Genomic DNA, 66,227 nt, shown 5'->3' with positions numbered 1-66,227 from the left:
AGGCACTACTAACAATCCTAACAAAATGATTCTAATGGTCTTATGGCTCTCTGCCTATCACCAACCTTGCTCGAAGCCTTCATCCTCGTCATTGCTTCGGCTCCTGAAAGCGCAAATATAATAATATAGATGAAGCCATCTCACTCTAATATGTATATTGAGAAAATTGATGATTTAGGGTAAATATCCAATCCAACGATTACAAAATAAACGAAAATAAATGGGGCCCACTACGAAATATAGAAATCGAAGGGTGAGAGGTTGTAGATGGTGGCGGCAAAGCAAGATGAAGTTGTCGGTGATGGAGGGAGGTATTGTAGGAGAGAGAAAGGGGAGTAGGAGATGCATGAAGGGTTCTCGAAAATTAGGATGGGAAAGTAAGAAGAAAATTATTTTCTTGAAATACAACCCCTATCTATTTATATAATATTTATTATATAATTTATTTATAATATAGGAAATTAAATCCGTTGCTTAAACACTTTATTTATAGAAAAAAGTTTTACACGATTATTTAATCATAATTTATTATATATGGTAAAGTTATTGATTTTTAAAATAATTATCTTAAAATAATTCAAACAAAAATTTATGATTAGATAACCGTATAAAATTATTTTATATTGTTAATGCATAGATATTAAACTCTTATTTATTTTTTATTATTCTCTTATAAGTATCATAGAAATAAAGAATTATTGTATTTGTCTAAGGTAATGTTTATAAATTTATTAATTACTTATCTATATATAGTATAGGAAAACAATTCTCTGTTGTCACTTCCTAAAAAAAAAACGTTTGTGTTTAACTCTTCTTCTCCTCCTCCTCTCTCTCTCATTTCTTTTTCTTCTGTTTTTTTTTTACTTAACACAGTTTCTTTACTATAATTATCTTTTTATTTATATTATATTATATTATCGATCGTCTTGTATCTTTTATTTTAAAAATTTATATTGTATAATTTATACAAGTATCATAAACAAAAAGAATCAATTTGTTTGCATACGTTAATATTTATGTTTTCTTAAAATATTTATATAATTACTCATAATTTATCTATATATAATATAGGAAAACAAATCTCTTACTTGGCCACTTGTCACTCCTCGAAGAAAATAATTCCTTGCTAAACTCCTATCTATCTCTATAATAATTTTTATTTTTCTTGAAGTTAATATTTATATAATTATTACTTATCTATATCAATATAGGAAAACAAATCCTTCCTTGAGCTTTGTCATTTTTTTTTTAAGGAAACAAACTTATGTTATTTCATGTAGAATATAAGGTTCAATACAAGTTGGACTGAAATCAAAGACATGTTAACAAGCAAAAGATCTAGACGTCCTTGTTAAGCAATAAACAACGTGATTGACTTGTTTACCGACAAACTGCACACTACAATTTCTGAGATATGATAATTTCCTAGCACAACACCTGAGAATTATCCCTACTTCTGAGTTTGTAAAATTTTTCGAGCTCAAGACATCCACATTTGCTCTACAGTCAATTTCGAAAATGATGTTTTGGAGATGAATTTCAGAAGTCGAAGATATGGCTGCAAGAAGTGATGAGACCTCTGCCTCATGTGTGGTGGGAATACCTTGATACCAGCTAGTTTTAGCTCTGATGAAGTGACTAGTTGAGTCTTTGAAGCAGCAATCAACTCCAAAGGAACGTGAATCTTGGAAAATGGCAACATCTACATTGCACTTGATGTATTCTGGTGCAGGTGTGCCCCACTGCAATTTGCGTGTTGATGCTGGTTGAGGTTGTTGTGTTGACACCTGCCATGGATGGTCTTCCACAGCTCCGTGTCACAACTCTTCCACGGAGGTTTTGGAAAGCGAATTGCACAGAGATACTTAGTGGCTTCACAACTCCGTCCCATACTTATTCGTTTTATCTTCGCTAAAGAACCCAAAGGATAGCTACGAATTTTTCCACTTGAGTTGGTGACCGGGTCTTGAGAATGTGGAATATTAAGTTCTTCATGTCATCTACCTTGTCGCGAACAAGATTGATGATGTGCCATAAGGAAGCTTTCTCCCAAACTGTTTCAACGTTGCAGCAACCAACAAAAGCATGGTGATATGTTTCTGGGCAGTTTCCGCATGATGCACAAGTGATGGGGCATTGCACTCCCTTGGTCGAGAGCCTTTGCCTGGCTGGGAGGGACTCTCGGGATATTCTCCATAAGAAGATCTTCATTTTTTGGAACAGATTTAAATCCCTTATGGAATTCAAACTTCCACTCACACGAAAAGTTGTGTTGTCAATCAAAGTTTCCATTGCATGAAAATAACATGATTTAATTGTGAAATTTCCATCCTTGTTGTGCTTCCATATTATTGCATCAGGTTCATTAGGCAAACAAATAGGCATATCCAGAAATTTGTAACATCACATGGAGAAAAAAATTGGTGAATCAAGGTATCATTCCACGTGTTACTTGAAGAGTTCATCAAAGTACTTACTTTTAATTCTTCTAGACCCTTAGGAGGAGGAGGAGTTTGAACATAAGAAACATCATTTGAACAGAGCCAAAGACCATTCCATTGCCATCTCCTAATCGCCATCCAATGTTGTTATTGACCAATACCTGTGAAGTGTGGATGCTATGCCATGTAAAACTTAGATTATATCCCAAAGCGGAGTCCAAGAAATTCCCATTTGGATATTATTTTGCCTTGAAAACTTTCGTCACTATAACATCATTGTCATAAAGAAATTTCCAACTTTGCTTTCCCAGCATAACCAAATTAAAAGCATAAAGATGACAGAAACCCATACCTCCATGCTCTTTCCTCATAGACAAATGTTCCCAACTAAGACAATTGATTCCTTTCCCGTGTTTCTGTTCGAACCCCACCAAAAAGAGTTCAATATTTTGTTGCATTTCATCCTGGAGGGTGGTGGGTAAGAGAAAAATAGTCATGCAGTAAGATGGGATAGCTTGAGCTACTGATTTGATGAAAACCTCTCTTCTTGCTTTTGATAAATGTCTCCCAGACCAATGATGAACTTTCTTCCAGATTTTGTGTCTCAAGTAACCAAAAATTGTCTTATTCTTCCTACCAATCATTGATGGCATGCCAAAATACCTTCCTGTCCCAAGACATTGAGAGACACCAAGTTGTAGAGAAATTTGCTCCTTTATGGGCTGTTGGGTGTTCCTGCCGAAGAAGATTTCTAATTTCTAGAAGTTAATTGCAAGATTAGATGAAGCCTCAAATGTTTCTAATATGTCATGAAGGGTATTTGCTTCCTTTTCTCTCAGCATTTTTCAAGAGGGCAATGCTGCCCTCCATACACAGAATAAAAACATAGGATGACAGTGGTCACTCTGTTTGAGTCCTCTCCCTGATAATTAGTCGTACTCCCTCACCATTAACTAGCACGTTAAAATCCATTGTTTCTACACAAAGTTTCATCCAGTTTACCCAAGTAACATCAAAACCCATCTGAAGAAGGATGGCATTCAGATACTTCCAATCCACCTTGTCAAATGATTTGCTTACGTCAATTTTTAAAGTAATCTTAGCCTCCTTTCCCCTCACTTTGCACTCCATATGTTGAACCAAAGTATTGTCCAAGATGGACCGTCCTGCTACAAAAGTCGATTGTTCCTGTGAGGTGCAAGTGGGGAGAATAGTCTTAAGCCTATTAGCAAGAACTTTTGAAATGATTTTATACAAGACATTACACAAGGAGATAGGTCTCCTGTCTTTCATGGAAGCTGGGTGATCAACTTTTTGGAATCAAAGCAATATCTGTACTATTTAGCTTTGGAGGGGAGGATCCTTGAGACAGCCAGGCAACACCACTGTTAAATATCATCACCCAAAAGATCCCAGAATTTTTTGATAGAAACCTGGGTTAAAACCATCAGGACCAGGGAATCGATTTATCCGAGTGCATCTGAAAAACTGCTGCTCTAAATTCTCCTTTCTCAAAAGGAGCCAATAGGGTAGAGTTCTCTCTTGCTGAAATTTTTCTTGGAACCAAACAAACAATAGCCTTAATAGAGATTTTGGAAATAATTCCTTGCTAGGTGGCATAAGCTTTCCTGGCCGTGAATAACAACACCAACATCATTTGTTAACTTTGAAATAAAATTCCTTTTTTTTCCCTTGCATTTGCAGTAGCATGAAAAACTTAAGAATTTGTATCACCATCATGGATCCAAAATACTCTTGCATGTTGTCTCCAGTAAGCCTCTTCTTGCGCAAAAAGGCAGTTCAACTCATCTCTTAGGCACATGAACTCACGGATAGAATGTTGATTAGATAAATACCTCAATTCCTCTAGCTTCTGTTTGCAGCGTTGAATATCCTTTTCGAAGCAGGCACAAACCTGGTTTCCCCACGGCATGAGAGCATTGGCACAATAATCCAACTTTGAGATTATCTCGTCATACACGTTTTGGCTCCAACCATGTTTGACCATCGAAACAAGATCAGATTTCTCGAGCTAGTTATTTTGAAAATGAAATCTTCGTTTGAAATGGAGCAAATATTTTTTGAAGGAAAGTCAAGGAGATAGGTGAATGGTCTAAGACAGTAGCGATGATGTTCATGAGGCAGCAATGGGGAAAGAGTTCAAGCCATTCTTTTGTCGCCAAAGCTCTATCAAGTCTTTTCTCTACATCATTTCTGGAACCCTTACTTTTCAACAAGGTGTAGGGGTAGCCTTGTAGAGGAACGTCTATTAAGTCTGCATCAATATAATAGCAACATCATGAAAGCCTTGCATTGGCCATAAAGGGTGGTCAACACGTCCTTTCTTATCCTCTGTAGAAAGAAGATCATTAAAATGTCCTATGATGCACCATGAGAATTGTTTATCTGTCGCCAGAGAATGTAAAAGGTCCCAAGAATATTTTCTTCTACTTCTTTCTGGAAGGTCATAGAATCTTGTGAGTCTCCAAGTTGGGTTCTCAGGATGATGCACCTCAACATTAATAAAATTTTGTGAGAAGTTAATTAGACCAAATGGTTTCCGCCAAAAGAGGGCCAAACCACCACTTCTACCAATACTGTCAACAATAAAACAATAATAAAAACTCAACATTATTTTTATTTCTTCAATTCTTTTTGTATGAACCAAGTCTCAGACAAAAAAAGAACATCCAGTTTATAGGTCTGGATGAGGTCACAAAGGGAAACAACTGCTCTCGGATTGCTCAGACCCGACATTTTATTTTCAGCTTAAACTGTTGGACATTTTAGTGTAATTGATCTCTTTATTATGTTAAAATAAGAGTGCACGCTTGTTTTAATGTAATAACGAGATGTTCGGTTTAGGCAAAGGTTGGAAGTTACATGGAAGTTACTAAAACTTCCATCAACGGTTGGAAGTTACATGGAAGTTACTAAAACTTCCATTAACGGCAATTTTTAAAAATAAATAACTTCCATCAACCGCCAAAAACCACCTGTTCTTTGATTATAAATAATCATCCTGGTTCAGAAAGCATAACATGTGAAAAACTCACAAGACCAAAACAAAACTCTTGAATTATAATCTTCTGATTTTATCCGATTGAACAATTTTGGTTGAACCCCGAAATTTGATTCAATCTGAAAGTGTTTATACACGACTTCAGATTTATCCAGGATTATCTCGATTTTCAAAATTAACCAACAAAAGATTGAATCAAATCTTTCGAGATGACGAACGATAGTTCGAAGATGACAAGCAAGTTTGCGAAGTTGGACAAGTTTGAAGGACAGGATTTCAGAAGATGACAGAAGAAGATGCACTTTCTCTTGACAACATTGAATGTGGTGTATGTGCTGAGTACACCGATGCCGGTGTATATGGAAGGCGAAACTCTGGATCAAACAAGGAAGCGTTCGAAATGGGAGAACGACGATTACATTTGTCGTGGACACATTCTGAACGGTATGTCTGACTCTCTCTTTGATATTTATCAAAATGTTGAGTCTGCTAAGGAATTATGGGACTCTCTTGAATCCAAGTATATGGCAGAAGATGCCTCAAGTAACAAATTCTTAGTTAGTAATTTCTTTAATTACAAAATGATTGATTCGAGGCCTGTTATGGAGCAATATAATGAACTGCTGCGGATTTTGGGTCAGTTTACTCAACATGATTTGAAAATGGATGAATCCATTGCAGTTTCATCTATAATTGATAAACTGCCTTCTTCTTGGAAAGACTTCAAGCATACCTTGAAACATATGAAGGAAGAGTTGACTCTGGTTCAACTTGGCAGTCATTTCATGATTGAGGAGTCGCTGAGGGCTCAGGAAATTGACAAAGTCAATAATAAAACCGTAGCAGGTTCCTCTTCCGTTAATATGGTAGAGGAAAGTGGAACAGTTAAGCAAATTACAATGCTAAAGGTAACAAACGAAAATTTCAAGGAAATAAGAACAAAGGTCCAAACAAACAGACAAAATTGTCATGTTGGAAGTGTGGGAAACCTGGTCATTTAAAGAGGGATTGCCGGGTGTTCAAAGGAAAGAACAAGGCTGGTCCAAGTGGGTCTAATGATCCTGAAAAGCAACAAGGTCAGATTGTAGTGAATAATTTTAATTCGAATACGAATTCAAATTATGTATCACTAATATCTGATGCATTCTATGTGCAGGATGATGACGTTGCTTGGTGGTTTGATTCGGGAGCAACAAGCCATGTGTGCAAAGATCGTCGTTGGTTCAAGGAATTTAGACCAATCGATGATGGCTCTATTGTGAAAATGGGCAATGTTGCAACTGAACCAATCCTAGGATTAGGTTGTGTGAATTTAGTTTTTACTTCCGGAAAAAGTTTGTATTTGGATAATGTCTTATTTGTACCTGGTATTCGTAAGAACTTATTGTCTGGTATGGTTTTAAATAATTGTGGTTTCAAGCAAGTACTTGAAAGTGACAAGTACATCTTGTCAAGACATGGTTCGTTTGTTGGATTTGGTTATCGTTGTAATGGAATGTTTAAATTAAACATTGATGTTCCTTTTGTTCATGAATCTGTTTGTATGGCCTCGTGTAGTTCTATAACTAATATGACAAAATAAAAAATTTTGCATGCTAGATTAGGACATGTTCATTACAAAAGATTAAAAGATATGTCAAAAACAAGTATGATTCCTCCTTTTGATATGAACATTGAAAAATGCAAAACTTGCATGTTGACCAAGATCACTAGGAAACCTTTTAAGGATGTTAAAAGGGAGACTAAAGTCTTAGACCTTATTCATAGTGATTTGTGTGATTTGCATGCTACTCCATCGTTAGGTCATAAAAAATATCTTGTTACTTTTATTGATGATGCATCAAGGTATTGTTATGTATATTTATTAAATACAAAAGATGAAGCTCTTGATAAATTTAAAATTTATAAGAAAGAGGTAGAACTTCATCAAAATGGGCTAATCAAAACTCTTCGTACGGATAGGGGAGGTGAGTATTATGATCCGGTTTATTTTCAATCTACTGGAATAATACATCAAACTACAGCTCCCTATACACCACAACAGAATGGTGTAGCCGAAAGGAAGAATAGAACCTTGAAAGAAATGGTGAATTCCATGTTATCCTATTCGGGTTTAAGTGAAGGATTTTGGGGTGAGGCTATGTTGACAGCATGTTACTTGTTGAACCGAATTCCTAACAAAAGGAATAAGGTTACCCCATATGAACTTTGGCACAAAAAGACACCAAATTTGAGTTATCTCAAAATTTGGGGATGTAGGGCTGTAGTCAGGCTTACAGAACCTAAAAGGAAAACCATAGGTGAAAGAGGTATAGATTGCATATTTATTGGATATGCTGAACATTCTAAAGCATATAGATTCTATGTGCTAGAATCTAATGATTCTGTTGCTGTGAACTCGGTTATAGAGTCACGAGATGCTATCTTTGATGAACAAAGGTTTACATCTATACCTAGGCCAAAGGACATGAATTCCATGTCGAAAGTCTCAGTTAATATTGAGGATATACCTTCAACTAGTACTGAAACTAGAAAGAGTACGAGAGTAAGAAAGGCTAAGTCATTTGGTGATGACTTTCAACTCTATTTGGTTGAAGGGTCAAGGAATGATATTCAATTTCAATATCAATATTGCCTTAATGTTGAGGAAGACCCAAAGACTTTTAGTGAAGCAATGGCTTCAAGGGATGCTGTATTTTGGAAAGAAGCAATCCAAAGTGAGATGGATTCCATCATGCAAAATAATACCTAGAAATTGGTTGACTTACCTCCTGGATGTAAGCCATTAGGATGTAAGATGATCTTTAGGAGAAAGATGAAAGTGGATGGTACTGTTGACAAGTACAAAGCCAGATTGGTTATCCAAGGCTTTAGGCAAAATGAGGGTATTGATTTTTTCGATACATATGCTCCTGTTGCTAGGATATCCACTATTAGACTGTTGTTAGCACTTGCTGCTATCCACAATCTGATGATTCACCAAATGGATGTGAAAACTGCATTCTTAAATGGTGAATTGGATGAAGAGATATACATGAAACAACCTGAAGGGTTTGTTATGCCAGGAAATGAAAATAAGGTGTGTAAAATGATGAAATCTCTTTATGGCTTGAAACAAGCGCCTAAGCAATGGCATCAAAAATTTGATGAGGTTGTGTTGTCTAGTGGTTTTGTTATAAACCAAGCAGATAAATGTCTATACAGCAAGTTTGATACTCATGGCAAAGGAGTTATCATTTGTCTGTATGTAGACGACATGTTGATCTTTGGTACCGACCAAGATCAAGTTGATGAAACTAAGGCATTTTTGTCTTCTAAGTTTGATATGAAAGATATGGGGGAGGCGGATGTGATCTTAGGAATAAAGATCAAACGTGGAAACAATGGCATTTCCATCTCTCAATCACATTATATTGAGAAGATTTTGGAGAAATTTAATTTTAAAGATTGTTCTCCGGTAAGTACTCCCATTGATCCTAACCTGAAGCTATTACCTAATAAAGGTGTAGCAGTGTCTCAACTTGAATACTCAAGGGCAATAGGATCACTCATGTATGCAATGATTAGTACTAGGCCTGATATAGCTTATGCTGTTGCTAAACTCAGTAGGTTTACAAGTAATCCTAGTTCTCATCATTGGCAAGCTATGAATAGAGTATTCAAGTACTTAAAGGGAACCATTGACTATGGTTTGACATATACTGGATTTCCTTCGGTTATTGAAGGTTACTCTGATGCAAGTTGGATAACCAATATGGAGGATTATTCATCCACAAGTGGTTGGGTATTCCTCCTTGGAGGAGGTGCTATCTCTTGGGCATCCAAGAAACAGACCTGCATTACAAATTCAACAATGGAATCTGAATTTGTAGCTTTAGCAGCAGCTGGTAAAGAAGCTGAGTGGCTAAGAAATCTAATCTATGAGATTTCTAATCTATGAGATTCCATTGTGGCCCAAACCTATACCTCCCATGTCTATCAGGTGTGATAGTCAGGCAACTTTGGCTAAGGCATATAGTCAAGTGTATAATGGGAAGTCTAGACACTTGGGTGTTAGACACAACATGGTTCGGGAGTTAATCATGCATGGTGTGATATCAGTGGAGTTTGTGAGAACTCAGCATAATTTGGCCGATCATTTAACCAAAGGGTTAAGTAGAGATCTCGTAAAAAGGTCGGCTGTGGGATTAGGATTAAAGTCCATTTGAAATCTCTTATGTTAAGATACCCAATTCCCATCTAATATGACATTAGGTGCTGAATTCAATGTGGAAAGCTTAACATGTAGAGATTGGAACACATCATCGAAAGTATCCCAAAAGGAATGTGTTCGGTTCTGTAAGTTAAGGAGGTTGAAGTATAACTTCTCAATGGTTCTTTTGAAAAATTGCATTTACAGGTGCAAGAAAGAAAAGGACTACCTATATAAGCATGAAGTTTAGCCGCTTCAAGAAGCTGGGACTTGGCTTTGATATGCTTATGAAGGATAGGGACACAGGCTAGTAAAACTAGTGTCGAGCAAGAGTAATGTTATAAACTATTGTGCAGATTATCTTCATGTATTCATTATGAATAGAAAGGGTTCAATCCTTAGTGACACCCTGATATTCGAATATTTGAAACGTGTAATTTGCTAAGATGAAATTCAATCGTCACGATATTTCATCTATGCAGTAGTTTGTGGTATGTTATGACTTTGGTGATTTGATCGGTAATTACACTAAAATGGGGGAGGTTTGTTGGACATTTTAGTGTAATTGATCTCTTTATTATGTTAAAATAAGAGTGCACGCTTGTTTTAATGTAATAACGAGATGTTCGGTTTAGGCAAAGGTTGGAAGTTACATGGAAGTTACTAAAACTTCCATCAACGGTTGGAAGTTACATGGAAGTTACTAAAACTTCCATTAACGGCAATTTTTAAAAATAAATAACTTCCATCAACCGCCAAAAACCACCTGTTCTTTGATTATAAATAATCATCCTGGTTCAGAAAGCATAACATGTGAAAAACTCACAAGACCAAAACAAAACTCTTGAATTATAATCTTCTGATTTTATCCGATTGAACAATTTTGGTTGAACCCCGAAATTTGATTCAATCTGAAAGTGTTTATACACGACTTCAGATTTATCCAGGATTATCTCGATTTTCAAAATTAACCAACATAAACAACTCATTTGTCTTGGCGAGCCTGGTTGCTAGGACCCACCATTAAAAATGAATGTTTGCTTTCAACTTTGCCTGTGTCTTGGGTAACAACAATGGAAACTGATGCAGTGTCTCAGTCCATTATGTTGCTAGGAATCCGCCGCAATTAATTTCTTCCGCTTCTTGTCTCCCACTATAATATTTGTTTCCATATTGTCATCATTTGCAGCATCGTTATTGGGATTCTCATGATTGCAAATTAATGCGCTATTGATGGCTGTGGTAGGAGAATATTCGGTGACTTTAATGCTGCAATCAACAGCTCGTTATGCTTCTTTTCCGCGGCAATAAGTGCCTCATTATTGGCAGGTTTCAAATTCGAATTAAATGGCATTGAATTTGCAACCCCCAAATCTTGTTGTGCCACGTAGGAAGACTGGCCTTCTTCCCTGAGATAGCGTGAACCGGCTGCCATTGACGACGGAGGAGTGTCCCATGATCGTTGGCCATCATCCACCTGAACCTTGAAGAGTTTGCTGCAGAAATCTTCTGTGTGTCCTAAGAAACCACATAAATAGCAAAACAGACTTAGCCTTTCATATTTGAAGTTGATGATCTTTTCATCTCCACCCTCTTTTCTGATCTTCTTAGTGCACTCGAGAGGTTTGGTTATGTCCAATAGAACCCTAATCTTCATGAAGGACATCCATGATATCGAGTTATGCTTGTCATCATAGTCGAGGAATTCCCCTAGGAAATTCCCTATGTTCTGGCCAACAACAATGGTAGCGAATCCGAGAGGAAGATTGTGACTAAAGTCCAAGGGCCTCCTTTCATGACTCTCTGCATGTCTTTGTGATACGTTCTAATCAAAGGAAGGAAAACAAAACTGGTTTTCGAGGAACCAGAACCTCCTACAAGAAGAAAAACCAAAAGAAGGTAATTCTCATTCATGCCTTGCTTGAATTATTACATAGCTATTAATACTAGTTCTTCCTAACAGAATTGGATATTTTGGAGCCCAAATACACAAGGTTCGTTATGCTTGTCCCCACTAGTAGACAAGCACCAAGCAAGGGAATATTACATAGCTGAAATGCCCATCTCACCCTCAGACGTAGTCTTTTAGGTAAGATGGTTTTGTTACTACCCTCTTGGGTCTATTTGCTAATTGCACCTTCTTGTTCTTGAGTCTGCATAATTGGTCCTGCATTAGTCTGCATAATTGGTCTTGCATTCTGGGCTTGAACTGCAATGGTCTGTTCCCCCGTATCACTCCACTGCCCTTGGGGAAGCACCTTGTCCTCAAGGTGAAATTCATTGCTGAGTTCGGTCCAATCTTCCCAAGTGGCATCATCGGGTGAAAGGCCCTGCCACTGGACTAAGACTTCAGTCGTTGCATTGGGGGCCTTGCGCGCAGCTAAGATAGCTAAAGGAGCAACTGAGGATTGAGGCGTGAAAATGGTAGCGGGGAGAGACGCGGATACCGCCTCTGGATCTCCATGAAAAAGTTTCAGCAATGAACAATGAAAAACAGGGTGTACCTTGGCCTCTGCCGGAAGTTGGAGCCGATAAGCGACCTTGCCTACGCGCTCAACAACTTGGAAGGGTCCAAAGAACCGCTTTGATAGCTTGCCTGTGGTCTGGTCCGCGCCTTTAGCTGAGGACTGACGATAGGGTCTGAGCCGGAGAAGCATCCAATCCCCAATTTGATAATTCACCTCTCGTCGTTTGGTATCAACCTTGGTCTTCATGATCTCTTGTGCCTTCAACAATTTCTTGTGAATCATTTGGAAGACCTCATTCCGGTCCGTTAACATGGTGTCCACAGCATCAATGGAGGATTGTCCTGTAATGTACGTCGGAAAATTGAATGGCTTCTTACCAAAGGTAACTTCGTAGGGGGTTGAACCTGTCGAAGAGCTCCAAGACGTATTGTGTGAGTACTCTGCCCAGGGAAGGAACTTCCTCCACGTGGTGGGTCGCCGGTGAGCAAAAGCCCTCAAGTATTGCTCGATGACCCTGTTGAGAACCTCAGTTTGGCCGTCACTTTGAGGGTGATATGCTGAACTCATCCTTAATTGAGTACCACTCAAACGAAAAAGTTCCTGCCAAAACTTGCTTATGAATAAAGGGTCTCTGTCAGAGACCAAGCTATGGGGTGGGCCATGAATCTTTGCCACGATGTTCAGGAATAAGGAAGCAACAGTATGTGCAGTATGGGCCGTGGGTAATGTGCCTAAATGGACTCCTTTTGAGAATCTATCCACTACAACCAGAATGACAGTGTGTCCATTGGAGGGTGGCAAACCCGTAATGAAGTCAAGGGAGAGATCCTCCCATGGTTGGCGCGGCACCGGTAAAGGATTTAATAGGCCAGGCATCTTCTTTGTTTCATACTTGGTACATTGGCATTCGAAGCAATTTGCCACAAATGTCGATACATCAGCTCGCATCCCTGACCAGAAGAAGTTTTCAGACAAGCGGATTAGTGTCTTTGTGATTTCGGCATGACCCCCAGTGGGAGTGGAATGGAATTCCTGAAGGAGAGTGGGTATGAGAGGGAGAGTGCGAGGGAGCCAAATACGATTTCGAAAGAGAATGAAGCTGTCAGTGAGAGAAAATCCCTCAAACTCAGCAGGAGCTTCATTAATGTTCCGGCGTAACTGAAGATAGTCCTCATTGTGGTCCAATTGTTGCGCGAGTTCCTCTAAAAATGTGAAGCAGGGAACATAGAGGATCATAGAGAAGGTGGACTGAGACTCAGGAACTCTGGATAGTGCGTCTGCAGCTTGATTATGGGCGCCAGATCGATACAAAATCTGATAATCATACCCCATAAGTCTGACCAGATACATATGTTGTTCCGGGGTCTGCACAGCTTGAGTGAGAAGCTCCTTAAGACTTATGTGATATGTTAGAATAATGAAATGATGTCCCAGCAGGTACTGACGCCATTTCTTGATGGCAGCTGTAATGGCGAATAGTTCCCTTACATAAGTGGATGAACGGAGCAATTTGGCGCTAAATGGTTTACTGAAAAACTCTATTGGATGTCCTTTTTGAGAAAGGATGGCCCCCATGCCTACACCTGAGGCATCCGTCTCCACTGTAAAGGGTATGCTGAAATCTGGTAGTGCCAACACCGGTGCTGATGATAAAGCAAGCTTCAGCTTTTCAAAAGCAAGTTGTGCTTTCGGTGTCCATTGAAAGGGCTCGAGGGTCGTTGCCTTGACCAAGGGCGCTGCAAGGGTAGCATACCCTTGTATAAATCTTCTGTAGAACCCAGCCAAGTCTAGGAAACTTCGAACTGCCTTGGTTGTGTGAGGAATAGGCCATTGCTGAATGGCAGTGATCTTAGAAGGTAACGGCTCGACTCCTTTATGTGAGACCAAATGGCCAAGGTATTCCACCTGAGGCTGAGCAAAATAAAATTTAGAAAGTTTGAGAACAAACTGGTTCACAAGCAATACCTGGAAGGTAAGTGTTAAGTGTCGGAGATGATCATCCATGGAGCAGCTGTAGATTAAAATATCGTCGAAGAAGAAGATGATGAACTGGCGAAGGTATGGCTGGAATATCTGGTTCATCGTAGCTTGAAATGATGAAGGGGCATTACAGAATCCAAACGGCATCACCTTGAACTCGTAATGCTCGTGATGAGTTCTGAATGCAGTTTTCGGAATGTCATCGGAGTGCATTCTGATTTGGTGGTACCCCTGCAGAAGATCAAGTTTCGAAAAGTAGCAAGCTCCCCCCAATTCGTCCAAAAGCTCATCAATGGTGGGGATGGGGAACCTGTCACGCACAGTCAAGGCATTCAATGCGCGATAGTCGACGCAGAAATGCCATGATTCGTCCTGTTTCTTAACCAGCAGCACCGGAGAAGAAAAGGGGCTGGTGCTAGGTTGGATGAGCCCCTTTTGGAGCATCAAATCAACTTGCTCTTCGATTTCCCTCTTCTGGTAATGGGGGTAACGATAGGGCCTGACATTAACGGGAGCTGCTTGAGGTAGTAAATAGATATGATGATCAGTGTCACGCGGTGGAGGGAGGGAATGAGGTGGTTGAAACAGGGTTGCGAACTTATCAAGAAGCGTATGTATGGCGGGAGGGATGGTGTGAGTGGTCGAATTGTGGTATGCTAATAAGGTAATATGGTAGTACATTGGAGTATCGAGCTTACGAGTGAGACGGCGAAAAGACAAAAGGGAGGTAAGGGAAGCATCCATGTCCCCCTGCAATGTTATCAAGCCACCTGAATGGAAGAATTTCATGAGCAATGTATTATAATCAGTCAAAACGGGTCCCAATGATTTCAACCATTGAACCCCCAATACCACGTTAGCACCGGAGATGGGGAGAACATAAAGGTCCACGTGAAATTCATGAGTCTGAATGAGGATTGGAATGGCCTCACAGATGGTGTCACAGTCCAGTTGTTGGCCATTGCCGACCATGACACGCAGGGGGGTTGTCGATCGAGAAGGAAGGCCCAAATGGTCCACGAGCTGCTTTAGGATAAAATTATGCGTGCTCCTGCCATCCACGAGAAGCACGACTTCGTTGCCGGAAATGGTGGCAATGAAACAGAGTGTTTCAGGCGCGAGATGTCCTGCCATAGAGTTCAAACTCAATTGGGCCGGGTATGGGTCTGGGTCATGGGTCGGGTACGGGTCGTGATGATGGGCCGGGTCGAGTAGCGGGTCAGGGTCAGGGTCCAGATGACTTATAAGAGGGGTTTCAGGGAGAGGGGGTGTGTCGATGTCTTCAGCCAGCAAGAGGAATACCCTAGAGGCACACCGGTGTCCTCTATGGTATTTCTCATCGCAACTGAAACAAAGGCCCCTTTCTCGGCGAGATGCAATTTCCTCAGAGGTGAGGCATTGAAATGGTGGAGGTGGGTTAGGTCGAGGGTTGGGTGAAGGAAGTGGGGAAAGGGATGAGTGTGATTGGCGCAGAGAAGATGAGGGTAAGGAAGGGGGTAGGGAGAGAGGGTTCGTGTGTCGGAGAGGTAGGGTGGGGAAGAAGGATGTGGAGGGTGGGCGAGGTCGGGGCGGTGGTGGAGAGGGATGGGAATCTAGGAGTTTTTCCTCTTGGAGTTTGGCAAGGCCGGCAGCTTGGGTGAGAGTGAAGGATTGATGGGCTTGGACTTCACGGCGAATCTCCGGTGTGAGGCCGGAGATGAAACAGCCAAGGAGAAACGCAGGGGGAATGCCGACAATTCGATTTGCGACGTCTTTGAACTCCGACAGGTAAGTCGCGACTGTGCCTTTCTGCATTAGTTTACACAAGGTTCCAATTGGATCCTCATACTGAGATGGCGCAAATCGTGTTTGCAGCGCTTGGATGAACGCCGGCCACGAGGTGAACTGTGCATTGGCAGACATCCATTGAAACCAAGAGAGGGCGCGACCCTCCATGTAAAATGCAGCGATCTGTAATCGCTCGTGCTCGGGTGTACTATGGTAATCAAAGAACTGATTTACCTTGAAGATCCACCCCATTGGATCAGCACCGTCGAAGCGGGGAACCTCCAACTTCATTCTGTGTTGTTGTGCAGGTATGGAGTACGGACGAGGGATGGAGGCGGTGATAGATGGTTGGGGGTGAAGAACAGGGGCGATATGCTGTATGAGGTCATCAATTTTATGGGAAAAAGTCAATTGCTGTGTGGTAAGGGCAACGAGAATGTCCTTGAGCTTAGTCGAAGAAAGCGGTGGTTGATCGGACATGGGAGGCAATGAAAGCACCACTTGATATGTTCTAATCAAAGGAAGGAAAACAAAACTGGTTTTCGAGGAACCAGAACCTCCTACAAGAAGAAAAACCAAAAGAAGGTAATTCTCATTCATGCCTTGCTTGAATTATTACATAGCTATTAATACTAGTTCTTCCTAACAGAATTGGATATTTTGGAGCCCAAATACACAAGGTTCGTTATGCTTGTCCCCACTAGCAGACAAGCACCAAGCAAGGGAATATTACATAGCTGAAATGCCCATCTCACCCTCAGACGTAGTCTTTTAGGTAAGATGGTTTTGTTACTACCCTCTTGGGTCTATTTGCTAATTGCACCTGTTGTCCTATTGCTTCTGCATTATCTTCTTGTTCTTGAGTCTGCATAATTGGTCCTGCATTAGTTGCATAATTGGTCCTGCATTCTGGGCTTGAACTGCAATGGTCTGTTCCCCCGTATCACTTTGTGATGGAAAAATTGTAACGTGAACACCCCTTTACCAGCCTTCGTGATCACGATACCCTTCACCGGACTCCACACATTTGTCATTCTTTCTTTCATGATGTTTACTCTGATAGTTTTTTTCTTTAAGAATCTACCAACCAGGCACAAGGAATAGTTCAGTCCCGATTTTATGATAGTGTTACTTGTAAACACCATCTCTTCTTCCTCCTCATCTTCAAGAGACAAATCTTGGATGTCTGGATGCTCCATGGTGAGAAAAATAGTGGAGATGAACGCAGTAGAAAATGGTTTTAATAACAAGGATAAGACTTCTCACCAATTAAGAGAGAAACCCTAATAGGGAGAGAAACAACTCACAGGGAGAGAAAAACCACAGGCCAGTAGTACTTGTCATTTCTTGGAAAAAATGATTCATGCTCAACTCCTATCTATTTATATTTAGTTTTGTGAAATACAGGGGTTTAAGCCCCAAAAAACAACCAAAAATCATGAGGAAACACAATTAAAGTCAAAAGTTGAACAACTATCATCTAAAGATAAACCAAAGCCAACAAGCTTGTCCACGACCTAGTTGCCCTCTTGCAGCTAGACAAAAACTCCTCCCTTGAGCTCAAACTCATTAATATTCTTGATCAACCTGAAACAAGGACGAGTATCAGGACATTCCTTAATAAGCTCAATAACACTCTTGGAATCTGACTCAACTATGAACTCCTTGAATCCACGACTCCAAACAGCAACCAATATCCGCATCGAAGGAGAATAAAACCGATCGAGCAACAAATATTATCGAATAAAACCATACATACATATATATAGGAAAGCAAATTCCTTCCTTGAACACGTTTCATGTTTTTGAAAAAAAAAATAATGCCCGCTCAACTCTTATCCTCCTCCCCCACCCCTCCCTCTTCATTTCTTTTTCTTCTATTTTTTTTTTTTTACTTAAGACAGATTCTTTATTATAACCATTCCTTTATATAAATATCATAAAAATAAAGAATCATTGTGAACGTCTATGGTAATATTTATTTCTATCTACTTGAAATATTTATACAATTATTTATTACTTAACTATATATAATATAGGAAAACAAGCCCGTTCTTCGGATATTTGTCACTTCCAATAAAAACCAATTCCCGCTCAACTCCTAACCTCCTTTCTCTTTTAATTTTTATATTTTACTTAACACAGTTTCTTTATTACTAGATCTGCACCTGTAGGATGCATAGGTTTATAAATAAGATAAGTAAGTATTAAAGTAAAAAATTCAACATCAACTGTCTGAAACATATAATTATAAATAACCAATAAGCAAAGATTCAAAACATAATCTCAACAGACCAATATGTAAAAAATAAATTAGCAGCATCACATTGTTAGCTTGCATTATTTGAAATTATTGAAGGGTTTAATTAGTGGGATTATTTATGGAAGGAATGATGTAGTATATTGATATGGATACATAGTAATTGCAATTATGTAGACATCTGATCATTTCCAACTATACAGAGCAGTTCATATTAACATCTTCCTTTCAACATTGACCCAATTTGGTGTGTGCTGACTGCTGATACTTGGGAGTTGGGAGTATAAAATGAGATTAAGCTTTGAGTTATTTCACTGTAATATTGTGCCGCAGGGGTGGTGGTCTAGAGTGAGAGGAACTGATGGCGATTAAGAGAAAGTGCAAGACTGAAAATAAAAGGATGATGTGTGTGTTGTGCAAGTGTGATGGGAGTGCACGTGATTTACTAGCTAGGGTGTGCGGGGTTATACACTTTGTGGAGAAGTAAGATTGAAGTTTATCGATTAAAATAAATTCTAGATCTTTAGATAAAAGGATGAGTACATTTAGATGAGTAAGAGTAGTACTTATAGAAACTGAAATTTTAAAACTTAGGCTTACAACTAAAATACTTGTTTTAAAAAGGATTATTTTAGTAAAACATCATAACAATTTAGTTTTTAATAGGAGGTATAAAGTTGACTCAATGATGAGAATAAATGAAAAAAAAAGTCACACATTCAATTTTTTTTCGGTAACATTTTTAACGGAATTAACAAATTAACATTTGTTGATAAAAATTTTTTTTTTAATAAAACTAGCTAATTTATTAACCTTGTATACTTCAATTCATAAATTAAGTTACTATATTAACTATAGCTCAAAATGACATACTTCAATTGATAAAAAAGAGTTGTCATAGCAACTATAATAATTTAAAATATCATCTTATCCTAGTAAAATATTTATAGGTGAATGTTTTAGCTCAAAGTTCAATTATTTAGCTTAAGCCATTAAAAGATGTAATTATAAGCCAAAATATTATTCTTCTAAGCTATAAGAAACATGATTTTCATACCAAATAAGTATCCTTATAACAACTCAATAAAATATTAGTATAATATTTTCCAAGACTTGGAAAACTATTACCACATGTATTGATCTTAGTCTACCAAGATATATGCGGGTCTCAATAAAATAACCTTTATAATAAAATATAATACTTTAGCCTTTTATTAAGATGTTTAGAGATAAACAAGATATCTTAAAAGCTTATATGATAACCTTTAAAGATATAGAGATAAACAAGATATCTTAAAAGCTTATATGATAACCTTTAAAGATATAACTAATCACGTTTATAGAGATTAATATCCGTGACTAAAACCTACAAAGGTATGCACTTGGACAAGCTTGTCGGAGTACAAGCTCTAACGACGAACAAGTACTTGTCCTTTACCAAAGATATAAGTGGTAGATCTCAAATTGAAATCTTAGATAACTTTTTGATGGATCCTACAATGTCACATAGGATTGAAAGATCTTTTAAGATCTATTTCATTTTTTCCTTTAGTGGTAGATCTCATTTTGAGATTTTAGACAACTTTCTAGAGTGAATAGACATTTTAATCCCTGACTTTTGACCTCATTTGCAAATTAGTCCTTATCTTTTTGAAATATTACAAATAGTCCCTATTTTTGCATAAATTTTGTAAAATAGTCCATACCGTTAAATTTGAAAGTAACGTCGTTAGTGAGGTGCATTGTTGATAATTTGTCAAGTTGTCAGTTGGCTGCGATTATGAAAATTGTGGGCAATTGCAACAGATGGCTGTGATGAGGATTTTGGTCTCCAAAACCACAATCAAGGTTTTAAATAACGGTCCACGACCATGATTTTTTCCACAATGTAAAGGGTTTTTGGGGTGTTTGCAACCGTAACATGACCTTAATTGTGGCTGTATTTGATGTGGCGAAACTACAACCCTAAATGCAATTTAAAACCTTGACCGCAATGTTGCAGCTACAATTGTGGTTTTGAAACTCTGGTACTATTGAGGTTTAAATGGTAGTAGTGGTTTTGTGTTACAGTTACTGTCATTGGCTACTATGGCCAATGCAGTCCTCATATGCAGCAGTTTAAAACCTTGGATGCATAATTGAATCAGTGTTTTATTTTGATTCATTTAAATTTAATTTTTTTCATGTGAGACGGAGACTTGCTTTCTCTGAAGCTAATTAAAGGGGTCAATTCAATCTTATAGTGTATTATTTCTCAATAGCAGAATGAAGCAGAGTTCACTGGCTGTAAAGTGTATAAGTTTCATAAAATATCATCATATTTTCCTAGAACATTCTGAATTATTTATATCAAGCTCTAACAATGTCAAATGGGTTGAAACTTAAAACAAAAGTTTTGATTTCAAATATATAATCATAGTTGAAAAACATATAATGTACCTTTGTTTAAGTATATGGGTCTAAATTTGTGAGAAGTAGACATCTTTGCATTCCATGATTAAACCAAGAACATTATATCATAGGCAGTGGGGTTGGGACTAAAAGGAGAACCCTAATTTGCATATCTAACGGTAGGAACTTATTTGCATATTTAACGGTAGGAACTTATTTGCATAACAGATGTAAAGATAGAGATTGTTTTTTACATTAAAAAAAAATAGGGATTAATTTGCAAAATGGATCAAAAGTCAGAGACCAAAATGTCTATTCACTCCAACTTTTTATAAGTCTCACATAGACCCCACTTTTAAATATTCCCCCCCCCCCCCCTACCCCAATGTACACTTCCTTCTCCCAAGGTACATTTCCTCTTTCTTTCTTTTTTCTTTTTTTTTTCTTCTCCCAATGTACACTTCCTTTTTCTTTTTCTTCTCCTACCTCTGTCGTGACCTTTCTTCTTCTCCACCCCTCCACCTTCTTCTTCCTTTTCCTTCCTCCCTCCCCCAACCCTTCCCCTCCGTGGCCTCGTGGACCCCCTCCCCTCCGCGGTGACAACCTCTCCCTCCCTTTCTTCTCATACGCTATTTCTTTCTTCTTCCTCCGCCGTGACCTCCTTCCCTGCCGCCCCACAGCTTTCTTCTTCTTCCTTCCCCTCCGTCACGGCTGTGACCTCCTTCCCCCTTCCCCTCCACTGCGGATGCGGCCTCCCTTCGCCTCCCCTTCTACCACAGTCTCCTCCCCCTACGCCGATATATGTATTTTTTTTATGGTCTATTGTTGTTATTGGTTTCTTCTTCATCATCATTCCATCTCTTCTACTGATCTTTCCCACGTTTTGTTGTTATTGTTAGGGAAAGAGAATAAAAAAATTATTTTTTTAACAGTGTGCATATCTTAAGGGTTCTTGTACAAGAATCCATTCTCCATGTTGGAGATCTACCCAACCCAACTCCTTTATTGGGAGGTCTAATGAAGACCAAATCTTGAGTTCAAAATCCTTATTCAAGATCTAACACTAAATATGCTTTAAGATGTTTGAACAAAGTTTCTTTCTTGAGATTAAAATTTTAGGATATTACATAACTCACTGGCAACCAACATATACACATAAATTTTGACACCACCACAATATACACATGCAAGGTTTGCGTATTTACTATTTTATAATTGTTTCTTGTATATCTAATGCAATCTAAGATTACAAATATAATGACATGAACAATATAATATTATTTATCATACAAGTGAATATATACACTGTCATCACATAATGTTTAATTACTAGATAATTGATATTACATTATATATAAAATACTTGAGTGAATATGAAAAATGAGTAAAATACTTGGTAACCAATTACACTTTGGATAATTGATTACTCAAGCTTAGACTTCAAGCCAAATGGGAACCAGCTTCAAGCGTAACCAATTGCACAAGAATGGTAAGCTATTACAATGGAGTGCTCTGCTTTCCTGTTTGTTGTCAAACTCCTGTTTTTATTGATTACATGTCACTTCAATTGATTAAACACATTCAGACTCAAACCCAGAAACGTGAAGAATAAAATAACCGATTACATTGAGCTTGTTAAATAATGAATTTTTTATATTCTTATCTCTTACCATCTCTTTTCGAAAACCCAATTTCATATGTGAGTGAAGAGAGACCTCAGAAGTGTCCTAAAAGAGCTTTGATCATCCTATAACATGGTTTGATTCGTTCATCATGGATCAACGTTATGTCATTCATATGGAGCACTCTTTAGCCTTCATTGTTGGCTTTTCCGTACAACTAGGTGTATCCTAATCCATTTTCTTTCCAATTTTTTTGTTGGATCTTGTTCTTAGATAGGGTTTCTAAGGAGATTCTATATATAGGCAGTGCCAAAGGAACTTAGTGAGCATGAGAAACCCTAACCATTTTAGAAACTATTGAACACACAATTGGAACTGCTTACCTTTTCTCGGCGTGAGACGGTAGAGGAATCTGTGTTCATGTGGACGCACTAGAGGTTCAACTCGTGTTTGCAGGACTAAGTGATTCAATGCAATATCACACTCCAAGAGGTAAATTCCAACACAATTTTATGCTCTTCAACAAAGATCTTGTTTTGGCTAACGTTTGCTTCAACACGATTCTAAAATTTAAATCTGTGATCAAGTGATTTGTGAGCTAAAAGAGAAAATTTGTCTCTCAAATGTAATGGGTTCCTAAGTTACCCCAAAAAGTAGTTGGTTGAAAGTGAATTGTAACAAGATTTAAAAAGATATGGGACTAAAAGATAAATGAATTTGAAAATAGCAAGATAGAAACAAAGTAAATTAGAAGAAAAATAGCTGAAAATAGATAATTGTATTGATTGATTGGTTTGATTGTTTTTTCTAAACATTTTTTCAGGCACACTTATACAAAAGATATGAAATTATTGTCTTAAGATCATGCTTGTCCACGTTAGGCCACTATGTAACTGCGATATTATTGATTTCAGCTCATTTACAAAGGCTTTGGCTAATCTTATCTTCATCCATGATCTTTTGGCTCTGATTTTTGCTCCTATCTTCGAGGCATACCTAATTAAGCTTATCTTTCACTAAGACTCTCTCCTTAACCGCCTAGCTGATCATTACAAGTTTTTTGGACCCATGACAAGGGAAGATCTTATTGACTTTGGTTTGACTCTAACTTTGGCAAATCGCAACCATTTACCGATAATAAATACAAAATAACTTTGAATTTATCAGTATTTATCTTCATCCTTCTAATTCAGCAACAATCTTATCTTTTAGCTTTATCATATCCGCTAATCAAAATAATTTTTGAGTGATAACAAATCTACTGATGGGTAAGTTTTAGTCACAATTGTTTTGGTCCGTGTTACCAACAATTGGTAGCTCATTAATTTGCCACATCATTAAAAAATTTGATGTCATGTGTATTTATTTTTTATATTTTTGTAAATCATGTTTTTAAATCGTTCATCAGCAAGACAATGAGATACTAACGTTGTTGTTACGTTAGCCGATAGCATTGTTACTTGACAATGAGCTACTAATATGTCAATATCCAGGACTCAAATTTAAGATTTCTAGTTAAGTTGAAACAATATCAATTGATCCACGCGTTTAATGGTAGTTATCTTGTATTTAAAGTGTGAAAATTGCCAAAAAAAAAAGGAAGGGGTGCACTACCCAATCACAGGTTTTCAGCACCATGAAATCACCTAGCATAAGGATCTCTTTCGTGGGTTTTGTTTGGCTTCTTCTGGTTATGATGGATGTATGAGTGTGAACTTCAACAATGTTACTGATATATTTTTATGTTGATACAGGAAATAATCAAAAGATTGAAAAGAGATCTCAGTCGTTAAAATATTTAAAACCTGGTGTTTTAATGCAATATTTCCACATACTCAATGAAGCAGAAGGAAAAAGATCTTAGCCCTTCAAAAATTTTAAGTCACATATTTAATGGACATTGAATGAAATGTAGATGTCTATTTTCTTGAGAAATGGAGACGAGCCCGACTCGCAAATAGTAAGGATTATTGCCATGTCTATTCCGCCTTGTTGAAATCCCGTAGTGCCATCCTATTTTCACCCTTTTCGGTTTTAAACAATTTCATTTTAAAAGAAAATACTATAAACAATTATTTTTCACATATTCCTTCTATCTCTCTAATGATAAAATCCTTTTAAAAAATTGTTTCACTTTTTTATAAGATTTTTTAAAATTAATTTTTAGATACATTAATTATTTTTTTCTTATATATTTTTATTTAATTATTTTCTCTCTAAATATTAATGAAAAATAAATAAATAAATAGATAGAGAAGAAAGAGTTAATTTTGAAATTATAATATAAATAATTAATAAATTTAATGTGATAATTAATTTTCTTAAAAAAATATGAATTAGTTGAAAGGATGTTATAGTTAGAAACGAAAGAAATTTTTATTATTATATTTTTTATTTTTTTTTATAAAATTAGTGAGATTTCCAATGCACAGGACCATCCCAGTTCCTTTTTAAATAACAATTTATAGTTATAGTTATATTATAAGTTATTTCTTATAATAAGGAACATAAGTGATATCATATTTCACACAATAATTTAATTTATTAAAATATAATTTATAAAAATAAATAATTATATGTAAAATTATTTACTCCGTGCATTTTATATAAATTAAAATGGTAATTGAAATTCATTTTAAGTAGAGAAAAGGAATCCAAGAAAGGGGCCCCCAAACCATGAAAATTGAAAATCATCGAACTAGATTTGGGCAGCCACCTCGCAACAAATAAACTTTCCGTATCCGTGACGAACGCGCGTATATATATATAATGTCAAACTTAGCAATCTTTTAGCCATATCTAATGGGTGTAATTTAACCCATTCATTTTTATTTTTTTTTATCTTATCTTAATTGATTCTTACAATATCATACATTATAATCAAACAACTCATGTATATTTAATTCAAATGGTATAATTTTAAACAATTTTAAATTATTTTCTTAAAATAATTCTTAAATAGCAATATTTTTATTTACTTTTAAACAATAATTGTTTACATAAATAATTATTAGGGGTATTTGGGATTTGATGGTTTGATTCGATTTTTCATCGAAAAGTTATGTTAATCAAACTTAAAAAAATATATGTGATTTAATTTTCATTTAAAATAAAATTTAAATTAATTCAAATCAATGTTTTATGGTTGATTTGGTTCGATTTTTAAAAAAATTTCTGAAATTTTATTTTTAAATTTATATATTTTTTTTCATATTTTAAATAAAATTATATTTAAATTTTTATAATAATAATGTGAAACTTATTAATATATTAAACCTTTTATGATAAAAATATGTAAAATTTCATCTATTTAAAATAAAATATATCTTTAAAAAGTTATTTGAAAAAAATATATATTATATAAATTTCATATACATAATATCATAAAAATATTATAAAAATTAAATAATACACACATAAAATTAAAATAATAAATATTAATATAAGTGTTACGATTTGGTTTGATTTTAAAAATAAAAAAGAAATAATTTATTTTAAATTTTAGTTTTTTGAGTAATTTTTTATTTTTATTTTGAATGGATTTAAATTTAAAAATTTGTAATGATAATTTTTTATATAAACAATCAAAATTTAATTTTAAACAATTCAATTAGCATACGCTGTTATTATAGGGTACAATATTTTCATAATAAATTTCAAGTTTCAACATTCCACGTGGCAATGCGGCAGTGCATGCCAACCATGACGTGGGCAAATCTACCAAGTCAATTGTTAAATCATTGAAGCTTCTGGAACGAGTTAATGCCGACTCAAAGTTTATTCAATTTCATGATAATAATAAAAATGATCCATAAATGACCATTAATGAGAAGTTAATTGAGACTCCTCTTTGTTTTACAATCTTAAAACAAAAATTAAGGAAAAATATTGCTACTCCAAATTGAAAGAATAGATAATTAGATATTACAACAATGTCAAATTTTATTAAAAAAACAAGTCAACGATCAACAATATTGTATTAAAAAAAATTTAATGTTCATATATTATCATCCTATCATAACAAATTTATTATAAATTACATAATAAATTGTTATTAAATAAATATGTAAAAAATTTTACATCATCACTTTATACCTTTTTCTTAATTTTTTTTATCAAAATAACAATCCACACATTAATTGGATAAAGCCACTTCCCATTATCAAAAAATATAACCCTTTCTATTTAATTTATTTCTCAAAATAGAAACGTTCCTTCACCAACAAAAAAAGTAGCCCAAAACCGCAACTCACCGCTTCGCACGTTTCTTCGATCATTATCCACATTCCTCTTCTCCTCATAGGTTTCTAATCTTTAATTCTCCTTTCCCTTTCTTTTTGTTCCCTTGGCCCTTTAGTTATTATTGTCTGCAATGCATGCCTATGATTTTATTTTTTTTTTCTTCAGAAAATTGTTACATTTTAACGTCCATACATTCAAATTTCTATTATTTTTATTTTTATGTCTTTTTTCTACGTGCTTCAATCTGTCGTTTTTTTATTTTGTTTTTCCAGTTTATTGTTAATGGAAATATGCGTTATTGCTCTATTACGGAAAATTAATTAGCTTCAAACTTAGGAAATAGTTGCATTTCTATTTCACTCAGCGATATTGTAGCATTGCTGGGTACACACATGAATTTGCAAAAAGAACTGTTGGGTTCAAATTTAACTAGCTTTACACTGTGGTGTTGTGTATATTGGGGTCACATAATCTTGGACCAGTTATGGAAATTAATTTGTGGAGTATAGTTAACTAATTGCTAGTTTACATTTTGATCTGCACTGCCATATATGATGAGTTTATGTTAGTAGACTAGTTCATCAAGAAGTGATTCTTGATCAAGGAATTATATTCTTGGATTTTTTTTTTAACACCAAATTGTAATCATTTTATAGTATTCCTTCACTGGAAGCATGATAATCCCAGGAATTTCTTGATGCAGCAGAATGTGGGATCTATATACTGACAACTGTCAATCAATGTTTTATACTTGTGGTTGTATTGTAAGAACAGTAGTGGCAGGTAATTGAATCAATATGTGGTTTCATTTGCAACCATAGAGACCTCAAAAATCACAATATTGTGGCTGCAGTTGTTCTGGAGCACAATTTAAAACCCTGCAAGTATCAGCCATACTTGCTCAAACTTGTCATGTTTTGGTTGACATTGCTAGTGATTTATCAATAGATTGTACTTTTGGCTGTAAAACACTTACCTAGTGGCTACTTTCTCAGTTGTAGTAAAAGGAATATTTTGGAAACAAAAGTGTGTAACTTTAATATTAGCATCATTGTTTATCTATCAGGATGGAACAGCAGGATATGGCTGATACAACCACCCTTAGTTATTGGTTAAATTGGAGGTTCTATCTGTGTGCAGTTTGTGTTTTGCTGTCTATTGTCCTTTCATTTCTTGTAATATGGAAGGATAAGGGTTCAAGGAAATTCAGATCTGGAAAAGGAGAAAATCAGGAAGATGGGACTTTGTCTGGTGATGAAGCATGGAAACCATTCCTTAAAGAAATTCACCCAGTTTGTTTGCTAGCTTTTCGTGTTATTGCATTCTCTTCCCTGTTGGCATCTCTAGTTGCCAAAATTCATATTAATGGCAGAGCCATATTTTTTTATTACACTCAGTAAGTATTCCCTTTCTCTCGATGTTTCTCTATATTTACATATGAGTCTTGTCACACACTTATAGTGGTGCCATACTGCCATGAAATTGGTAGCTACTACCTTATTTTCTTAGTTGGTGACTTAAAGCTATACTAGAAAACAAATTCTGCATTAAGCTTTATAAATTGATTTCAAGTCATGTATGGTTGTTTAGCTTAGTTTTTTTTTTTTCCAATTTCATTTCAGTGTTGTTCATTTCTTTACCATTTGCTTCGAACCCTTCTGATGATGACTATTTTGGATTTCTTGCAGGTGGACCTTCACTCTGGTTACAATTTATTTTGGGGTATGGCTTGTAATTTTTCTTGGAGGCCTTTAATGGAATCATTCCTGTTCATATATCTCATTGTACCTCTTTATGATGCTTTTATAGAAAGTGTAATCTCTGAAGTTGAAGCATATTTGGATCTCACAAGCTGAAATTTCTTTGTGTAGTTTGCATCTACGCTATCAGCGTATGGGTGTTATCGGCATAACAAATCAAGCACCATCAATAATGTTAATGTTGCTAGAATAGATGTAGAGCAAGGGCCATACATGCCTTTCTTACACCAAGATACATCCAACCTGTCTAGAATGGAACACCTTGCTGATCCCCTTGCCGAAATACAGAAGAATCAAGTTGCACCCATCTGGAGTTATATTCTTCAAATTTTATTCCAGGTATCAACAAGAAATCAACAACTTTAGGTTTATAGAGAAACATATACACATGTTTGTTGTCAAATGAAAATCAAACTCAATTGTCACTTCTTTTCTTTTTTCCTTTATTTGTTTTTGTTTAGTTCATATGTTTGTGTGCACTCTTTACCATTTTGATGTCTTTCAAGTGTGACATCTTTTTTTTCTTCTTCTCTTTCTTTTTGTTTTGCACTTTGGTATTTTGTTCTCTCCTTCAAATGCATGATTTCACTAAAGATTCTTTGCATAATTTACTAATTTGTTAGGTTGGCAATGTATGCAGAGTAAATCTGGCACTTTTGGACATCATTGCATGAAAAGTGGATCACTTTTGCATCATGTTGTTAATGATGTTCAACTGCATACTATAAACCTGAACATATACATCTTTTTTCAACGATGTCGATAATTTAACTTCTATCCATGTTCACTACAACGTTGCATTAGTTTCTCCTAATTTTAACGTGTTTGGTAATGTCTTTAAACAGATGAATGCAGGGGCAGTGATGCTTACAGATTGCATTTATTGGCTCATTATATTTCCATTTCTTACTCTGAGGGATTATGATTTTAACTTTGTGAGTAGAAACCTTCTGAAGATTGTTATACTTCATGCTTTCTTCTTTCTTTCTTTATGCTAAAATTTATTGTTTCTTAACTTACTTTACTTTTTGCTTACATAATGTGACATTGACCTGTTAATAGGTTTGAACTTGGGGCTCATGGTGAGCCAGTTGATATGATATTTTGTGAACAAAATGAGGTCAAGCATTTACTAGATTTTAAAGGAGTTTCTCATAATTCATTTTATATTGGGATTTGGGATTTAGTAAGATTTTGGGTACATATGATTGCTAGAATCCTAGAGTTCACCTTCAATGGGCACTTCAAAGTGATGATTCCTGAGGCCATGTATGTTTTTTATCAAAACATTTTTGTTTGTGATATGCTTGTTATCTTGCACATTTGATATTTGGTGAATCTAAAATCAATATATTATGTTTTGATAGGAGACATCAAAATAAGTTCTGTGGTCAATATAATGGTCAGATTTACATAGAAATTGGAATCTTATTTCACTCAAAAAATACATTGAAGATGTCAATAATTTGAAACAATAGAAGTTCGTAATTCCTAACCCTTTCATCAGATTTTTATAGCCTGGTGTATATGCTACACTATCAATATTGAATGCCTAAACTGCAACCATGGTTATATTCTTTGCAGGGATATGCAATGTGTTCCTCGACTTGACCCTCCATCTGAGGATTCTTAATTACAGAAATAAATACTAACCACATGTTTAGTAGATTTTCATAGAATTAATAAAGCTAGATAATATGGTCTTGATATCATTGTTTTTGAACTAGTGCTATTGTTTTCTTTTTTCTCTCATTGTCTCCTAATGATTTAATCTGATCAGTTCTCCATCCTGTGTAGATGACAGTGAACATGCATACTCTAAATGTTGTTTTCCTCCTTGGAGATGCAGCTCTAAATTGTCTGGTGAATATTTTCAGAATTTTTTACGATCCTTATTTGGGATTATTGCATGAGATATTTTAAATTAGTTTAACCTACGTTTCAGAAAATACACTGGTTTGGAATGTCTTTCTTTGTGTTATGGACAAGTTTATATGTCATTTTTCAGTGGACTATTCATGCTTTCATCTGGATTTGGTAAGCTATGCAATACTTTTGCATGTCAAATTTTGCACAGACAGTGGTTTTTACAAACAATGGTGACAATTATCATTTCTACAGGTGGCCATACCCATTCCTTGATGTGTCATTGCCCTCCTCTCCATTATGGTATGCCATTTTTCTCTGTAGTACACATTGGGATATTTTCAAATTAAATGAAATGGTGGAAAACGTTATTGAATTTACGATTTTACATCCAGGGATTTTCATAATGTTGTATGTTTTCATTTTTCAAGCAAAACTTGTGGATTTGTGGAAAAAGGGTGTTTCCTTTTTTATTTAATGTTTTATTATGGAGTTTTTAAGTAAAATGCACTTAGGAATCGCAAAAGAAAGTGACAAGTTTCACTAGAATGAAATTTGAGGCCTTTGCATATAACACATAGCATTTGTACTTGTAGCATGATATCCTAGATTGTTTCCAGGGTCCTTCTTTTTCCCCTTCTCCCCATGAATGCCTAATCCAATATGTTTTCTATGACCTGTAGGTACTTGTTGGTTGCATTGTTACATATTCCATGTTATGGCCTGTTTAAACTGATTGTGGATGTGAAATATTATTTCTTGTCGAAATGGTTCCCTTCCTCTTGTCAGTCCTAAAGATTGAGTGGTATCAGAGTTGGACCGCATAAGAGCCAGAAACAGTTTAGCCACCAGCGGCGAAACTGCATCTAGCGCTCCCAGCAGCTGCATAGTGAATGGTTATGGCTCTTTCACATGCTCTTGGCTCAAACAAATTACTTGTATTAAGCCAATATGGTAATTAAGCCATATTTCTAAAAAAAAAAAAACTAGTTTTGCTACCATTCCACTGCTTCCCAGAGTAAAGGGGAAGCAGGATTGTAGGATCAAATGGAGGAAGGAGCTCTTTATTTTATGGTACTATTGTTCTATTCCTCAATAGTTGGAACTTGGAATCATGTTTGCTGTGTGATTATCAGAATACCTTTCAACCTATGGAGTCGCAGGTGTAGATTTGTAACGATACATTCCCATAAATACTGCAGAACTTTGTAACATCTTTGTATTGTGTATTTCACATTTGGGAAAGTTGATATAGCTGAACTGAAAAAGTGTTTACGATTCTGTTTTAAAACTGCCCATCAGCAGCACTAACATAATAAGGTCACTTGTCCTGTTCACGTTTCACTTGCATGCATGTGGCCATTATACTAAGCTAGATAGGTGCAAGTTTTTACCCGTTGTTTCTTGCTGCCCAAAATCATAGGGAAAATGATAATACAAACGGATTTTGTTTTTTTTTTTTTCATCAGTGCTATAAAGAGTGTTAACTCAAACATCACAAATATGATACCTAAATTTTGAAGTATTGATTATACTATTGCCATGGTGATCTTCAGTTGTCCAAATATTTATAAGAGATCATGAAATTATGAGTAAGATTTATCATTTCATGAGTCATAATATTAAATAAAAAAATAAAGTAATAATAAAGATAGTATTAAAAAGAGTGAATTAAAGAATATGATACTAGTATGACTGATAGTCAGTTGGTATGACTGATAATCAGTTGGTTGGGCAGGTGTCAACAAAAAAAAAATAGTAAGAGGACATTTGTTTTACGGATAATTTATTTAGTTCCAATATTATTATTCATAGGAATAAAGCTTGCAAATATTATTCTGAGTATATTATAAAAAATGTGTTTGGTTAATTACTAAAAATGATTGGAAATGTTTTTTATATTCTCAACAACAACTAAAATCATGTGTTTGTTTAACATTTCCCCCCCTAGAAATATATATAATAATTATTGAAACATTCTTATAGTTAAAGTTAGTTAAAAAAAAATACATGTGTTCAAAATAGGTACAAATGTAACAACTCAATGAAAAATCCAAAAAATGATGTCAAAAAAGTATTGTGAATAAAAGAGCAGTTTCCGTTGAGAGATTCTTGTTGAGATAAGAGCAATAATTGTCTATTTAAAAAAGAACATTAGAGAAAAAGTAAAAAATCATTGTAAATAACATACATGAAATTGGCGGTAAATGAAATTATTGGAAGAACAAAATGTGTGGGAATCAAAAGAATTACAACATATACATGAGGGAGCATTAAGAAAGTAGTGGAAAAACGAATAGTAAGAAGGATATATGTATATTTTTATTCACCAAGAAAATTCGCAGGATTAATAATTTTATTATTTTGTAACAAACCCGGATAAATTATTTCCCTTTTATGTTTCCGGGACTAAAAAGTTTGTCTCTGAAGCAAACATCTCCTAGTATTACTTTTTTAAATAATGGATTAAGCAAATAATTTGGGTTACGGTGAAAAAATTAATGTTTAATTGTTATGCATATAAGTGTAATAATGTCAATAGTTAAATTTATGCGTAGGGTAGATTCAATAGTGTGTGTTTGGATGGAGTTTTGTAAGAGAAATTATAGCGGATTTAAAATATCATAAATCAAAATTATCTATTTTGGATATAAATTCAAAGAGTTTTAAAAATGATAGAGATTTTATAGGGATTTTTTAAAGTAAAATGAAGAAATTTGAGATAACTAAAATGTAAGACTCCTCTAAAAAAATGCCAAGACTTTGAAATTATTCTCTTTTTTACAATTTCATCATCAATTCTCTCACCAAACCGTCTATTGGAAGAGCATAAACACAAAAAACACACATTTGGTAATACTGGTTAAAAATTTTGTGCAGTAAGAGTGGTGGAGGTGAGTCTCCCGTGCAACAGAGATGAGCTTCTGGCATGGTGGCACGACTCTCGCTCAGGTGATGCTGAGTGAGGGGGTGGAGAAGGGGAGGAGAGAGAGAAGAAAGAGAATGAGAGTCTCTGCACTAGTAGGATCCATTATGATTTCAGATTGTGTCTAAAAGTTGTCTCTTTCCCTTGGTGGAGGGGTTTTTATAGGAACATTCTGGCAAGAATGGTGGTTAGGAGGCACATGGCCTCGTGAGGCAAGGATCTCGGACGCTTGTGTCGTCCGAGATACCCCCATAACAGTAGTCCCCCCAGACTGGTATTGTTCATAAGAGCAATGCCAGTTTGGTTATCCGAGATGGTGACTCGGTAACTGGTATTGTTCATAAGAGCGATGCCGGTCTGGTTTTCCGAGATGATTATCATTCGAGATACCCTCCCGTAACAAAACTCAACCTGATTGCAAGCTTCAGATTTACAACTGACACTTGACTCTTAACGATAAACAGTTCCATTACAATACTAAAATCTCATTAACAGATCCGTCATATTTGGTATATCCAAATACAAAGATCGAGTAAAAATTTTAACCAGAACTAATCATCGGCACACTTTTGACTTGTATGAAAAAGAAAGCAGAGTCTGGGAAAAAAAGGTTATGTGACTGTATGAAAACATCAGTTGTAAACAAAAATAACTTCATTCAGCAATAGACTTGTTTGACAGAGTTGTAGTTTAAAGAGAATCACACAGGAATACACACATTAGTTTCTGGGACCTGAATTATATAACCGACCCAACTACTTGGGTTTTTATTTTTATTTAACTGCATAACCTAGAAATGGGAGATCCTTTAAGCAGTTGATTTGGCAACAGCTCCAGCAGATATCAGCAGAGGAACCAGCTTCCCCTGAGTGTGCAGGGCAGTTGTTGCTGCATAGAAACACAAGCAATTTAACACTTTATGAGATGAAACCTAATGATTAGAATCTTGCAGAGATCTATAAAAAATCTAAATCTTACAGTCACAGCCACCAATGTGGTTTCCACCAATAAACACATTAGGCACGGTTCGCTGGTCCGTCCACTCAACTAATGCTGCTTGGAGCTCTTTTCCATCGGCTGCACAATGTTCAACCACTTGGATTATAACACAAAATCGCAGACCCAAATCCTCTCTGCTCACTGCACTGTGCAGCAAGGAAAGAAAAAAAGATGCCGGATTCACATAGAACCCATTTGTCGGTGGGTTCTACTTGAAACCCGAGTCTTCCTCTCCTTGCTATAGGCACAGCAGTTGGAGAGACAGGACAAAATCACCCAGAAGGAAAACCAAATACTGAATTCCATTATTTCCATATATTCTATCAAAAACTATTATGGCTTCTCCAGCACGAGTGAATTGAAGCAACATGCAATTTGATTATTAGGAAAATAACTGGGAACTGTAGTTTCTTGTGACAAATCAATCCCTGATCAGCTATATTTTTCATACCAACTTTAGCAAAAACTATTCCAGCATCATTCATATGTACTCTATAAGAACCAATACCTCTCTAACCTTCTAAATTACCTTAATACAGAGTCTATACTAAAAACACACACCAAAACCTAGAGAGAGGACCAAACAATGCCAAAATTCACCCTTAGCAATAACAAAGCACCGACCAAAACCATATAATGTTATTATTATTCATTTCAAATAGTGACAGCGTAAAAGCACTGTTTCACCCCCCAAACCATTAACAGCCAGGGAGTGGCACAAGTATAACTCTGGACAAGAGAAATGTCAGTATCACTTTCTCTAGCACACTCTTTTGAATATACAGTATATTTAACCAATAAATGTGCTCAGCTACTTAATATGATTCAAACATACTGTTGCTACGTATGATATTTATTCTTGGAGGCATGTTTTTAGGGAAGCCAACCAAGTGGCCGATGTCTTTGTGAAGCATGGACTTGGTTTGGCTGGAGTTTCAGTTTTTTTGATTTGGTTACTTCCTTTGCATCTTTTCAGGTGCTTGCGGATATATCTTCTGTTTGTTTCCCTGGTGGATTCTAATCTAGTTTTTTGTTTAGGGGCGTTAGCCCCTTTCTCCCACCAAAACAAAATATTTCAACCAATAATATTTAGCCCTCATGGACAAGAGAATATGAAAAATCTTGTGAACTAAACAAAATGCAAAAACATCAATCTATAGTTATAAGAGGAATTGACCGATTTCAAATGATTGGATTCCAGGGAGAGAACTCCCGTGAACTCCTTTTATTTCAAAAAATATTATTTTTTAATGTCTCAAAAAAAAAAAATTTGTTGTTGTTTTTTCTTCTGCAAGTAAAATCCAAGAATCCAAATTGGATTCTACCACTAGAGCAAAACATGACAGAAGTCCTGCATCTTATGTGGCATAATGGAACTCACAAAAAGTGATCCAAGAACCCAAAATGGATTCTTTTGGGTTCTTTCACTAAAGATGTTTTAACAAAAAACTAACAACATTTTTCAATAATAATAATAAAAAAAAGCATGCCGCGAAACGATTCGAAAACAGGCTGACTCACATGTCTTATCAGACAACAATTCGGTGGCGAACAGCTTCACGATTTTTTTAAATAAAAGGGTTTAGCGAAAGAAAAAGAGAAAAGAATTGAAAAGGGACGCACATTCAGTGTCGAGTTCGATGGCCTTGTAATTGGCACCGAGGTCACCGAAGAGCTTCTTCACATCGACGCAGAAAGGGCAATAGGTTTTGCTGCAAACGCAACCATAAAAAAAATTGATCGAGTCAGCATCACTTGAATTCACATAACAGAAATCAAAGAGAGAATCAGAGAGACCTGAAAACGACGACGGAATTGGACGACACGATCTCCTTAGCTTTGGGCAGAGCCATCTTCGATATCTCTTGTTTTCGTAGTGATTAGTTTTTACGATCTAAAACCTTTTTTCAGTCACAAAATGCTTCTTCTTATTTTTCACGCATTTATGTGGTGTGTGTATATATAGAGAAAAAAAAAAGGGAAGGCTTAATTCCACGTTTTATCCTCAATTTTCTAATTGGTGTATTTTATTCTTAATTTTTTTAAAAAAATTGAATTTTACTCTTATTATTTATTTATTTATTTATAAATAAAAAAATTGGAGTAAAATTAAAAAAAATAAAAAATTGGGGATAAAATTGGTAAAAAATTAATAAATTTAGAATAAAAAAATATAATTATTTTAATAATAAAATTATGTGGAGTAAAATTTACGATATTCTTAAAAGTTTGAAGAAAAATATATCAAATTAAAAAATTAATATGAAATTCGTATAAAAATTAAAAAGTTAGAAGTAAAAAGTAAAAAAAAAAAAAAATGTCATCGAGTACATACCTATCCCACTAGGAATGGAAATAGGTCAGGCGAGGTCTAGCCTACTTTGAGGAGGCATGAGCTTGACCTATAGCTTATCAAAGACTTTTATTTTAATTCGACTTGACCTTTTTAAAAGCCTAGCCTAGCCGGTAACCTATTTAAAAGTCTTCTTCACATTAATCTTTAATATTCCTAGTTGTTTTTACCACAAAAAAAAATAACACACCTTCTATAATAGGTTAAACAAGGCCTTAATATATAATTTGTCTTAATTTTTAATCTTACGCTAATTTAATTGGTAATCCTAAAAATATATTAATAATATAAAAGCTTGAAGTGAAAAAGATATGATTTTTGTATAGGAATGTAGGATATGATATGATTTTTGTATAGGAACATAATAGGATATGATTTTTGCATTGGAACGTAATAAAGGAAACCTAATAGGAATAGGAATAAAAAAAGGAACGGTAAGAAAACTAATAAAAATAATGAGAAATATAAAGGAACACATGACTCACACCTTGTAATTAAAATTTTACTTAATTATAAGAATAAAATCTGCTAGTTTTTTTTAAAAAAAATATTAATTGTACCCAAAAAATAATATATATATATATATATATATATATATATATATATGTCGGCCTATCAGACTTATAAGAATTTTTAATAAGTCTAAGCCTAACCTATTTAATAGACTTTTAAAAAAATTTGAGTCTAGCCTTTTAATTAAATAAGTCAGGCCAAACCAGGCTTTATGTAGGCCAGATCGTAGGCCGGCCTAACTTATTCTCACCCCTACTATCCACTACTCAGTAGATTCAAACCCACGACTTCATCTAACTGGACTTTTTATATATTTTTATTTTTATACAGAAGCTTGATTTTTTTATTTATTTTTATTTTCATACAGAAGCTTGATTTATTTAATTTTCCACTTGCTTGATTTTAAATTATTTTCCAAAATTTATCTTTCTTAACCATCAAGCAACGGTTATGATGAAAAAATAATAAGAAAAAATAGGAAATAATAAATAAGTTATTCAGATTAACAAAATAAGAAAATTAAAGTTCAACTTTCTGTTACTTTATCTGATAAAATAAAAATTATAATTTAAATTTTATATACTCTCATTATAAAGCTTGTTACACTATTGTCTAATCAAATATTATAATAAGTATGAATTTTAAGCTAATTATTATAAAATTAATAAATTTATTATATAATAATAATTTTATAATTAGATAATCATATAAAAGTTTTTTACAATTTTCATGTAAGTTTATAATAAGTGCATTATAATTGTTTCAAATGATAACTTTTGATTGATTGATAGTTAAAAAAATAATTATATTCACAACGCATCATAATTAATTAAAATCATATTTTAACATTAAAATAATTTAATTATATATATATATATAACATAAATAAATAAATTTAAAATTTATTATTCAATATTATTAATATTGAAATTATGAAATATTTTTATATTAAATTAATAATATATAATTCACATTATCACTTACTAGATAAACACTAACAAAATCAAACATAAAAATATTACTAGTATCAAAAACAAAAAAAACAAAAATAGTTTGGGTAGAAATCTATAAATAGGTATTTTATAGGTATGAAAAACCAGTTATATATACCTTGTTGCACTTATCTTTACCGAATTTATTGCCTTTATCGCCTTTTCAGTTTAATGTTTTGTCGTTTTAGCAATCTTTTCTCTTCACCTACACCAAACGCTTTCTTTAGTAGTTTCGAAATCCATTATTGAGAAGAATATTTCCCTTCTTAATATCAATTAGTTGACTTTATTTTGGAATTGTGTTGGAGCATTAGGTAATTTAATCGGTTCTTTTCATTCATGCAGTTGGCTAACCAGGGAATGAAAGACTTAAGTAAGCTTGTTGGCCTTGCTTTCAGCCATCCTCAAGAATAGCTCTTGTTCTTTCTTTCATTCCATTGCGTTCATGATGCGAGTAACCAAGCATGAAGTAGACTTAATGATCTCATTTCTTTGCACTGTCTCATATGAGAGCTACTTCTTTTGCTCCAGCTAGTTTTTCATGCAACAACAAAATTAGCACGCCCGATGGGACCAAAGTAGGTGAATAAAGTTTGAAGTTCAAATCAGGGGTTGTCATCATTTGTGCTATGCATTTGTGTGATCTAGTAAAAATATAGGAGATATGGAACCAACTCAGAAAAAGATGTGCAAATCGGAAGGCATATGCCTGCATCTATAATGCCTGCGGAGCCTTCAACGCCAGTACAAAGCATGGCTACTGCTACTATTTCTACTACTAATGCCACAATGGTGAGCATGGTAATGCCTACTATAATGACAATGTCATTTATTAGGCAACAAATTGATATAGGCATACATGGTATTATGTATCAAGTGTCCCAACAACTTGCTGATATTGTGAAACCAATAATGCACTAAAAGAGTTTCATCATGCAAAAGAACTTGATACTAAACAAACCCAATCAACAAATTATTTGTCAGCCTCAACAGTGTAAGGACCAAACATGCAGTCGAATCAATTAGCCTCAAAGGTCTTATTAACATTGAAATGATAGTTGAAACAATGAAAAAGTATTTTTGGTATATAGCTTAAACCATTGGAAGGGCCTGCATACCGAAAACCTTACCATGAGTGAATAGACAAGATGATCATATTGTCGAAGGGTACAAAATCCTAGACTTCACTACCTTTTCAAGAGAAGATGGCAAATATGCCTTGGAACATATAGGTAGATTTACGACCCAGTATGGTGAAGCTAGTCACAACAAATACCACAAACTACAATCATTCCTTTTGTCACTTATAAGGACGACATTTATGTTAGATCAAAGCTTGAAGCCATTAGTTTTTAGATTTGGTTTGATAATTTTGTAACGCCTAACATGTTTAATAGATGAGGCATTTGTATTGAATGTTTTTAGACTAGACATGTGTGTGATATAGTCTTAGTTTTTTTCTCATGCTTAGTGATTGATCAAACATGAAGTGGATAAAATATTCTTATTTTCTAAGTTTATTAAGAACTTACTTCTACTTGAAATTTGTTTAACAGCAGATAAACAATTATGGTATCTTGATAGTGACTGCTCAAGACATATTAACATAGATAAGTCAAAGTTGATGTCTCTAAAAGCTTAGGAAGGAGGATTTGTAACTTATGGTGACAACACCAAAGGAAGAACTCTAAGTGTAAGTAATATTGGTAATTCTTTAACTATTTCCATAGAAAATGTCTTATATGTGGAAGGGTTGAAACATAACTTGTTAAGCATAAGCCAACAACTACGTGATAAGGGTTTTAAAATCGTTTTTAACCAAAAGTGTTGCACAATAACTGAACCATTTTCAAACAACAGTAAGTTTGTTGGTAGCTGTATTGGCAATACCTATATGCTTAACGTAGAAAGTGCGTCTCACTCCAACATGGCTTGTTTAATAAGTTTGTTGGTAGCTGTATTGGCAATACCTCTTGTATTAAAAATTTATCATTTTATTTATTGTTATTTAGGTAATATCAGGTCTATTTTTCAATTTCTGTTATTGCATATCTTCACATAAACAGAAAATCTTGATGCCAAAGACTAAAATAAAACAAAAAAAGATCAAAGTAGATTTTTTAAAGAGGAACAGATAAAAAATTATCTTATATTATAAATAAAAAGTTATTTAAGCCAAAAAAACAAATAACTTTCATTCATATAGTTTTAGCAGACTCTGTTACACATAAGCCTAAATCCTTTAAGGTAAAGGCCAAGAAAAGTAATCTAATGTATATGTCTAGCTCAACCCTTCGTGTGAGAGGCCATCATGGCTTGTAATGAAACATTTAACACTAAAGCTTATTTCATTTATTTCACTTACATGTTCCATAGTTTTGATTAACACTTGATTTTTTATTTCTGGGGCAGAGGTTACATGGCTCCTGAGTACCTAATTCGCGGACAACTTACAGATAAAGCTGACGTCTATGGTTATGGAGTGCTTGTTCTGGAGATTGTGAGTGGCAGGAGGAATAATGCCTTCAGAGAGGACGCTGGCTCGCTTCTAGTAAGACTTGTGTTTAATTTTCACATGTTTAAATATATTTTTTGTCTCTACATTTTTTTTCGTTTATGAAATTTTTTTCTTCGTTTTAGTCCTTTTAAAATATATTTCTTTTACTTTTCATCCTTAAATTATTTTAAATAATGCTTTGAATAATAAAAAAAATATTTTGAAAGATAAAAAAAAATCTATGTAAAACACTTTAAGAACGAAAAACAAAATAAACATATTTTACAAGAACGAAAATAAAAAAAATGTTAAATTACAGGGATCAAAATTATATTTAAGTCTTTCAAAAATTTTAAAACAATACCTTGTTTATTTTTTAGGTTAATGAGTTCAACAACTTTTGTTTGAAAAAAATTATCCTTTTGGCACCAGGTTTGGAAACTATACCGATCAAACACTTTAACCGAAGTGTTGATCCTGACTTGGGAGATGATTTTCCTCCAACTGAAGCATCAAGGGTGCTTCAAATTGGATTGCTTTTCACACAAGCTTCAGCTTCCTTAAGACCATCTATGTCCCAAGTTGTTTACATGCTAAGTAATTCAAATGTAGATGTTCCTACACCAAATCAACCCCCATTTTTGAACACTGGAATGCTAGACTCAGATAGTTCCATCAAGTCTTATAGCACTAACAGCTTCATATCCAATGCCTTGAAAAAGATTGGAGTGTCCTACAGCTACTCAGAGTCCTCTAGTTCACGCAATTCAGATGGGCCATCAAGAAGTGAAGAATCACTTGTCCATGTTTAAATTGCAGTCTCCAATCGCAATTTTGAAGGTTCCTGTGACTGTCATAACTCTCGCATCGCTCGCATTTGTCTGCAATCTATGGCAAGATCATGATTTTGAAGGTCTCCACAGGGTAACAACCGCAATTTAAAACAACGTGATTTCCAATAGAGAAAAAAGATTATACATTGACAATTTAAAAAGTTTTACACAATCATCACAATCCACCATGTATAATAAATTTGTTAACTTTTAAAATAATTATTTTAAAATAATTTAAAGGATGATTTGTGATTGAATAATAATGTAAAACTGTTTTACACCATGAATGCATACACATTAAACTCTTTACAATATCTTCATTGGTTTTGAGTGTTAATGTCAATATGTTGTTTAGAAAGAAAGAGTAAAATATTAGATTTAGGACTTAGGAAGGCAATTTATATAACCGAACAAATGTAAAGAAAGAAATGAAAAGAAGGTTGCCTGTTGAAAGGGTAGCAAGTGACAACAGTTCACTAACTGTAGAGAGACAAGTGACATAACTTGATTCACATCCTTTTATTTTTAATGTTTCTATAAATTCTATAGTTATTTCTTTTACTCAGTTGTGTAATTAATTAAATCATTTATTAATAATATCTTAAATGAATATATTAGGTTTAATATTTAATTGGACCAAAATAAAACATAGATAAAGTTGAAGATTTGATTAAAATTATAAATTTTCTAAATTAAGACCAAATGTTTCTATTTTGAAAGAGACTAAAATCATAAATTTATTAAAATAGAGATCCAAATGTCTCAATTTTAAAAAGAATGGACCAAAATTATAAATTGAACAAAATAGGAGACTTAAAATTACATTTAAGCGTTAAATCTAATTATGTTTATCAGAATTTCAGATTTTGTGATAACAATAAGATTGGTAATGGATTGGAATCCCCCATATTATCCCTCCTCATATGTTTTTTTTAGAAGCAAATTTTATATTAATGTCCCTCCTCATATACTTTCACCAAAATTCGATGCAAGTATACCCATGAATTAAACATTTATATTTCCCTAAATATAGATTAAGTTTAATTTCTTAGTGTTCAACCCCTTTATAATTAACCTTAATCTAATGTTCTATTCTCATAGGTCCATTAAAATCGATCCAAGGTTCTTTTAAAAGACTAAGGCCAAAGAATGATGGTAATCGAACTTCCTTTTAACTGGAATCCTACAGTGCCTAGTGCCAACTTCTCCATGAAGCCGTATAGGAATTTTGTTCAGAAGTTCGTTCAATGAGTAAAAGTTTAATATTGTGGTGTTATCAGCTATTCAGCTGGCTGTCCCCTTAAAGAAAATTAGAGAAAGGAAAATACACTCTTGAACCCAAGAAATGACTCTATTTCCTTCATTTGGCTTGTGCTTTCCAAAGAACAGCACTGTCTTCTTATTTCACTTGAACTATGCTTCTCTTCTTTAGAGTCTCTAGAAGCGCAACGCTGCTTCTTACTACTCTCTGGAAAGCTTCCGGGATCTGAAGACCTTTTTCTCTCCTCCTGACATTGAAAAACTAACAGTTAAGACATAAATGGAAGATTTAAAAGAAAAAGGTGCTTGAAACACCTTTAGAAATATTTTGTTCTCCATCAGTGCCACAGAAACTTCCAAATTTTCTACTTTTTACCTCAAGTACCAACCTGAATACTGGATGTATATTTTTCTACTTCAGCAGCAGTTTTCATGTATGAAGTAAGCATATTATCGGTGACCTCTAAGGAATTCGTCTCTCTTGCCACACCAAAAGCATCGCTCAAAGAACTGGGAGGACTAGGATTAATCTTTGAGAATAATTCCGTTTTATGGATTATTGATTCCGCACAATTAAGCTTATTAATCGGTGGGAAATCCTTAGATTTTCTCCGTATATGGTCAAAAACTGTTTCTTCAGTTGATTTTTCATGAGTTATTGCTTCAGGTTCAGGAAGGAAAACACCTTCAGGAATAAAAAGAAAAAATAAAGACTTGACATAGAAAGCGATGACTGATTGCTGAATCACATGCTAGTAAAAAGGTGTACCTGTATCAACTATATTAGAGCTTCCAGTTGTACAATGATCGTTCAGATAAAATTTGATATCATCTTGTTCTGCCTTCCTCAGCTCAACTTGCAAATTGACATCATTTCGTTGAGGAACTTCAGGTCTGTCTTCATCATCCAGAACAACTACCTCATGACGATGATCAGGCCTCTTCTCACGGGCATGATTTCTTGAAAGAAGGACCTCTAGTGATGGAAAGTGAATGTTATCATATGCAGACAGGAGAGAAAAGTTTTTGGCTTTCTCCCGAATGTGGTCAAAGACTGTTTTCTCGGTGATGCTTTTGCATTCGTCCTCTACAACCCCAAAAGCACGCACACCTTCCACTACAAAACAAACGCTCATTAGTGTGGCCAAAAACCCACTTTAATTGACAAAAAGATGAAACTAAGAATGTTTTTGAAAATCATCATAAAGGTTGCTAAAATCATATATAGAGTGGTACCTTCCTCAAAACTTTCATCCAAGAGGTCGAAACTTGGACTGCAATAGAACACATTTAAAATTTTAGGTCTTAAAAGTTATACAGGACAACATAAACAACTATATCATACATTTCAAGGGAAAATGACAGACATGGAATCCCTGTCCTCGTTCAATTTGCATAGCTCTTTTGTTGGTAAACGAGGTACAGTTATGTTATCATCTTCTATAACATATATCTCTTCAGGTGGAGGACAAGAAGCCTGCTTCTTGTTTCTTTTTAAAAGCACAATTGAATTGCTCTCTCTCGTAAAGGAAAGTTTTTGGTGGACATCAATACCAACTGAATGGACAAAAGTGAAGAATTAAGTGATAATTACAAAATTTTGACAAACTATATTGGAGATCGAAGATATAATTTAGACATCTATTGAGCATATCTTACTGTATTCCTCAAATATAAAATCAACTTTGATGGTTTGCTTCCCTTGTGCGATGGGCACAAAAATTGTTGCACTGTATGGGCTGCAACATGAAAAAAGGAATTTATCTCAGCCTAAAATTTGTGATGGTAAGACTTGTATATATGACTTTATTCATTTTCATATGCAACCCGAACTGCACTTGTAATATATTTAGAAATCTAAACTGTTTACCTTATCCAGTTGATAAGACATTATAAATTATTACAAACTTGCATCCAAACAAACTTTCAAGCCTTTTCATATGTACAATGGCCAATATTATGATGCATTTTATGTATATTTTTTAGAATATTGTACTGAAAATCCTCCAAATTAAAATTCTTAACACTCTTTTAGTCTCGAATGCTCTACAATAGTATTAAGTTTTTACTGCAAAAAATAAAGCCAAGGTTTCAGTTCATGTACCTGGAGAACTGATCAACCCTGTGGCAATGGTTCGGGGAACATTAAAACTTGATTAGACGAGGAAAGAACAATTTGCATAGTTATTGCCAATATCATCAATGAGACAATTTTTTTTAAATAGAAATTCTTTAATCGCTGAACACTATCAAGTCGTAAAATTTAAATTAGTAAGTCATCACCTTATTTTTTCATGAAAGAGAATAGTGTTGTCCTCCTCCGAACCAACGATCTGCAAGAAAGAAATTTGTGGAACTTATTTTAATTGTTAAATGCATGAAATTCTCCTTAGAAGACATTCAGATAACACACCATATCAGCATAATGTCGTTTAACTGACTGGCCTGACTGTGATATCCTAGCCAATGTTACTACTAGCTTGGAATTTCCTTGTATATGGCTTTCAATCTCTGCAAGCGTCACATCAACTTTTGGAGGTAGAGACAGTAGAGAATCTTTAATATGGTTACCAAATGGGTATTTTCGACCAGTCACTAGCTCTATTCTCCTCGGATCAGCATCAGCAAGTTCCTCAAACGATCTAACTCCCATTGAATGCAGTGCCTGGAAAGAACTTCAAAATTAGAATATTAGGCAACTGATTGCTAGAGCATATGTATTAGTAACAATTATGTGTTAATAACATCAACGAATCAATAAATGTTACCTTTGCTGTAACCATCCCAATTCCAGGTAACTGTTTCAGAAGGTATGGACTGTCATCCCAAAGCTTCTGGCCTAGTGATTTGGCCAGAAGGGCTGAATTCACAGTTCCTTTGTAATTCCTTTTATAAACAAAATAGTCTTTCAAGCATTTTGCAATTCTACATCCATTTGAGCATATAGAATTCATGTCCTGTGGCATCGAGTTTACTTAATCACAAAGATATAAGAATGTTGATCTACAAAAAATAATGATTTTACAATGCAACACCTGAATCAACGATAGGTCATGAACTGATGGATCACCGGTTAAGCAGTCATTTGCTAATATAAATATCTTTTCTTCTCTTGTTTGAATGCGCTTCTTCTTTTTCCTTTTATCTCCAAGAATGTGAAAGCGAAGCCGACCATCTTTATCAGCATTGATCTCATTTAAGAGTTTCTTCTCATTGCGTCTGAGCTGTATCCCTTCATTTTCCCAGTGCAGAATTGTGTCAAGTTTTGATGTCAATACATTGTGTATTAAAAAAAGTTCACAAAATATATCCGCACATGCAATTTCTTCTGCACAACACACAACATGAAGTGCATCTTCCAAACTGCAATTTTCAGGAGTCCGCATTATCTGTTTCATTGTGTCAAATCTCAAATAGTACTTTGTCATTAACCTTCCAGGATCTAAGGCAGGAAAAGGAAAATATCAGCAACCAATTTGGAATTTAATATTTTACCAATACATTATGAATATTTATTAAAGATATTGATACCTAATGGTCGCAAGAGGAAACCATCTTCATCAACCCAGACCATATCATTCTGTGATAACTCGTTAACTTTACGCACACAAATATCTGAGATAAAATAGCTTCAATAGTTTAGGGACATGTGTCGGGGAACTCTCAGGAGAAAGAGAAAGGGAGATAATAAAAAATAGAACACTACAAAAGACAACCTAATGATGACTACTGTACCTTGCACGTGCTTCTCTAAACGATCGCCAGAAATTCCTTTCTTAATTGCATAGTTCATAGGGTTCTGATTGTGCATAAAAAATTGCATCAGATGGGATGGGAGACTAATGAACAAAACTAATTGATATCCTGGGTCACTTGCCTTTTTCATTCTAACGTACAAGTAGGAGCGTTTCAGCCATTCAATTGCTTTTGTAATATCAGATACTGTCAGTTGAACTATTTCCGCAAGTAAATGCTCCGTCACACATGACAGCAATCTATGGTAAGCAAACATTGATTATGTGAACAGGGTAAATGCACAATGCTTGCAGAACTTAAGCATTATTCAAAGATGTGAAATCTATTCTACAATTTAGAAAGAGGCAGTCTTACTGTGATTCCACCACTTCACACCCATTTAAGAGATTCTCATACAAATGAACCTGTGGTATGAGAGTATGCAAGAGTCAATAAAAGCACTGTTTTGGAACAATAGAGCTCACGATCAAAATTAAAGAACTTCGTCAGGATAGGAGCCAGTGAGAGAGATTAGTAGAAAATATATGTGCAAGTAGAATAATTCACCGTTTCTCTCCTTGTCATGATTATAACCATGCCTGTATCATCAAATGGTGGTCGGCCTGCCCTTCCACACATCTGTACCATAAATGTTTTACCTCAAATGATATACATTACATGGAAAAGTCAAGCATTGATTTTCCCTGCCCCTACTATATTAGGTAGACATAGTGTGATTGAAGGAATAGAGCAAAGTATACAAATCTTATGAATGTGTCTGCATGTGTTGTAAGTGCTTGTATTATATGTCTATATGGAAAGAAGTCTAACAGAAACAACTTTCCGGAAGCAAACAGCTAGTTGACAAGTACAGCCATAAATGTTTTAACTTAGCTATCAAAATATACCGGGTATTTGAAAAAAGAGAATAAATTCACTAAAGCAAAATGGACATCTTAATCATAGGCTATACCGTATATATAGTAACAAAAGAAATTTTTAAAAATTAATAAAAACCAATTTTCTGTTGCTAGGTCAATTATGATGCATGTATAGACACAAGATCCAAATTGAGGAGAACCTACCTGCTGAAATTTATAATTACTTGTTTCATTATCCATTTTACAATATTATATATGAATATATGATTATCATAAGGAACCTTAAGAAACAAACCTGCAATATAGTAGAGCGGTCATATTCCATATAGAGACCTTTTTCCTTGTTACTGGCCATAATATTTCAATAAATCAAGTTGTAAAACCATATTTTTTTAATATGCTACAATGAAGTACATAAAAAATTAAAAAATATAACATACAAGTGCTGTGTTGATTTGATAACCACTGTATGTGCTGGGAGATTGATTCCATGGGCTAGTGTATTTGTAGTGCAAAGTACTTGAATGTCACCCTTGAGAAAAAGGCCTTCCACAATACTTCGATCTTTGAGGCAAAGCCCACCATTGTGATAACCAACTACTAGGAAAGCCATTTTCTAAAAGTCACATATCTACCAATTTGAAATTCTAATTCAGGTGCATGGGATTGCAATCACTTTCCAGTAAGAATTATTATTTAGCCAAATCCCAGAACAATATATAGATTCCTTTCATACCACCGTAAAGAATATATGACTGCATTTGCTTGTCACTGCAAGATAAAGAAGCCTCTCTCAGCCGATCTTGTTGTTCTCTGTTCTTAATGAATGGATTTGATTGACCAAAAGTCATTACTATTTGAGAGAGTCGCTGAGCAGCTTCTTGTGCTCCCTTTCTTGTTGAACAAAATACAAGAGCAGATTTCCCTCTTGAGTATTGCATGAGAATATCTGAAATCATTTATACATATAGAATGGAAATATTTATCCTCATATAGAAATCATAACAGCAATGAAAAACTACAAGGTACAAAACAATTAATTGGCAGGACGAATAATCTTTACTTACCGAAAATATAATTTTGAAGGCGCTGCATGGTAGTAGTATAAAGCAGAAATAAAGATAAGTTTAACTGGTAAAATGGATTATTTAAAAGTAACAATTTCTAGAGCAAACAGTTAAGATAGATACTATTTAAACTTTGACAACTTTAAACCGACCTTCTCAAAGAGGAAGTCATTCTTGGCTGGGGCATAGCCTGTATAAATTTGACAGTAGAACGATAATCAAACATTTCTAATTTACTGCTAGGACTACAGACCACGACATTGACTATTATTGAATTAAAATTCACAAATTCAAATTAGGGATCTTTGTTGCTCTCATCTCTTTTTATCGGAGAAATAGCCAATCCAACTTGGACGTATAGATTTATTTATTTTTAATCAGCAAAAGACATAGATTTTGTAATAGGATGCAACAAATGATAATTAATAAGAAACTAAATTAACGGTTGTGTATGAGTTCAATTATATTTGCATACCAAAAACCTTGGTTGTCAGCTTTACCGGCCTCATTTCTTCTCCAAACCTGTGAAAATTCAAAAGCAAAGTAAAATTTGTCTGAATGTTGACTTTCACCACTATAGAACAAAGTCGTATAATGGATGTGGAAAACTACCTTTTGATCCCTTGATCAGGAACCTCAAGCCACTTCGCTGCAATAGTACGTATATTGCATAAAACTCTACCCATTGATGTTGACATGTTATCTTAACTTCCATAACTCTTGTAACAACCAATTAACATAAAAATTACCTAGATCCTCAATATTTGGAATTGTAGCAGACACAGCAAGGAAGCGGACCTGAGCCAGAGGATTTGATTTCATTTTCGGATTGCCAGAAACGATTTTAATTCTACTAACAATTGCTTCCAGAGCAGCTCCACGTGGATCATTCAATAGATGAACTTCATCAATTAGTAAAAGTGATATGTCACTAAAAAAGCTCAAGCCACCACTTTCTATACCATATCGTGACACTGCATCAAATTTCTATTCATTGGAAAAAGAAATCGAGTTAGCTATATCCCATAGTGTCAATAAATCAGTCAGCCTATTTCTTGTGCATGTGTACATGGCCTAGGAGAACAACATCTCAACGAAGGAATGCTGATTTGTCACACAATGACACAAAAACCAAGTGTATGTTAATTTCCAATTAAAAAAGATAAGCTTCTAGAGGTTGTGGAGAATGGAAAACATATGCATACATAAACTTAATAATTCGTGATAATATTAAAATATATCCATTTTTTTGGTGAATATAAAATATATTCGTTTAATATTTTAAATAAGAAAAAAAGAAAAAAGAAAAGACAAAAAGTATGCTAAAGACAAGTAAGTGGTCTTGGTCTACTTATGTTCTTCATTTGCATACTGACCTCAGGAGTTGTGAGAATAATATCAGCTTCTAGTATATTCCTTGGAGTGTAAGATTCATTGTCACCTGTTAACTCCAGGCAATTTATTCCCCACGGCCCAAACTTCTTATTCCAATCACGGAGCTTCTCCTGTACTAAAGCCTTAGATGGGGCTATATAGATCTTAACACCACGAGAGAAGATAATAATACCAATAATTAGTTACTGATACATGACGATGGAAATACTCATTAAATTGTGCTTCATATGATTCACAATGTACTAAAGCTTTGGCTGGTGTTTATGTGTCGATACAACATGAGCCTTCTTTATAGCAAAAACTTTTTGGGCTTATAGCATTAACACAAGGATAAAGAAAACCTGACTGTAGGATTTTTATTTCAGGAAAGGGCTTACTGTTTTAAGAGATCCCTTTAAATGTAAGAATCTTTCCTCTGCGGTGATGAAACTGGAGAGTAGCCTCAAAATGCAAAGTTCAAAGAGTACAGTTTTACCACTCCCAGTTGGTGCAGAGATGACCATGTTTACATCAGAGTGGAAACAGATAGGAAAGCATTCACTCTGAAGTGAATTAAAATATCTGTATAATCGAAAGCTCATGATGTAAATCAAGAACCCTTGTGAGACCAATTCAAATGCAGAATATTTTCTGAACCGATTCAATCAGAGGTTTGAAAGGCAAACCACCACTTTTCATGCTATATTACAAAGATAAGTGATAAATGATAATCATCTCATATATAAGACCACATGGAAATGTGACAGACTAAAGCCTCAGCAGCTAAACTTATTTGCAGCAAGCTAGCAACTTATGGCCCGTTAGTTTTAAAGTTAGTTAGAATTAAATTTGATAAAATTAATTTTGAACCATTAAACGTAACTGAGATATGTATGAAATTAACCTCAATGATAAATTTTATATCGAAATGTGTGGTATGTAGAACGGTAGAAGGAATTGATTCTACTATTTTGCCAAACAAGCACTATATCTTTCACATAAAAATATATACAGTACCTGAAACTAAAACATGAGCGAAATGGTGCAGGCAAGTCGAACACAGACTTCAAAGAATACGAATCCATAATCAGGATGCTGAATTAAATAAACAAAAAGGAGATGAAAACAGAACTTCAATTCTAATGTACCGAAATGAACGTAACTAAGGTAACATGATCAAGAACATATGATAAGAACCGAGATATAAAACTGCATCTAACCTCTGCTTATTCCAACCAATTTTAAGACAATAGAGACACACAATAAAATGTTATAATCAACCATGACAGTAATCTTGACAAAAAAATGATGAAAAGAGATCGATCAAATTCTGTTAGCAAATATCTACAAACCAAAATTTCTAATTCTCTGATTACACGTAATTCAACCTCTCTCTACACACACACACACACTAACTCAAACGAAATGAATTAAAAAATCTTCAATGAAGCTAGAATTGAACTGGAGAAATTGAGAAATCCAAATCGTTCTCTGAAACTCTCCTGTTTTAGACTTAGGTTAGAGTTCATAGAAATCCTAATTTGACGAAAAATAAAATCAACTCTCAGCAGAAGAAATCCTGAAGTTATACTCGAAAGTCGAAAGTAATTAAACATTGGTGGATTCGGAAAATCTAGATTTTACAGAGTATAATTGCATCAATACACAGGCGGATTCAAACTCCAACACGAAAATGGAAATTGAAAAAGAGGATTCGTGAGGCATTAAGAAAAGAATTGAAATATATTAGAAACAAAAAAAATTAAAAAAATAACGGAAACGAGTTTTCTATTGGAATCCTAAAATTCAGATACAGATCGAGTTTCTCAAGCGTGTTTCATAGGTAGAGAGAGAGAGAGACCTGAGAGAGGTAGAAGGTAAAGAAAGGTTCCTGAAATTGTTCTAAGGGAGTCTCGTGCGTTTTCGTAGTAGGAAGAAGGAAAAGAGAGAGAGGAAGAAGATGCAGCTCGGGGTTTAAGCGAGGGAACTTTGAAGAGTGTGCAAAGAAGCAAGCGAAAGTTGAATAGGGCAGTATTTATAGTTGGATGCTCATGGCGGGAATAATGCGAGGCTTCTTCTGAATTGTAATTACGCTTCGTATTGAAAGAGGGATGGCTTATGCTTTTGTCAATATTTAAAAAAAAAAATGTTTTGTCAATATTTTTTTTAAAAAAAATGTTTTGTCAATATTCTTTACATTCATATAGATGGGATAAAATAATGTTATGGTAGAAAAGAAAGGGTAAACTATTTTTTAGTTTTTAAACTTTTTTACATTTATATTTTTAGTTTTTGAATTTTTTTTGTTTTTTAAATTTCTTAATTTTTTCTTCTTTACTTTTCGTCTTTTAACTTTTTTCATTTTTATTTTTAATTTTTTAAGGAACTAAAAGTAAAGATGAAAAAAAATAAGAGACTAAAAGTGAGCACGAAAAAAAAAGTTAAAATACTAAAAGCATATAAAAAGTTAAATAATTAAAATAAAAATTGACTAAAATATATTTTTCATCCATTTAAATATCAAAAATGTTCAAAATCTAGTCCTACAAATTTTCAATACACTTTTTTTCATCACAAAATTGAAATATATCATTTTTAGCCCAGACATAGGTTCGAATTTTTTTACATGGGTTATACATATGATGGATATAAATGTGATGATTTTACAATTGATGTAAAGTGCAATGTTATTTTATACATACCTATGTGAGAAACCATGTAGATAGGTTTGGATGTTTGAATCTTATTCTAAGCCAAGAAAAAATAATTCACATTTCAATTGTGTAAGAATGAAAAAGCATGTTGAAAAATTTTACATGGATGAATTTCAAACATTTTGATATTTATGAGAACAAAAAAATTATTTTAACCTAAAAAATTTAAAAATTAAAAACATAATAAACCCCAAAAAAAAAAAAGAAATTACATTCACATCCCATCCCATGTGTTTTTAACAAACCACATTCAATATCTCTTCGTTATTTAATTCTACCAAAAAAAAATCTAATTATTTTTCAGGTATAACCTCGAATACTCCTCATCCTAAACTCACTTGATTACTCCTCATCCTCGAATACTCCTCATACTATTAACATAAAGGGGGCTTTGATTACACTTGTGCGGTCTATTTTTTTTTTTTTTTTGTGTGAATTAGGTTAGATACTCCTGTCAATTTTATTAGTATATTATATATATAAATATAAATATACTAACATTTTTCTTATTATTTCTTAAAAAATCTATTTTAAAATAGAAAATTTAAATGCATGCATGTTAATATATATATATATATATATATATATATATATATATATATATAATTTATTTCATTATTTCTTATCAATTGAATTAAAGTTAGTTTAAGTTTATAATTTCTATATTTGTATTGTGATAAAATTTTGAGATCATCTCCATTGACATTCTTATTTTTTGGATCTCAAGTTACTTTATGTGGGTTGCATGTGTCACATTAGTTTTTAAAATCTCAACAAACATTTTACTTCAATGAAGATCTCACTAAGAACTTTAATTGGGTCTCATATGTTATCCCACATGTTTCTAATTTAATATTTATATATTCTTAAAGCATAATTAGTTTCTTCGAATGAATAAATATATATATATATATATATATATATATATATATATATATATATATATATATATAGAAATACATTACATAAATTTTGGGTTCATAATAACATGACAATAAATTAGAAATGAAAAAATACATAGCAATAAATAGCCAAAATAAAATTTAATTAGTATTTTCTTCATTCTCATAACGTGTCCAAATATGTTTTACCAACTCTGTTTGAAGTTGTTGATGAGTTTTCTTTTCATGCATGTGTGCTCTCCTTTGCATATATTTTTCAAAATCATAATGATGATCATTAGTTGTTGGAATGGTTAACATGTTATTGTCTAAATAATCATAAGAATGCTTAAAATTATCATGGTATGTGTGTTATTCATTCTCAACAATCATATTATGTAATATGATGCATGCATATATTATATCTTTCACTATATTGACTTGCCAACCACGTGTTGGTTCACGTATAATTGCAAATCGAGATTGGAGCATTCCAAAATCCCGTTCGACATCCTGTCTAGTTGATTCTTGTCGTTGATGAATAATTGTCTCTTTTCTCCTAGCGGTATTGGGATTGTCTTCATAAACGTAGCCCACTAAGGATATATTTCACCTATTAAATAATACCCAATATTATATTGGGCTCCATTCAGAGTATATTGCATCGCTAGAGCTTTTCCTTGTAAAACGTTATTAAATAAATCAAGAAAATTTAAGATGTTAATGTCATTATTTGCACCCACGACACCAAAATATACATGTCAAATCCACAAGTCTTGTGCAACAACGACTTCCAACATAATTGTGGGTTTATCATTATCACCTCGAGTATATTAACATTTTCAAGCTATCGGACAATTTTTCTATTCCTAGTGCATACAATCAATTGAACCCAACATACTTGAAAAGTCACGTGTCTCCCTCATTTGTAGTAGGTATTAAACATCATTGTTGTTAGGTCTTCTCAAGTACCCAATCCCAAATATTTCATTCACATCTCTTACTAATCTCTCTAAGCATTTAGGAGTGGGAATAGGTCAGGTCAGACCAGGCTTTAAAAGGCCTGAGCCTAGCCTACGATGATTTTTTGAGGCCTGAGCCTGGCCTATAGCCTATCAAAGGCTTTTATTTTGACTTGGCCTGGCCTTTTTAAAAGTCTGGTCTGGCCTGATAGCCTTTTTAAAAGCCTTCTTCACATTAATATTCTTATGCTCTGGAGTAGAAACGTAATAGCAAAGAGTTAAAGGAAAAGGAAACATTAACAAGAATAGGAAAGTCAATAAAAATAATGAGGAATATCAAGGGGCACATGACTCACACCTAAATTATAATTAATGTCTTACTTGATTATAGGAATGGAAGTTATGGAGCAGTAATGTGTAATCAAAGTCTACTAGTTTCAAAAAAATAATTAATTGTACCCAAAAAATAATATAAGTATATATTGGTATCCAAAAAATAATATAAGTATATATACATATATATATAGGCCAGCCTATCAGGCTTATAAGACTTTTTAATAAGCCTAAGCCTAATCTATTTAATTTAATAGACATTTAAAAAAGCATAAGCCTAACCTTTTAATTAAATAGGTCAGTTCATGCCAGGCTTTATGTAGGTCAGGTCGTAGGCCCCTGTAGGCCGATCTGGCCTATTCCCACCCCTATAAGCATTCTACTACATTAGTTTCACCATAGTCATCTACACTATCAGCGGACGATCTGTATGCCAATACATGGATAGCAGCAGTGCATTTCTGCAATGGTGAAAGACCCATTCTACCATTTGCATTAAACCTTGTTTGGAGGTACTTATCATGATTGCTTAGCGCATCTACAATTCGAAGGAATTAATGTCTTTGCATTCGAAACCTTTGCTGAAATTGAACGTCTATCTATACTGGGATTTTTAGTGAAGTAATCAACGAACAATCATTGATGTCCTTCTTCACAACCTCGATCGACACCTTTCTTTTACGTGTTTGTCTACTAGAGTTGTCAGCTTAACGTAAACTAATACAATATTTCGTAAACTTTTTTTTATAAAAATAATGGCTACAATTTTATAGAAATAACTTTTTTTAATTTCTATAAATATTTAAAGTCCACGACTCATTGCGAATACTGCGCACCACCACACGAACACCATGCACTACCCATCGCAGCCTAACAGGCCTCCATGAGCCATCGCATTGCCACACCTCCATGAGCCATTGCATTGCCACACCTCTGCAACCCAGATCGGCACTACCACAAATACAATCATGCCTTTCTTGTCCTCCATGACCCATATCGACACTGCCACAGACACCATTGTACCACCACACACTTCCACGACCTAGATCTACTCCACCACAAACACCACCGTGAAACCAAAAGCCTTTACCTAGATTTGAAATTTCCTCTTTTTAATCCTCTTTATTTTGTTGTAATGGTTATAATTTTGGGTTTGCAGTTGGGATTTTTTTTCATTTTGGGATTCATTTTTACTTTTCGATTTCATTGTTGATTTTGAGTCTCATTTTGGATCGATCCTTTAATTTTTAGATTTGGTTTTGTTTGACTTGTTGTCCATCCATGGTTTCCTTTGTTCTTGTTGGTTCATTTGGGTTTTCCTCTAGATCATTTATGATTATTTCCCCTCTCCTTCTTTGTTGCTTTTTACAACTAAAGTAAATTAATTTTGTATTCCTTTGATCATGTTTGTGGTGACGAACCATTCGTTTGATGTGCCGAACTTCTTCGACACTGCAATGGTCAAACGCAACAAGGGTGAGTTCATTAGTGTTACGAATTGTGACAAACCTACTGCTTAAGATGCTCTGAGCACAAAATTGTAATTATAAGTTGAATTCCAATTTTGATGAAAGTGGTGATAACACCAGTATTAGTATTTAATTAGTTTTATTAATAAGTTATTTATATAAATAAAATATATAATTTATTAAATAAATTACACTTGCTCCCTTTTGTTTACTGTTAACTTTGCCCAATACCCCTCACTTAGTGGTACAATCATTAACAACATTACAACGGGAGTGTAGAAATAATGTCAAATAACAAAGAATTAGTTGCATAATTTGTGTTATTTACTCAAAAACTGAAAGAGAATAAGTATATATTTTTATATTAGTGCATTTATCTACCTTATGCAATAGACAAATTATGAATTGAGAATAATACTTTATAAATTTTAAAAAAATAAATTTCAAAAGATTATCATGTTATAAATATTAATATAACTTGATAATTGAAATTCATTTTAGCTTGTCATAAGTATAAAATGCTTCAAAATTAAAATACATAGCGAATTATGAAGAAAAGATTATACAAATAAACTAAGAATATATTAACTTTGCATAAATTGAACTAAAATAAAAAAGAGAAAATAATAGTCAAAACAACATGACATCACTAACAGCTATACTAATAAATAACTAAAAAATGTAACAATAGCCAAATCAACATCACATCACCAACACCTATATTACAGGAATTTAATGTACATCGTCCTGCAACACACATATCCCCCATATCAGCAATTTTTAAAAGAAAAAAAATGGAAATTTATTTAAAACAAAAATGAAAATAAAATAAGTTATACCAAAACAAAAGAGAACACAATAAAAACTACAATACTACATGACAACATTCAAAATTCTAATTATATAAATCCTAATGTACCTAACAAATAACATAGTTTTGTGTTATTTTAAATGTTTAAAATAACTTAACAAATACATATGAACTCATTTCATAAAACTCAAATTTATACAAAATCATAGAAAGATGGAACATACATATTTTAAGTTTTGAAATACTTTCATTTGTATATAAAATTCTAAGTTTCATTAGTGGCATCATCTTCCTTACCAATGGTAAGAATCTTTAAACCAAGACGTGATGCAACTCTAGAATTGCAACATATAGTTGTCTATGCATAAAAACAATTTCTGGAAGATAGATACCAACATGTTAAGAGATTGTCATTGAGTCTTATTTATTGTCATCATAGAAGAAAGAACAATTGGAAACTGTTTGCATTGAAACTTGAAAGAAAAGCTTATATAAGAAGGAGTCCATGATAAACTCAAAATAAAAAAACCTTTTGGCAAATATTGCATCTTGAAAATCACCTTTGCTTCAATAACATATATATTGCATCATTGCTTCTTGCAAATTAGACCTTCTCTTCTTCTCATTCTAAGACATATATTGAGACTATGTCTTTAATGTAATTTCATTGAAAAGAAAATCCTCCAAGGCACAAAAAATAATGTAATCTTAGCTTTATGTAAAGAGCTTGTAACATCCTTTGCAGATACTTTTTGGTTCATCCTTTCTCTCTTTTCCTCCGTTGTTACTCTTAATTGAGGTTTTATTTGGATCCTTCATGATTCAAATGAGCTAAAATTCACAGTTGTTGAGTGATTGAAGTAGAATTCAAATACAATCTTTGTTTTTTGACCAATTATCATAGTTATTGTGATCCTATTTAAATTTTATGCTTAGATGCATGTTAGGATGATCAACCTAACTTTTAAGAATTTGAATTGTGTGGAAACAAGTTCAAATCCTATATCTGAATTGAAATTGTGCAAAGCTTTGATGTCAATAATGGTGGAATAAATATTTGCATTTGTAGAGATTCACTTATCTAGATATGAGTTTCTAGGTCTAAATCGCCTTAGGAATTAGGGATTTGGCTTGGAACTCAAGGATTAATCACTATGGAATTAGGATTAATCATTGTAGTTTGGATCTTGGTTGCTTGAACTAGGAGATTGATTACGAATGAGTTCTATATGAAGAATTCTATGGATTTTATCTCAGTAACACTTTTCTTTGTTTGAAAATATTTTTACTCCAACATATTCTTTGAAAAATGAAAAACAATTTAGTTTTGTCATAGCGAATTAAGGCCTCGTTACAACGAATCCTTTCTTAAACTGATACTCAACACATTCGCCACAATGAATTGACAACTAGATGCAACGAATGTGTGTAAAAATTGTTTGTTAATTTCCTTTATGTTGCACATAGTCTTTATGAATACGATAACTCCATACTCATTGTTTCTTTCTAAATTAGACTAGGTTTACTTGCCTATTATATCAGAAGCACAATAGGTATTCCTCCAATACTTTTTGACTTGATCATACTATTCGAATTAACAACATGAAATTTCCTTTGCCCATTCGAATCACCCAAATGAAACCCATTTCCATCTTCTGAATTTCTTTCAACACCATTTTGGGGATGGTTGTATTCATCGTAGTGTACACCGGGATAGACTAAATGCCAGATTTGGCAATAGTTATTTTTCCTACAAGAGATAACTGTTGACTCTTTCAACTTGAGAGCTTGGTCTTCACCTTCTCAATCAGATAAGAAAAGTCTTTGCATCTAGGAGACTTGCCTAAGAGTGGGATGCTAAGGTAATTACCCAATGAATTAGCCTCCTCAGTGCATTGACAATCATTCTCCTCATGACTTGGGTGACATTGTTTTAAAAGAAAATCCTTGTTTTTTCCTTGCTCACAAGCTAACCTAGCATGTCTTCAAAATCTACAATAATATCGTGCATACACTGCATTTGCTTCTCCTTCACTTGCCCAAAAAGAAGCAAGTCATCCGCAAACATTAAATGCAAAATTTTGGTCCCATTTCTACCCACTGTTATAGATTTGCAATCACCAACTTCTACTGCTCTAGAAATGAGGTGCAGCAATTTTTCCATGCAAAGGATAAATATGTAGAGGGATAATGGATCCCCTTCCCTTAGTCCTCGTTTTGGAGAGAAAAACTGAGATTGTTGCCCATGCCATAAAACATTAGTTTGGACAAACGAAATGCGATGCATGATCAAGGAGATTAAGTTCATGGGCATACCAACTTCCAACAACACTTTTTCTATGAAACCCCAACTCAATCAATCATGTGGTGTATACTATGAAGCAAATCTTGCATAATCACCAAATTCTTATGGATACTTCTCGAAGGAATAAAACCCATTTGGAAGGGGGACACCGTCTTAGAGATAAAAGGGCTTTAATCATTTGACTATGACTTTGGTCACTAACCTTGTGTTTGGATTAGGAATTTCAAAATTTCAAGAAATTTGAAATGCCTATAATTTGAATTGCTTTGATTTTAATTTCTTTCATTTTTCACATGCTTTGTTTGGATAAATCAATTCAAATTTCTTCCATTTTAAATTCTTTGTTTGGATAGGGCAATTCAATTTCCTCCATATGTAAAATTTCAATTTTATATTTTACATAGATGAAATTTTAATATTAAAATTTATAGAAAATAAACACAATCTAATTTTGAAATATTAATTAAATTTTTTTTTCAATTTTTAATAATTTATAAATATAAAATATTGATAATTTTAACTAGGGTTGTTTTATCTAACCACAACCAATAATGTTTTTACACCGACATCAACCAAGGTTATTTTTCGGTCAATATCAAATAGGATTTTTTTTGTCAAAGTATGTCGGAAATATTTATCAGTTGATGTCAGTCGGAGCTATTTTTTGGCTAACGTTGGTTGAGTCTATTTTTCAGCTGATGTTGGCTAGATTTTTTTTACCAACGTCGACTAGGATTTTTTTGGCCGACACCGGCTAGGGTCTTTTCGAACGACATTGACCAAGGCTATTTTTAGCCAACGTCGGCCTAAAAATCCTAGCAGGTGTTGACAAAAAAATCTACCCAATATCGGCTAAAAAATAGCTTGGTCAATGTCGACTAATAGAACATATCCGATGTTGGTCGAAAAACATCATTAGTCAACATTGGCCGAAAAATCCCTATTCGAAGTTGGCTAAAAAAATAGCCCTGATCAATGTCGGACAAAAAACCCTACCCAACATCGGATATAAAATAGCCTTGGCTGATGTTGGTTAAAAAATAATTTTGATCAATGTCGATTGAAAAAACTCTAGTGAATGTCAACTGTAAGAACCTAGTCGATGTCGACTAAAAATAGTCATGCCCGATGTTGGTAAAAAATACCTAGCTGGTGTTAGCAGAAAAAGCCCTAGCCAACATCAACCAAAAAACCTAGCTAATGTGGTTAAGAAATAGCTCTGGCTTATGTCAGCCAGAAAATCCTAGTCGATATCAGCAAAAAAAATCCTAACCGACGTCGGCTAAGAAAATCTAGTTGACATCATCCAAAACACCCTAGCTAATATCAGCTAAAAAATAACCTTAACCGATATTGGCTAAAAATAGTTTTGGTTGATGTTGACTGGAAAAACCTAGCTGACATTAGCTGAAAAACCCTAACAGGTGTTTACTCAAAAGTTAGTCATGATCGATGTCAGTAGAAACAAATCTAGCCAACGTTGGCAAAAAAAATCATTGGTCAACATCAACTGAAAAAACTTGGATGACAACAACCAAAAAAATCCTTGATCGACATTAGCAAAAATTTCTCATGAGTGACGTCAGTGAGAAAATAACCCTAACCAACATCATCTAAAAAAACCTTAGCCAATATCGGCAAAAAATAACTTTGGTTGACATCATACAAAAAATTTTTTACTGAAAAAACCTTGGCCAACGTCAGTGAAAAACAACTTATATCGATATCGACTGTAAAAACTTTGATCACCCGTAGTTGTGAGTGTTGAGCGAAAAAGAATCGCGAGCAAGAATGTGAGTTAAAGTAAGCATCTCCGAAAAAAGAATTTCAAATTCTATATTTTTTGAGAGAATTTGAAATCCCACTATTTTAGTCAATCAAAATGATTCATAAAAATACTAGAAATTAAATCTCCTTTCAAATATTTTATCCAAATAAACTATTTTATCATGAATCATTTTAAATTCTTTGAAAAAATGAATTCTCCTGCTAAATTACTCCATCCAAACACAGGGTAACTTATAAGTGACATTACACAAAGATATTATTGGGCAGAAATGGTTCACAAATTCATGATTTTTGACCTTAGGGATGAGGCAAATGTCTATCTGGTTGACTTCTCTGATATCCAAGGGACTCTCCCAAACATGTCTAGCAGCCTCACATAACAACTTACCAACAACTTCTCAATTCTTTTGATAAAAGCAAACAAGGAAGTCGTCAGGTCTTGACGCTTTCCAGTGGTTCATTTAAAACAAAGATGCTTTAATTTCCTCATAAGAAAAGCTAGTTTTCAAATACCCATAGTCAAAGTCAAAAACTCCAAGGAAGGAGAAATGGGTTTCTCTCCAAGCTCTCTCCTCATTTTCTTCAACAAAACAAAAAAAAAATTGATAAAAAGTATTAACCATAGCTTGCATTCTCTCACTTCTTCCTCAACCCAATTTCCCTCTTCATCTCTTATCATTGCAATTATGTTTCTTCTTCTTCTGTTGACAATTTTCAAATGGTAGTATCAAGTATTTTGATCTCCATCATGAAGCCGTACAGTTTTGGACCTTTAAAACCTAGCAAGTTCCTCTTGATATAGAATATCTCCCAACTCTTTTTGCAACTCATTCTCCATAATCTCAAGGAAAGGATTCCTCCTTTGATAATATTGTCGCTGTTGGATACCACCCAATCTATTCAACACACTTATATTTCTTTGCTTAATAGTTCCAAAAACATCACACTTCCAAACAGATATATTTTGTTTCAAATTAACCAAATTTGGGATTAAAGAGAGGTCTTGACGCCAAGTCTAAGCTAGATGATCCTTACAGTCTAGGTGAGTGAGCCACCCACACTCAAACTTAAAGGAGGAAACAAGTTTAATGCAACTCTAACCGTTAAGGGCAATAAGAATGGGGTGATGATCGGGAAAATTCACCTGAGGAAGGACTTGCACCATAGCATCAGAATATAAGAGCCTCTACACACCATTGCTTAAATCACGATCAAGCCTCTCAAAAAATACGATCATAGCCATTCATCAAAGTGCCCCTCCACATAAACCTGGAGCCATGGAAACCAAGATCCAACAAATTATTTTGATTGATTCGATCTCTAAATATTTTGCACTTTCTCTCTGAAACTGGAGCTCCCCCTTTCTTCTCTGCGCTGACATTATATCATTGAACAACTAACAACCACCTTCCCTACACATGATCAGAGACAAATCGTAAATTATTCCATAACTAATTTCTTTTAGATTCATTAGAACTCGCATAAATGGTCAAAAGACATCATTTATTTACATCTTGAAACTGAATGTCTAAATGGAGAAATTGGAAGTGCTTTAGGATAACAACAACATCCACTGAATGCTTCTTCCACCTAACAACAATACCACAAGAGTAACCACTAGGTTGAACAAAATCAAAACCATATAGGCCAAAGGTTTTGACCAGCTTATTCGGGTCACACCTAACTTCCATAGTAACCATTCAGCGACGTTCTTGACCGCGGCGGCGCCGAGCTCAAGATCCTCTACTTCCTTGAGAAGCTAAAGTGCAAGGTGGCGCGGCACGGCAGCAGCATCATCACAATGAACGGCAACCACGAGATCATGAACGTCGAGCTGAGGGCAATTTCGGCTTCTCCATGGAACCTGGCGTGGAGGAATTTAGGGTTTGGTGGGAATCGTTCGAAATTGGGAACAAAATGAAAACCCTCTGCCGTGGTTTGGAAAACCCTAAAAACCCAATGGAAGGCATTCCCTCTTCCTTCCGTGGCGTGAGGGAAGTGTTCCACGACGGGTTTCGAGCCCGGGTCGCAACACTGTGGCCCAACGGTGATGCAGGATCATTACTATAATCTGTAATTAGATTGCAGATTAGATGATGATAGGAGGCTGAGGGAGTTAGTTAGTAGTGCCACGTGTCATTGGGTAGTTAAGTGTGTTAGGTTTTTCAATTGGAAAGTTGTTAGGAGATAGTTAGTAACAACTTGCTATATATAGCAAGTTGTGTTGTTGTGAAGGCTCATTTTTTAGGTTTTAAAAATTCCCAATATCCTTGTAATTCTCTTCATTCTTTCTCACATCAATAATATAATCAGAATCTCTTTTTGTTTGGGATTCTCTTCTACATTTCTAGTTCTTCGATTTGATCCAAAATCCTAGTATTATATCAAACGGCCCAATAGTGAAAAGATTCTTATCGCAAAATGTCACCGTTTTGGTCGTTGGGGATTCAGTTTTCGTGCACGGGGTTTGCTGCCGCAGCACACTTCGTACGGCTGGGAGAAGATCAACGAGGAGGTTCGGGATTGGGTTAACTGGGTTAACGGCTCAACCGGTCACTTTTCGCCAGATTATTGCCGGGGGTAGACGGCGTCGTTTGGGTGAGGAAATTCTCGCGTGGGGATGAGAGAGAGTGTGATTGTTCGGCGCTTGAGCATGTTTTATCCACGGTGCCTGGTGTTAAAAGAATGGTGATGGGGCACACATTCAGATGGTGGGGATTAACGGCATTTGCGACAACAGGGCGATCTGGATCGACGTGGGTTTGTCGAAGGGGTGTGGGGATGGTTTGCCTGAGGTTTTGGAGATCAGTGGCAATTCTGGGTTGAGGATATTGACAGCGAACCCTTTGTATCAGAACAAGGGTAATGTGGATGATGATGTTGGGAAGGAGCAATGGCTTGGGGAACACGGTGGACCTAGGCAAGTGGAAGTTAAGGCTTAAGGGATGGATAATATTCGATTCTGGATACCGTCATTGATGTGGTAAGTGGTTGATTTTTAATTAATTTGTTTTGTTGTAGATGAAATGCGCATATAGATTGGTTGGATGGTTGAGTTCTATAATGTAGATGGCTAAATTTATGAAGACCAGGTTTTAAAAAACGGTTCGGCCTGATTTGGGGTCATAACATCAAGGCATTTTCAGTGTCCACGACTGCAATTGGAATCACATTGGCCATATTTGTTCGCGATTTGCTGTGATATCAATAAACATGAAGAAAGCGCAACAAGACCACCACTGATACTTAAAACCTTAATGATGACGAATAAACATCTATTTTGTGTGGGAAATTGGGAAGGTAATAGGGTGGGATTTGTATCCTCTAGGATGCTTACCAAAATTGCAGAGAGGAGTGCAGTTCAATTTTATTTTATTTTATTTTTATTTTTATTCTTCATTGGTTGCTTGATGTATTTGGCTATTTGCAGTGGTTATGTGTACTTGTGTATCACGTTTGTCAGTGTACCTTTTATTCTCTCTTACGGAGTGATTGGTAACAACTGTGGATGTGGATCCAGCAGAAGCTACATTTTTCCATTTTGCTCTGTATCTTTTCCCATTTTGGATGTGGAAATAGCTAGTTATGTGCGTTTCTGACTTGAGAACAAACCCCTACTTAGTATATGCCCACGATGTCTGCAGTTTTACTTCAGTTGTCTATTTATTACAAAAATGAGACAGAAAAACAGAGGAAGGGAAATGTTAGGGTAGAGATGAAAACATGGTTTCTTCAGAAGGGGGGAACTCTTAGTGAGACACTCTTGTAGTTAACTAACCCACCTGTTAAAAGCATAAGCTGCAAAGAATGAATGCATTAAGGTCAGGAGTGCATTCGGAGGAGAGGTGAAATTGTTTTGTTTGATTGGAAACACGTGCCAGTTTATAAATAATTGAAGCATTTTGATAAGAGTCATGATCAGTGTAGACAACAGAATGGGGTGGATTGGGATGAAAAGAGAAAAGAGGAGAGTAGAGAGCAATAGGAAAAAAAGGATAAAGTAGAGATAGAAAGAGATAAATGTGATAAATGATGTGATGAAAAAGATAGATGTAGGAAAAAACTGGACAGAAATGAGATGGAAGATAAAGTGAGTGAATGTTAATAGTTTTTCTTTATATTAAATGAATCATTAAGATGTTAAGAACTGCACACTGAGAAGTTTCTATGAACTCCACAATTCTGTAGGCTAAGTTATTACATGGTTGTTAGTCCATGCAGTCTGGTCATATGAGCATTACTAATGTTACATAGTTTGGTTGAGCATAAGCCGGATTACTTTTACTTGTGACTAGTTATAATTGATGATGGGCTGAGTGTGGTATCGAAAAGCTAAGAGGCCAATTAATTTTGGGGGTTTTGGGGGGTGGAAATGCGTTCAGAAGTTCTAAGCCAGTTCTTACTTCGTGATGACTTAAACATGTAGCGTAGAGTTGGTTACAACAACAATTCAGTTATAAAATATATCAAAAATAATATAAAAATTAAAAATTATAATAGTCTGAAAATATTTCATATAATAAAATTAAATAAATGAATTTTTAATAAATAAAGATATTATCATCAAATATGAGCATATAAACTAAATGAATGTCAAAATACAACGAAAGTGATTATATCCAATATCTTATTTTTGACATACTAACTAAGGTAAAGTATATGTAACTAAAGAAAACTAAACCTTTAAGTCTCTTCAATCTCAATAATTTTTTTCTCGTGTTTTAAAAAATTTGTAATGAAATGATAATTCCATAGAATAAAACAAGTTCAATTTTTATTTTTTTTAACAAATAGTGTTATTTTCAATCGACGTGTGATAACCTGAAAAATCAATTATGATATCCACAATGAATTTAAAATAAGATTTTATAAATTATATACTTCAATGAAATCGAATCAAAACAACAATTTATTCTCATAACATTCTCAATAAAATATTTAAACACCTCGAATATATTTAAATAAATATCACAAACACAACTTATTGGTTCCCGAAAATCATGAGACTCAATTCTTTTATTTCCGGAACTAGTGTGGATCTCGGAGATTTTTTAAAGGGTCCATGAGATCATCCATGTAATGACGTCTCATTGCATTCATGATCATAGATGGAAGTATCCAAAAAATTTCTCCATGCTTATCTATGTTGGAAACCACATGCCATGCTATGTTTACGTGTAGATTCTCTTATAGCATCTAGATGTCGGTTTATAGCTGGCTCGACATCTCAAAAGTTCTACTGGCGGAAGGACCCAAGAGATCATTGGTGGCTGCCCTGTGGGTCTATCAGGGGATGGAAGAAAACGAAAAAATGGTGGTGTGTATGGATAGCCACGGTTTGGTTAATTTGGCTAAGGAGAAATGATTTCATATTCAACATTGGGATCATTGAAGGCAAGAACAAGAGGTTTTCATTTTTGTTTGCAAGAATGGAAAACGCTGTCGGTGTTGTGCTTATAAGTGGGGTTGGTTTTGATTGTGGCCCATCATCAATGACTGTAAACTAATTAAAAATTCTGATAT

The 66,227-nt window shown here is 34.4% G+C and overlaps 3 protein-coding genes and 1 pseudogene across 5 annotated transcripts; 2 read left to right on the top strand and 2 right to left on the bottom strand.

Annotated features, from left to right (window-relative positions):
- The first annotated feature begins 26,298 nt into the window (after positions 1–26,298).
- Positions 26,299–31,271, top strand: LOC100815819 (uncharacterized). 3 transcript variants are annotated; one of them, XM_026126203.2, is made up of 9 exons: positions 26,299–26,446; positions 27,452–27,781; positions 28,074–28,107; positions 28,257–28,484; positions 28,991–29,080; positions 29,943–30,008; positions 30,154–30,182; positions 30,267–30,314; positions 30,695–31,271. In XM_026126203.2, exons 2-9 carry the CDS (start codon positions 27,453–27,455, stop codon positions 30,804–30,806), a joined length of 936 nt encoding a protein of 311 aa, XP_025981988.1. In that variant the 5' UTR covers positions 26,299–26,446; position 27,452; the 3' UTR covers positions 30,807–31,271. The 3 variants fall into 3 exon arrangements, with proteins under 3 accessions (XP_025981988.1, XP_003547721.1, XP_006599104.2); XM_003547673.5 differs by having other exon boundaries at positions 26,300–26,446; positions 30,091–30,182; XM_006599041.3 differs by lacking the exon at positions 26,299–26,446 and adding an exon at positions 26,458–27,168 and having other exon boundaries at positions 30,091–30,182.
- A 2,304-nt stretch (positions 31,272–33,575) lies between these two features.
- LOC100305517 (uncharacterized) lies at positions 33,576–35,866 on the bottom strand. Its single transcript, NM_001249551.2, has 4 exons — positions 35,734–35,866; positions 35,560–35,648; positions 33,916–34,014; positions 33,576–33,825 (listed from the first exon to the last, which is right to left on the bottom strand). The coding sequence occupies exons 1-4, from the start codon at positions 35,787–35,789 to the stop codon at positions 33,746–33,748; spliced, it is 324 nt and encodes a 107-aa protein (NP_001236480.1). The 5' UTR covers positions 35,790–35,866; the 3' UTR covers positions 33,576–33,745.
- Positions 35,867–42,428: 6,562 nt separating this feature from the next.
- LOC100802318 (DExH-box ATP-dependent RNA helicase DExH17) lies at positions 42,429–50,526 on the bottom strand. Its single transcript, XM_041010262.1, is given in 30 exon segments — positions 42,429–42,632; positions 42,634–42,684; positions 42,686–42,763; positions 42,765–43,069; positions 43,154–43,495; positions 43,621–43,658; positions 43,752–43,941; positions 44,044–44,123; positions 44,489–44,506; positions 44,668–44,717; positions 44,798–45,049; positions 45,153–45,341; positions 45,420–45,616; positions 45,701–45,826; positions 45,916–45,999; positions 46,120–46,183; positions 46,262–46,379; positions 46,495–46,544; positions 46,687–46,758; positions 47,296–47,347; positions 47,441–47,597; positions 47,737–47,949; positions 48,068–48,089; positions 48,220–48,257; positions 48,543–48,589; positions 48,680–48,716; positions 48,817–49,054; positions 49,444–49,605; positions 49,840–50,023; positions 50,459–50,526. Coding segments are annotated over 30 exon segments (3,720 nt in total). The 3' UTR covers positions 42,429–42,434.
- A 10,447-nt stretch (positions 50,527–60,973) lies between these two features.
- On the top strand, positions 60,974–64,306 carry LOC100801784 (shewanella-like protein phosphatase 2; annotated as a pseudogene).
- Positions 64,307–66,227: the final 1,921 nt, after the last annotated feature.

Source organism: Glycine max, chromosome 16, assembly GCF_000004515.6.
Source record: "Glycine max cultivar Williams 82 chromosome 16, Glycine_max_v4.0, whole genome shotgun sequence".
Taxonomy (NCBI): domain Eukaryota; kingdom Viridiplantae; phylum Streptophyta; class Magnoliopsida; order Fabales; family Fabaceae; genus Glycine; species Glycine max.
This window is presented reverse-complemented; position numbering and strand designations above follow the sequence as displayed.

Coding starts and splice junctions, on each gene's coding strand:
- LOC100815819 (XM_003547673.5), top strand. CDS start 27,453: ATGGAACAGCAGGATATGGCTGATACAACCACCCTTAGTTATTGGTTA. Junction 29,081..29,942: donor GGGATTATGATTTTAACTTT/GTGAGTAGAAAC, acceptor CATCCTGTGTAG/ATGACAGTGAACATGCATAC. Junction 30,315..30,694: donor TTGCCCTCCTCTCCATTATG/GTATGCCATTTT, acceptor TATGACCTGTAG/GTACTTGTTGGTTGCATTGT.
- LOC100305517 (NM_001249551.2), bottom strand. CDS start 35,789: ATGGCTCTGCCCAAAGCTAAGGAGATCGTGTCGTCCAATTCCGTCGTC. Junction 35,649..35,733: donor AATTCCGTCGTCGTTTTCAG/GTCTCTCTGATT, acceptor TTGCGTTTGCAG/CAAAACCTATTGCCCTTTCT. Junction 33,826..33,915: donor CCACATTGGTGGCTGTGACT/GTAAGATTTAGA, acceptor GTTTCTATGCAG/CAACAACTGCCCTGCACACT.